Below are 72,089 nucleotides of genomic sequence, written 5' to 3'. Positions count from 1 at the left end.
TCATCCCCCTCCATGCCTGACTCACACCCACATTTCCCCACTCCATCCCCAGGTTCACAGATGCTCAACCTCATCCCCTCCATGCCCGACTCAGACCCACATTTCCCCACTCCATCCCCAGGTCCACAGATGCTCAACCTCATCCCCCTCCATGCCCGACTCAGACCCACATTTCCCCACTCCATCCCCAGGTCCACAGATGCTGAACCTCATCCCCCTCCATGCCTGACTCAGACACACATTTCCCCACTCCATCCCCAGGTCCACAGATGCTGAACCTCATCCCCCTCCATGCCCGACTCACACCCACATTTCCCCACTCCATCCCCAGCTCCACAGATGCTGAACCTCATCCCCCTCCATGCCCGACTCAGACCCACATTTCCCCACTCCATCCCCAAGTCACAGATGCCCACACCTCATCCCCCTCCATGCCTGACTCAGACCCACATTTGCCCACCCCATCCCCAGGTCCACAGATGCTCAACCTCATCCCCCTCCATGCCCGACTCAGACCCACATTTCCCCACTCCATCCCCAGGTCCACAGATGCTCAACCTCATCCCCCTCCATGCCCGACTCACACCCACATTTCCCCACTCCATCCCCAGGTCCACAGATGCTGAACCTCATCCCCCTCCTTGCCTGACTCACACCCACATTTCCCCACTCCATCCCCAGGTCCACAGATGCTCAACCTCATCCCCCTCCATGCCCGACTCACACCCACATTTCCCCACTCCATTCCCAAATCCACAGATGCTCAACCTCATCCCCCTCCATGCCCGACTCAGACCCACATTTCCCCACTCCATCCCCAGGTCCACAGATGCCGAACCTCATCCCCCTCCATGCCTGACTCACACCCACATTTCCCCACTCCATCCCCAGGTCCACAGATGCTCAACCTCATCCCCCTCCATGCCTGACTCAGACCCACATTTCCCCACTCCATCCCCAGGTCCACAGATGCTGAACCTCATCCCCCTCCATGCCTGACTCACACCCACATTTCCCCACTCCATCCCCAGGTTCACAGATGCTCAACCTCATCCCCCTCCATGCCCGACTCAGACCCACATTTCCCCACTCCATCCCCAGGTCCACAGATGCTCAACCTCATCCCCCTCCATGCCCGACTCAGACCCACATTTCCCCACTCCATCCCCAAATCCACAGATGCCCACACCTCATCCCCCTCCATGCCCGACTCAGACCCACATTTCCCTACTCCATCCCCAGGTCCACAGATGCTGAACCTCATCCCCCTCCATGCCCGACTCACACCCACATTTCCCCACTCCATCCCCAGGTTCACAGATGCTCAACCTCATCCCCCTCCATGCCCGACTCAGACCCACATTTCCCCACTCCATCCCCAGGTCCACAGATGCTCAACCTCATCCCCCTCCATGCCCGACTCAGACCCACATTTCCCCACTCCATCCCCAGGTCCACAGATGCTGAACCTCATCCCCCTCCATGCCTGACTCAGACCCACATTTCCCCACTCCATCCCCAGGTCCACAGATGCTGAACCTCATCCCCCTCCATGCCTGACTCAGACCCACATTTCCCCACTCCATCCCCAGGTCCACAGATGCTCAACCTCATCCCCCTCCATGCCCGACTAAGACCCACATTTCCCCACTCCATCCCCAGGTCCACAGATGCTCAACCTCATCCCCCTCCATGCCCAACTCAGACCCACATTTCCCCACTCCATCCCCAGGTCCACAGATGCTCAACCTCATCCCCCTCCATGCCCGACTCAGACCCACATTTCCCCACTCCATCCCCAGGTCCACAGATGCTCAACCTCATCCCCCTCCATGCCTGACTCAGACCCAAATTTCCCCACTCCATCCCCAGGTCCACAGATGCTCAACCTCATCCCCCTCCATGCCCGACTCAGACCCACATTTCCCCACTCCATCCCCAGGTCCACAGATGCTGAACCTCATCCCCCTCCATGCCCGACTCAGACCCACATTTCCCCACTCCATCCCCAAATCCACAGATGCCCACACCTCATCCCCCTCCATGCCCCACTCAGACCCACATTTCCCTACTCCATCCCCAGGTCCACAGATGCTGAACCTCATCCCCCTCCATGCCCGACTCACACCCACATTTCCCCACTCCATCCCCAGGTTCACAGAAGCTCAACCTCATCCCCCTCCATGCCCGACTCACACCCACATTTCCCCACTCCATTCCCAAATCCACAGATGCTGAACCTCATCCCCCTCCATGCCCGACTCACACCCACATTTCCCCACTCCACCCCCAGGTTCACAGATGCTCAACCTCATCCCCCTCCATGCCCGACTCAGACCCACATTTCCCCACTCCATCCCCAGGTCCACAGATGCTCAACCTCATCCCCCTCCATGCCCGACACAGACCCACATATCCCCACTCCATCCCCAGGTCCACAGATGCTGAACCTCATCCCCCTCCATGCCCGACTCACACCCATATTTCCCCACTCCATCCCCAGGTTCACAGATGCTCAACCTCATCCCCCTCCATGCCCGACTCAGACCCACATTTCCCCACTCCATCCCCAGGTCCACAGATGCTCAACCTCATCCCCCTCCATGCCCGACTCACACCAACATTTCCCCACTCCATCCCCAGGTCCACAGATGCCAAACCTCATCCCCCTCCATGCCTGACTCACACCCACATTTCCCCACTCCATCCCCAGGTCCACAGATGCTCAACCTCATCCCCCTCCATGCCCGACTCACACCCACATTTCCCCACTCCATTCCCAAATCCACAGATGCTGAACCTCATCCCCCTCCATGCCCGACTCACACCCACATTTCCCCACTCCATCCCCAGGTCCACAGATGCTCAACCTCATCCCCCTCCATGCCTGACTCAGACCCACATTTCCCCACTCCATCCCCAGGTCCACAGATGCTGAACCTCATCCCCCTCCATGCCTGACTCACACCCACATTTCCCCACTTTATCCCCAGGTTCACAGATGCTCAACCTCATCCCCCTCCATGCCCGACTCAGACCCACATTTCCCCACTCCATCCCCAGGTCCAGAGATGCTCAACCTCATCCCCCTCCATGCCCGACTCAGACCCACATTTCCCCACTCCATCCCCAAATCCACAGATGCCCACACCTCATCCCCCTCCATGCCCGACTCAGACCCACATTTCCCTACTCCATCCCCAGGTCCACAGATGCTGAACCTCATCCCCCTCCATGCCTGACTCACACCCACATTTCCCCACTCCATCCCCAGGTTCACAGATGCTCAACCTCATCCCCCTCCATGCCCGACTCAGACCCACATTTCCCCACTCCATCCCCAGGTCCACAGATGCTCAACCTCATCCCCCTCCATGCCCGACTCAGACCCACATTTCCCCACTCCATCCCCAGGTCCACAGATGCTGAACCTCATCCCCCTCCATGCCTGACTCAGACACACATTTCCCCACTCCATCCCCAGGTCCACAGATGCTGAACCTCATCCCCCTCCATGCCCGACTCAGACCCACATTTCCCCACTCCATCCCCAGGTCCACAGATGCTGAACCTCATCCCCCTCCATGCCCGACTCAGACCCACATTTCCCCACTCCATCCCCAAGTCCACAGATGCCCACACCTCATCCCCCTCCATGCCTGACTCAGACCCACATTTGCCCACCCCATCCCCAGGTCCACAGATGCTCAACCTCATCCCCCTCCATGCCTGACTCAGACCCACATTTCCCCACTCCATCCCCAGGTCCACAGATGCTCAACCTCATCCCCCTCCATGCCCGACTCACACCCACATTTCCCCACTCCATCCCCAGGTCCACAGATGCTGAACCTCATCCCCCTCCTTGCCTGACTCACACCCACATTTCCCCACTCCATCCCCAGGTCCACAGATGCTCAACCTCATCCCCCTCCATGCCCGACTCACACCCACATTTCCCCACTCCATTCCCAAATCCACAGATGCTCAACCTCATCCCCCTCCATGCCCGACTCAGACCCACATTTCCCCACTCCATCCCCAGGTCCACAGATGCCGAACCTCATCCCCCTCCATGCCTGACTCACACCCACATTTCCCCACTCCATCCCCAGGTTCACAGATGCTCAACCTCATCCCCCTCCATGCCTGACTCAGACCCACATTTCCCCACTCCATCCCCAGGTCCACAGATGCTGAACCTCATCCCCCTCCATGCCTGACTCACACCCACATTTCCCCACTCCATCCCCAGGTTCACAGATGCTCAACCTCATCCCCCTCCATGCCCGACTCAGACCCACATTTCCCCACTCCATCCCCAGGTCCACAGATGCTCAACCTCATCCCCCTCCATGCCCGACTCAGACCCACATTTCCCCACTCCATCCCCAAATCCACAGATGCCCACACCTCATCCCCCTCCATGCCCGACTCAGACCCACATTTCCCTACTCCATCCCCAGGTAAACAGATGCTGAACCTCATCCCCCTCCATGCCCGACTCACACCCACATTTCCCCACTCCATCCCCAGGTTCCCAGATGCTCAACCTCATCCCCCTCCATGCCCGACTCAGACCCACATTTCCCCACTCCATCCCCAGGTCCACAGATGCTCAACCTCATCCCCCTCCATGCCCGACTCAGACCCACATTTCCCCACTCCATCCCCAGGTCCACAGATGCTGAACCTCATCCCCCTCCATGCCTGACTCAGACCCACATTTCCCCACTCCATCCCCAGGTCCACAGATGCTGAACCTCATCCCCCTCCATGCCTGACTCAGACCCACATTTCCCCAAGCCATCCCCAGGTCCACAGATGCTCAACCTCATCCCCCTCCATGCCCGACTAAGACCCACATTTCCCCACCCCATCCCCAGGTCCACAGATGCTCAACCTCATCCCCCTCCATGCCCGACTCAGACCCACATTTCCCCACTCCATCCCCAGGTCCACAGATGCTCAACCTCATCCCCCTCCATGCCCGACTCACACCCACATTTCCCCACTCCATCCCCAGGTCCACCGATGCTGAACCTCATCCCCCTCCATGCCCGACTCACACCCACATTTCCCCACTCCATCCCCAGGTTCACAGATGCTCAACCTCATCCCCCTCCATGCCCGACTCAGACCCACATTTCCCCACTCCATCCCCAGGTCCACAGATGCTCAACCTCATCCCCCTCCATGCCCGACTCAGACCCACATATCCCCACTCCATCCCCAGGTCCACAGATGCTGAACCTCATCCCCCTCCATGCCTGACTCACACCCACATTTCACCACTCCATCCCCAGGTTCACAGATGCTCAACCTCATCCCTCTCCATGCCCGACTCAGACCCACATTTCCCCACTCCATCCCCAGGTCCACAGATGCTGAACCTCATCCCCCTCCATGCCTGACTCACACCCACATTTCCCCACTCCATCCCCAGGTCCACAGATGCTCAACCTCATCCCCCTCCATGCCCAACTCACACCCACATTTCCCCACTCCATTCCCAAATCCACAGATGCTGAACCTCATCCCCCTCCATGCCCGACCTAGACCCACATTTCCCCACTCCATCCCCAGGTTCACAGATGCTCAACCTCATCCCCCTCCATGCCCGACTCAGACCCACATTTCCCCACTCCATCCCCAGGTCCACAGATGCTCAACCTCATCCCCCTCCATGCCCGACCTAGACCCACATTTCCCCACTCCAACCCCAGGTTCACAGATGCTCAACCTCATCCCCCTCCATGCCCGACTCAGACCCACATTTCCCCACTCCATCCCCAGGTCCACAGATGCTGAACCTCATCCCCCTCCATGCCCGACTCAGACCCACATTTCCCCACTCCTCCCCAGGTCCACAGATGCTCAACCTCATCCCCCTCCATGCCCGACTCAGACCCACATTTCCCCACTCCACCCCCAGGTCCACAGATGCTCAACCTCATCCCCCTCCATGCCCGACTCAGACCCACATTTCCCCACTCCACCCCCAGGTCCACAGATGCTCAACCTCATCCCCCTCCATGCCCGACTCAGACCCACATTTCCCCACTCCTTCCCAGGTCCACAGATGCTCAACCTCATCCCCCTCCATGCCCGACACAGACCCACATTTCCCCACTCCACCCCCAGGTCCACAGATGCTCAACCTCATCCCCCTCCATGCCCGACTCAGACCCACATTTCCCCACTCCATCCCCAGGTCCACAGATGCTCAACCTCATCCCCCTCCATGCCTGACTCAGACCCACATTTCCCCACTCCACCCCCAGGTCCACAGATGCTCAACCTCATCCCCCTCCATGCCTGACTCAGACCCACATTTCCCCACTCCATCCCCAGGTCCACAGATGCTCAACCTCATCCCCCTCCATGCCCGACTCAGACCCACATTTCCCCACTCCATCCCCAGGTCCACAGATGCTCAACCTCATCCCCCTCCATGCCTGACTCAGACCCACATTTCCCCACTCTATCCCCAGGTCCACAGATGCTCAACCTCATCCCCCTCCATGCCCGACTCAGACCCACATTTCCCCACTCCACCCCCAGGTCCACAGATGCTCAACCTCATCCCCCTCCATGCCTGACTCAGACCCACATTTCCCCACTCTATCCCCAGGTCCACAGATGCTCAACCTCATCCCCCTCCATGCCCGACTCAGACCCACATTTCCCCACTCTATCCCCAGGTCCACAGATGCTCAACCTCATCCCCCTCCATGCCCGACTCAGACCCACATTTCCCCACTCCATCCCCAGGTCCACAGATGCTCAACCTCATCCCCCTCCATGCCTGACTCAGACCCACATTTCCCCACTCTATCCCCAGGTCCACAGATGCTCAACCTCATCCCCCTCCATGCCCGACTCAGACCCACATTTCCCCACTCCATCCCCAGGTCCACAGATGCTCAACCTCATCCCCCTCCATGCCTGACTCAGACCCACATTTCCCCACTCTATCCCCAGGTCCACAGATGCTTAACCTCATCCCCCTCCATGCCCGACTCAGACCCACATTTCCCCACTCCACCCCCAGGTCCACAGATGCTCAACCTCATCCCCCTCCATGCCTGACTCAGACCCACATTTCCCCACTCCATCCCCAGGTCCACAGATGCTCAACCTCATCCCCCTCCATGCCTGACTCAGACCCACATTTCCACACTCCACCCCCAGGTCCACAGATGCTCAACCTCATCCCCCTCCATGCCAGACTCAGACCCACATTTCCCCACTCCATCCCCAGGTCCACAGATGCTCAACCTCATCCCCCTCCATGCCCGACTCAGACCCACATTTCCCCACTCCACCCCCAGGTCCACAGATGCTCAACCTCATCCCCCTCCATGCCCGACTCAGACCCACATTTCTCCACTCCACCCCCAGGTCCACAGATGCTCAACCTCATCCCCCTCCATGCCCGACTCACACCTACATTTCCACACTCCATCCCCAGGTCCACAGATGGTCAACCTCATCCCCCTCCATGCCCGACTCAGAGCCACATTTCCCCACTCCATCCCCAGGTCCACAGATGGTCAACCTCATCCCCCTCCATGCCTGACTCAGACCCACATTTCCCCACTCCATCCCCAGGTCCATAGATGCTCAACCTCATCCCCCTCCATGCCCGACTCAGAGCCACATTTCCCCACTCCATCCCCAGGTCCACAGATGGTCAACCTCATCCCCCTCCATGCCTGACTCAGACCCACATTTCCCCACTCCATCCCCAGGTCCACAGATGCTCAACCTCATCCCCCTCCATGCCAGACTCAGAGCCACATTTCCCCACTCCATCCCCAGGTCCACAGATGCTCAACCTCATCCCCCTCCATGCCCGACTCAGACCCACATTTCCCCACTCCACCCCCAGGTCCACAGATGCTCAACCTCATCCCCCTCCATGCCCGACTCAGACCCACATTTCTCCACTCCACCCCCAGGTCCACAGATGCTCAACCTCATCCCCCTCCATGCCCGACTCACACCCACATTTCCACACTCCATCCCCAGGTCCACAGATGCTCAACCTCATCCCCCTCCATGCCCAACTCAGAGCCACATTTCCCCACTCCATCCCCAGGTCCACAGATGCTCAACCTCATCCCCTCCATGCCCGACTCAGACCCACATTTCCCCACTCCATCCCCAGGTCCACAGATGCTCAACCTCATCCCCCTCCATGCCCGACTCAGACCCACATTTCCCCACTCCATCCCCAGGTCCACAGATGCTGAACCTCATCCCCCTCCATGCCTGACTCACACCCACATTTCCCCACTCCATCCCCAGGTCCACAGATGCTCAACCTCATCCCCCTCCATGCCCGACTCAGACCCACATTTCCCCAATCCATCCCCAGGTCCACAGATGCTCAACCTCATCCCCCTCCATGCCCGACTCACACCCACATTTCCCCACTCCATCCCCAGGTCCACAGATGCCCAACCTCATCCCCCTCCATGCCTGACTCACACCCACCTTTCCCCACTCCATCCCCAGGTCCACAGATGCTCAACCTCATCCCCCTCCATGCCCGACTCACACCCACATTTCCCCACTCCATTCCCAAATCCACAGATGCTGAACCTCATCCCCCTCCATGCCCGACCTAGACCCACATTTCCCCACTCCATCCCCAGGTTCACAGATGCTCAACCTCATCCCCCTCCATGCCCGACTCAGACCCACATTTCCCCACTCCATCCCCAGGTCCACAGATGCTCAACCTCATCCCCCTCCATGCCCGACCTAGACCCACATTTCCCCACCTCAACCCCAGGTTCACAGATGCTCAACCTCATCCCCCTCCATGCCCGACTCAGACCCACATTTCCCCACTCCTCCCCAGGTCCACAGATGCTCAACCTCATCCCCCTCCATGCCCGACTCAGACCCACATTTCCCCACTCCACCCCGAGGTCCACAGATGCTCAACCTCATCCCCCTCCATGCCCGACTCAGACCCACATTTCCCCACTCCATCCCCAGGTCCACAGATGCACAACCTCATCCCCCTCCATGCCTGACTCAGACCCACATTTCCCCACTCCACCCCCAGGTCCACAGATGCTCAACCTCATCCCCCTCATGCCTGACTCAGACCCACATTTCCCCACTCCACCCCCAGGTCCACAGATGCTCAACCTCATCCCCCTCCATGCCTGACTCAGACCCACATTTCCCCACTCCATCCCCAGGTTCACAGATGCTCAACCTCATCCCCCTCCATGCCCGACTCAGACCCACATTTCCCCACTCCAGCCCCAGGTCCCCAGATGCTCAACCTCATCCCCCTCCATGCCCGACTCAGACCCACATTTCCCCACTCCACCCCCAGGTCCACAGATGCTCAACCTCATCCCCCTCCATGCCCGACTCAGACCCACATTTCCCCACTCCTCCCCAGGTCCACAGATGCTCAACCTCATCCCCCTCCATGCCCGACTCAGACCCACATTTCCCCACTCCACCCCCAGGTCCACAGATGCTCAACCTCATCCCCCTCCATGCCCGACTCAGACCCACATTTCCCCACTCCACCCCCAGGTCCACAGATGCTCAACCTCATCCCCCTCCATGCCTGACTCAGACCCACATTTCCCCACTCCACCCCCAGGTCCACAGATGCTCAACCTCATCCCCCTCCATGCCTGACGCAGACCCACATTTCCCCACTCCATCCCCAGGTCCACAGATGCTCAACCTCATCCTCCTCCATGCCTGACTCAGACCCACATTTCCCCACTCCACCCTCAGGTCCACAGATGTTCAACCTCATCCCCCTCCATGCCTGACTCAGACCCACATTTCCCCACTCCACCCCCAGGTCCACAGATGCTCAACCTCATCCCCCTCCATGCCAGACTCAGATCCACATTTCCCCACTCCATCCCCAGGTCCACAGATGCTCAACCTCATCCCCCTCCATGCCCGACTCAGACCCACATTTCCCCACTCCACCCCCAGGTCCAAAGATGCTCAACCTCATCCCCCTCCATGCCCGACTCAGACCCACATTTCTCCACTCCACCCCCAGGTCCACAGATGCTCAACCTCATCCCCCTCCATGCCTGACTCAGACCCACATTTCCCCACTCCATCCCCAGGTCCACAGATGCTCAACCTCATCCCCCTCCATGCCTGACTCAGACCCACATTTCCCCACTCCACCCCCAGGTCCACAGATGCTCAACCTCATCCCCCTCCATGCCCGACTCACACCCACATTTCCACACTCCATCCCCAGGTCCACAGATGCTCAACCTCATCCCCCTCCATGCCCGACTCACACCCACATTTCCACACTCCATCCCCAGGTCCACAGATGCTTAACCTCATCCCCCTCCATGCCTGACTCAGACCCACATTTCCCCACTCCACCCCCAGGTCCACAGATGCTCAACCTCATCCCCCTCCATGCCTGACTCACACCCACATTTCCCCACTCCATCCCCAGGTCCACAGATGCTCAACCTCATCCCCCTCCATGCCTGACTCAGACCCACATTTCCCCACTCCACCCCCAGGTCCACAGATGCTCAACCTCATCCCCCTCCATGCCCGACTCAGAGCCACATTTCCCCACTCCATCCCCAGGTCCACAGATGGTCAACCTCATCCCCCTCCATGCCTGACTCAGACCCACATTTCCCCACTCCACCCCCAGGTCCACAGATGCTCAACCTCATCCCCCTCCATGCCTGACTCACACCCACATTTCCACACTCCATCCCCAGGTCCACAGATGCTCAGCCTCATCCCCCTCCATGCCCGACTCAGACCCACATTTCCCCACTCCATCCCCAGGTCCACAGATTCCCACACCTCATCCCCCTCCATGCCTGACTCAGACCCACATTTCCCCACTCCATCCCCAGGTCCACAGATGCTCAACCTCATCCCCCTCCATGCCCGACTCAGAGCCACATTTCCCCACTCCATCCCCAGGTCCACAGATGCTCAACCTCATCCCCCTCCATGCCCGACTCAGACCCACATTTCCCCACTCCATCCCCAGGTCCACAGATGCCCACACCTCATCCCCCTCCATGCCTGACTCAGACCCACATTTCCCCACTCCATCCCCAGGTCCACAGATGCTCAACCTCATCCCCCTCCATGCCCGACTCAGAGCCACATTTCCCCACTCCATCCCCAGGTCCACAGATGCTCAACCTCATCCCCCTCCATGCCCGACTCAGACCCACATTTCCCCACTCCATCCCCAGGTCCACAGATGCTCAACCTCATCCCCATCCATGCCCGACTCAGACCCAATTTCCCCACTCCATCCCCAGGTCCACAGATGCTCAACCTCATCCCCCTCCATGCCTGACTCAGACCCACATTTCCCCACTCCATCCCCAGGTCCACAGATGCTCAACCTCATCCCCCTCCATGCCCGACTCACACCCACATTTCCACACTCCATCCCCAGGTCCACAGATGCTCAACCTCATCCCCCTCCATGCCCGACTCACACCCACATTTCCACACTCCATCCCCAGGTCCACAGATGCTCAACCTCATCCCCCTCCATGCCCGACTCACACCCACATTTCCACACTCCATCCCCAGGTCCACAGATGCTCAACCTCATCCCCCTCCATGCCTGACTCAGACCCACATTTCCCCACTCCACCCCCAGGTCCACAGATGCTCAACCTCATCCCCCTCCATGCCTGACTCACACCCACATTTCCCCACTCCATCCCCAGGTCCACAGATTCTCATCCTCATCCCCCTGCATGCCTGACTCACACCCACATTTCCACACTCCATCCCCAGGTCCACAGATGCTCAGCCTCATCCCCCTCCATGCCCGACTCAGAGCCACATTTCCCCACTCCATCCCCAGGTCCACAGATGCTCAACCTCATCCCCCTCCATGCCCGACTCAGACCCACATTTCCCCACTCCATCCCCAGGTCCACAGATGCCCACACCTCATCCCCCTCCATGCCTGACTCAGACCCACATTTCCCCACTCCATCCCCAGGTCCACAGATGGTCAACCTCATCCTACCCATGCCTGACTCTGGCCCACACCAGCTCTCCTGGACACTTGCAGTCAACCTCCTCGTCCTTATTCCTCTGGACGGTGCCAGACCCCAGGTACTGACCACATGGATGGGGTTCCCAGGGGTTGTGCTCTTGGTCAGTGCCTCCTACTTCCTCTAAGCAGAGCTCCTGGGGGGCTTTGGGGTGTCTCCCACCTCACTTCCATGTTCAGTGTCCATGCCCTTCCATCAATTGCATCCTCGTTCTTCAAATTCAGCTCAGAATCTCCTTCCTTGGGGAGTTTTCTGTGCAGCCGGCTCCCTTGGCTTCTGGGGCACTGCCTCTGCCAGGTAGAGGTGTCTCTGTCCTCAGCACTTTGCAGGTGCACTCAGGTCCTCTGCACTGCCAGGGGTGGGGGTGTCGCCCTCCCTGATGTCCGGAGCCCCACTGCAGGTGGCAGGATCCTCCAACAAACACTTTGAAGACGGGGTGGAGGATTTAGAGACTTCAGTCAGCCTTGACCAATGATAAAGAGCTCAATCTTCAATAGTAAAAGCAAAGGTCATAGTGTCCTCCAGAGAGGTGACACTTGTAAGAACCCTGCACTCCTAATTCCAGGAGCACCCTCCCTCCATGATAGACTGTAGCTGAACCCTGGTCCTGGTGTGACAGTCTCAGATCAGGTACCCTTGGAGGATAATTAGGGCTAGGTGAGGCTGTGGAGGCTGCAGACCTTGTGTTGAGATCAGAGATCAGAGACACAGAGGACGTGCCCTCTCCACGGAGAGGACCTGGGCATCTGCAAGAGAGAGGAGTGCTCAGCAGGAACCCCAACCAGGCTCTCTGCCTGGCACTTTCCAGTACCCAGAACTGAGACAAGCAAGTGTCTGTCCTTTAAGCCACTGGGTCCACTGTGTTTCCTGCTGCAGCACAGCAGGCCAAGAAGTGCTGTGGGTGGGATGTGGGGCCTCTCGGGGTCCCTCCCAACACTGCTCACCCTAGCTCTGGCCTCTGCAGAGACTTCCTCCCACAGTCTGCACACACTGTTTCTCTGCCACGCTGACACACCAGGACCAGGATGGAGCCCAGATGCATGGCGCCTCCAGGAGGGGCAGCCCCCTGGGCTGGGTCACACGGCACACCTGGGCTGAGCCTGTTATGCTTGAATTTGGGACCCCCAAAAGACCACCAGAGACCCAAGATGGATGTAAGCAGCAAAGAGGTGTTTATTGCGAGCTAGCTCGGTCCTCCGCACACACACAGCAACTGGTGACGCTGAGAGGCCCCGAGCCCAGGGTTTGCAGCAGTTTTATACATTCTTTGGAGAAGGCAGGGACCTCACATACATCATAGCATCCCTTAGCAAATCATCACACACCGCGGGAAAATCAAATAACAACTCTAAAACATGATTAGCACATTCCCTGGCGGGAACAAGTTGTCTAGGGGTGATTGGTCAGTACAAAGGGGGTATTCGTTTGAACTGATTGGTTTAAGCCAAGAGGGGTGTTCGTGCTGAACTACATGGTTTCCCAACATGTTATCAACCACCATAAACTACTGAGAGGGTCATCTGGAATCCCAGGTATTTCCCTGTCTCATGCTGATTGGTGGCTGCTAGGGGGTTACTATGGGTCCCCACCTAGCCTGACTGAGTCAGGGACACCTGGCACAGCAGATCTCTCCTGTTATTTGTAGATAAACAACTCAGCAGGGTGGGAAGGTGCTCTGTGGATCTTTTCAAGGACAAAGGTCATGTCCCTTCCTTGGACAGGCTTTGCTCTGAGATAGAGGCTGGTTTTTCAAGCCTGCCAGGTGACAGACACAGCAAGCAGTCACATCTGTCAGGGAGGGGGACAGATCAAGAGCACAGATGAGAAACAGAAATCACAGGATGAAAATCTTACTTCCCAGATCTGCTGCTCTGTGTTTTGACGGTATTCTGGAGAGAACACTCCTAACTCCCCACGTGGTGCCTGCCCTCTGTGGACCCCATGACTCAGGCTCGCCTGTAACCGTACATGGTCAGTCAATCAGGGAGCTGGACAGTGAATTCCTCCCACATAAAGACCAGTGTCATCCCAGGTGGTTTATAATAAATAACTACACTTTATCTGACCGACCTGGTTCTTATTCCTCTGGTGCTTAGGAGTGAGATCCGTCACACTTTCCCCCCCTCCCAGAGTTTCCATGGCTTTATAGATACCTCAAATGCCTTATCTGCCCAACTCCTATTAAGGAAGAAAATGTGCAAATGAGACATTAAGTGTTTTGGTTGGAGGGCTATCAGGCCTAACTCTTTTAAGAAAACAATTATTCCAGACATAAACAATACCTTCTATGTTGCACAGAGCCCGGTGTTAACACAGCTATTACTCACTGGTGTGAGAAGCGTGAAGCACACAGCCCAGAGCCAGGCACATGTCCCTCAGGACAGGGAGTGTCAGACCTCAGAGGTCACCTCTCCAACACCCGCACTTCACAGACCAGCTCCTGAGAGCTGAGGGGCTCTGCTGAGGTCTGCATGGACTGTGTTTCCTATTCTGCATTTTTCCATTTTTTTTCTTTTTCGGTACAAGGGTCAAACCCAGTGGCATTTAACCACTGAGCCCCATCCCCAACCCTTTTTATTTTTTACTTTGAAACAGGATCTTGCTAGGTTGCCAAGGTTGATTGAACTTGAGACCGCCTGCCTCAGCCTCCAGAGTCAGGGAGATCATGGGTATGACCATGGCATGTCACCCTAGTTCATTTGCTATGTTGCTGAAGCTCTCACATTTGAGGCCTTGATCAAGAAGAGACCATCCCTCCCACAACTAGCTAACTCCTAGAGAAAGTAAATTGTCCAGCACACTCAACTTTGAGATGAAAACCTACCCAGAACTCACACCCTAGTGGCCTGTTTCACCAACACTTACACGTGGAGCCAACACCCTCTCTGAACCCCCTCAGGCAAGTCCTAGCAGCTCAGCACCCACAGCCCTGGAAATGTACAAAGGACCCAACCCTAACCTCCCACAGCACCCCACTGCCTGCCGTTCCCTCCTGGGAAACCTGGGTGCAGGCTCTGGACCAGCTGCCTCTGTTCCTGCTGCTTCCTGTCCAGCGAGTGTTTCCTGTACCCCTGGAGCATGTGGCTCCCCGGCTAGGAACTGTGACCATGAACTGCCTTCGTGGCAAACCCAGCCACACTCAGGTACGTTTCAATCAAGGTGACATAGATGGTAGTGAAAGAGGTAACCAGGACCTGAGACTACAGGTAGCCGGCCTGCTGGGTGCCCACTTACTCCAGCAACCCCCCCTGGAAAGCGGGGAGGCCCAGGGTAACTCAGGAGAGGACCAAGGAGTCACGAAGGAAGCTGCTGTCGGAAGACAGGTGTTTTTTCTCTCCAAAGGTGCTGTTTTACTGTGTTTCTAGATTTCTCTAGAAAACATGTGAGTGTGCTTGCATGTGGGTAGGGCCGATACCCAACAGTGGACGCTGGAGAGGGCTGTCTGCTCATCTGTATCTGCTCAGGGCACTGTGTGCAGTACATGGGAGATCAGAGGCTGGCCTCCAGCTCTGGCCTCCAGCTCTCCCTCCTGGTTAGCACAGCCTCTCCTCAGTCTGTCAGGGCTGGCGGAGGTAGGGTGAAGACGCCCGGGCAGCAGGGGTGACACATGGGTGGTGTTGGGGCGAAAACACCCTGGACTGCGTGAGAAGGAAACACCATCTCAGGTTGGGATCATCAAAGGTTTTTGGTCCAAATAATAAATCAGCATATTTCACGTAACAATAGAGTTCCTCCTGTGGCAAGTCACACTAGACTTCCACGTCAACCTGGTTGTTGGTGGATAAGTGGGATGGAGATCCCCAGGGGGACCGGCTGCCTGTGCTGGTCTGTGTGGGGTGAGGGAATCCTGAGGGAAGAGTAAAATGGAAAGGTGGTGCCTATTTCCAAGCAGGCCTGAGAAGAAGGTCAGGCACCCTCTAGAGAGGAAGGCTGGGAAAGGTCTGAAAGGCAGTGTCACCAGGAGCGAGGTGAAGCGTAAGGCCCGGGATGTGCTGCCTCAGGAGCCAGGCGACAGGGTGGAGCAGCAACGGGAGAACTAACCTCCCACTGCTCTGCCTGAGTGAGCACAGGCTCATGCAGGATCCGCCACACTGAAGGCCCCATGGACTAGACAAGCCACAGAGAGGGGTCCTCTCAGTGACGGGCAGGAGTGCTCAAGGATGAGGTCCTCCAGAGCTGGAGGCTTCTTAATGTTACTGCCATTTCTCTTGTGCATCCTGGGGGCCTGGAGAGGTGCTACTTGAGACTGGCTGTGAACTCTGTTCCTTAGATTTTCATCACAGCAACACCATACGATGCCTACAGAGCCACTGACTCTATCCAATGTATGGAGAGAAAGAGAATCAAAGATTTCAAATGCCCAGAATCTCAGTTGTCAAAAACAAGCTGGGAAAGAGCCTCATGGGTTCCTGACTTCTGGTCTACCATTGCCTCTGTCTGGCTTTGATTCTGAAGTGTTATTTGGAAGATAGAAGCATAATTAATCACCCATCTGCAGGTGTAAAACTGACTTGATCATCTCACCTTTTCAGAATGATTTTTTATGGCCCCTCAATGGATTGAATAAATGAAATATTTATATTGACATTACAAAAAGTCTGTTAATCTATACTGGAAAAGGGAAGATAGATTCGAACACATCAACTCAGCAGACTGATATTGCCAAACACTCAGGTTGCAATTTACCAGCATACAGCTACATGAAACTTGGTGAGTGTGGAGTCAGTATGTGCGGACCTGCGGTTGCTTCCTCCAGTCCCTCAGGGACATTTTCCTGCAGTTCTCGGGGATTGAACCCAGGCTCTGCTGCATAGGAGGCAGGGACTGTACCACTGTGCCTGCCCCCAGCCCACTGTCTGCACTCCTAACACAGTTCCTCTCTGCCTAGAGCTCACAAGTATCTGGCAGCCCTATGGCTGGTCTCTGGAAGCAAAGTGAGTATCTGTTGAAAAGAGCTAAGGGGAAAAGGAATGGAACTGCTAAAAAATCTATCCTGCAAAAACAAGTTTAAACAAATTCTACAGTTTTCATCATAAATGATACCTACACATCTGTCATCTGGATGTTTCTCCTCTAAGTGCGCCAGAAAATCCAGAAGACCTCCTGGGAATCAAGCATTTAAGTTCCCATAAACTTATCCTGAAAACTGAGTTGATCAAGCCAGATGATGAGAAAGAAATCAAATCTCTGAGCAACTGTCTATCTAGATATGCAAAGCTGGACTTGCACAGAGACCTGTCCTCTCCCATTTCTCAGTTTTTAAAAAATATTTTAAAAATATAAAGCTTTATTGAGGTGTAATTTAGACACTGCAACCTTTATCCACTATAAGTATGCATGCAGCTGTGATAGGTTTCCAACTTTTGGCAGTTTTAGAACTTTTTCATCCTCCCAAACTCTCTTCCAAGCCTATTTGCCATCAATCTGATCCTCACTGCTCTGTTCCCACAAGCTCCAATCAGCCACTGCTTGTTGCCTCTGGAAATTAGCCTTTTATGGCCATTTCATAAAAATGGGTCCATAGAATATGTAGCCCAGGATATCCAGCATCTTTCACTTATAATATTTTAGGTTTCATCTACTGTTATGGACTGAATGCTTGTCTCCCCTAGATTCACATATGGGAACCCTGACCCCAAAGTAATGTCATTGGGAGGCAGGGCCTTTGGGAAACAGCCTGGTTTACATGGGCTCCGAAGGGGAGTGCTCCCTTGCGGGGACTGGATTCTTGTAGGAGACTAACACACACTCCTCCTGCCACGTGGGCTATGAGAAGATGGTTGTCTGCAGACCAAGAACAAGGTCCTCACCAGACGCAGGATCTTCCGGCACCAGACCTTGCACCTTCCAACCTCCAGGACTGCGGAAAACACATTCCCACGATGTCAGCTACCGAGTCTGTGGCATCGGGTTTTGGCAGCTCAAAGATCTCCAGGTCGTAGCACGTTTCATTCCTTTCCTTTCCCTGAGGTACCATGTTCCATCACATGGCATACCACGCTCTAATCAACTTCAATTTCACATCGTCCTTGCCTATGGAACCGCAGGCCTCTCCTCCAGCATCTATAAGCATGTGCTCCTTGTTCTTTTCCTATCTGATATTTCTAAGTGTGCGTGTGTGCATGCACGTGCAGGTGCTTGCTTGGCTTTAAAGTCAGGTGGACAGTCTTCCCTATGTCAATCCTAAGATCTCATCCACTCATCATTAACCAGCTGACTTGGTGCCTCATATGCACTTTGGTCTGACTCTGTCTTGACCTTTAGACTCACAGGTCCATCTGGAATACTGACTTGAATGTACACAGGTGGCTCTGTCTCAAAACTGAGATTTTTTATTTTGATTTTTCATTTTGAACAAGACTTATTCTGCTCCAGCACTGAGTCCCATCAGGGAGGCAGCTGCGTTGTCAGATACCTGGAAGCTTCAGGCTCCTCTCCCTGGTGACATCTCCCAAACTGCCTTCCTAGTGCCTCTGTGTTTGTGCCTCCCTGAGGCCCCTCTAGGTCAAGACCCCAGCCCCACTTGCGTGGGCTGCTTCCACTGCTTCTTAAGTGACAGCTTTCTTCGTATCACAGCCTGACATCAAGTCAAGTCACATTCAAGGGCTCTTGGGTTCTCGCCTCTGTTTGCCTGGTCCTGTCCTGCAAGGTGAAGGGCCACCAGGGCTGCCCTGGATCCCATCCCTGCGGGCAAACTCACCTCCCCACTCTGCTGCATGCACCTCTGGGCCTCTGCCTGCTGCACCCTTCTCCCGGGGCCCTTCTCACTTCCTTGGTGTGGCAGGCTGTGCCTTGCCTTCTCCAGGAAGGTCCTGAAGGAGCTCCGAGAGGTCAGGCACTGTGTACCCCTCCATCACAGCACCTGATAGGACTGCTCACACTGGAATTGACTTTTCCACAACTTCAATTGCCCTTCCCATACTCGACTTTTGAAACCAAGGAATGCATGGAGTCTGCAGTTCTGCACAAGACACCAGAAGCAGAGGTAGGACTGTTTGATCTCTGTTCCCAAGACTCTAAAGTGCTGGGTGCCAAGTGATTAATGTATTTCTGTTGCATTAACCTGAATTGTGCTTTTGGCTCTGACACATTCCCTAGTTAAGCTTCTGAGCCTTCTGCTGGGCCCAGCTGTGAAGCCCAGGTGTAGAACAGAACTCTCGAGGTCAGTCACCAGACACACTCATCCCTGCTCTCTGACCAGGGTCCTCCTCCTCCACCATCTCCGGTGGTGTACCATGGCCTGGCCCGACCCCAGCAAGAATCATGTTGGCCTGGTGGAGACAGAACCCCCTACCCGCATGTCTGCTCTTAGTAATCTTCATCCACGGCCCCCAGCCTGCTCCTGCTTGCCATTCCCCGGCTGCCCATTCTGAATTCAGTTGAGTGTGGTCTCTCTCCTGGCCGCGGGTCCCAGCACCTCCTGGACATTCCTGAGACACTTGGTCCTTCCAAGTGTCCCTGGACATGCTAAACAATTGCTTTGAACTAATCTAACCTTACTGTTCAGGTTAAGATGCCTGATCTCTTCACCCCTTCCTGGTCTGACGTGATGCTCATGCCATCCTGACTCCTGCTCAGTGTGACGAAAGGCCATTTCACTGTTCTCAGCCGCATCTGCCCATCTTCTCTCGGCAGTTCTCTCTAGAACCATTGTACAAAATGTCGTTATTGTGTGCTGAGCCAGACATTCAGCACATTTATTGTGCTGTCTCCTAAGAAAAAATTATGCCTTTGCTTGTTGCCATCAGAGGTGTGTTTATTCTAATAAATCCTATATAAATATCATAGTCTTCTCTCCTCTGGCAATCAGCCCACTTTTGAGTCTCTTTTCCAGAGACATTGGCAGCTCAGAAATAAATGGATCTTTCCAATATTTCAGATATTAGAGATTCCATAGTCAGAGACAAAAGGTGCTTCTCCTGATTTCTCTTTCAAATTTTCACTAAATAAAGGGTATATCTGATATTCTGCAACATTGGCCAATCTAAAACCTTCTACTTATTAAGTATGGTCCTAAACTGAGTATTATAAAAAGAAATATAGGATTAGAATTCTTTGGGTTTAGGATTAGGGAGGAAAATGCAAAACTTCCATTTATAAAGAGCAACTACAAGAAATTAAAAATTTAAGGTAACAGAGGAGGGTGACCTGTGGTGGTTCCCTTGTTCTGGGAATGTTAAGCCCATTTGGCACCCAGCCCACGTAAAGATAGGGTCCTCTGAGGGCCACAGAAGTGCATTCCACCTCATGTGGAGTCTTCGTGGCGGCACTATGTAATGTGAGTGGATTTCAAGGACAATAGATGGAGCTATGCCAACACGAGGACCTGCGAACCCCAAGTGGAAATGGATTCACTGCTGGGGAACGTTTAGGTTGGCTCATTTCCAAGTCCATGCTCTTGACCTAATCTATGCAGAATTGTAAGTCCAACGCAGAATGAGCATCTCATTGTGCGACTGATGCCCAGAGACTTTGTGACGCAGAATCAACTGTACCAAGGACAGAGGAAACTCATGGAAGGCTCCCTCACAGGCTGTTCTAATAGAGCAGCATCTGAGACATGCTGGTGTTGCTGCTGTGCCATTTAATTCCGGTTGGGTGGTGAAACAGTTGGCATTGGTAACATGGAAAGTATGTTACGAGGGAAAACAGTAACTTCCCTTAGCCTCAGTTTCCCCAATTTAATTTACTCTTGAGAACTTTTCTTTATTCCGAAAAACACTTTAGAGAAAGCAGAGACATTTAAACAGTTTTAATTACCATTTAAGCGATCTGAATATATCAGAGTTGATTCAGAAAATAACATGCAAAACATGAAGAATCACCCCCAAAGTCGCCTGCAATCACGCTCGGAGATGACTGCAGTGAGACACTGGGGTTATGCTGGACACAAGTGCTGTGTCCTGCTTGTAAACACTTCAGCAGGAAAAACCGGCTTACTATGAGCATTTGCTTTGGTGCACTCGGAGTAGGAAAGAAGCATAGATCCATGCAAAACATGTGAGTTTAAAATAATCTTCTCTGTTTGTGAACCTAGATCAAGAAATGAGCCACACTGATTTAGCGGGGAGAAAGAGGGAGCTTGGGCTATTCCTCAAAACGAACAAGTGTGGCATCAGCAGAGCTGTCACGGCTCCCCTGGGTGGAAGACCTAAGGCCTGAGTTGCTGTGCTGGTATGGATTTGGGAAACCAAGAGACAGGGATCGGGAGACACAGGATGACTGCATCTCAAAAGAGCAGTGCCAGGAGTCTGTGCAGTATAGGAAACACGGCAGACTCTGCGACCACGGCGAGCCCCACGCCTCTGAGTAGGGGCTGCACTCTTCCCTTGATGGAGTAAATGCTGTTCTTTCCTCCCTAAAAGGTAAGACACAGTTCCCTTCTGCCAGTGGCACCTCCAGAGTTCTAAGCCAAAGCGTCGCTGAGATAATTTTAGGAGTGGTTTTGAGAGGTGGCAGAGATCAGCCTTTCTAAAACAGGCCATGCTGTTTTCTCCTTCGGAAGAGCAGACTGCTCCAGAGCACTGGGCCTGCCTCCCCTGCACAGCCGCCAATCTACTCCCTGAGTCAGGTTGGGCTCTACTGCTCCCAAAGCGGCAGGGCAGAAGATGGGCAGGAGATGGAGGGGACTTGCTCCTGCAGGGTGATGGATGTCAACAAGCCCTGTGGTGCCCACACTTGCAGAAAGCATTGGATGGGGAAAGGGGACAAGGTCTGAACTTTGCCTCAGACCCACCTGGGTGAGGTGAGTCCTCTCGCTGTGCCCCAGAGTGACCTGCTCTCCTGTGTCTGACACCATGACCCAGAGGTCTCTGCCCTAAATGAGACTGACCTCAGGTCTGGGCCTCCAGATGCAGCGCCCGTCAGTGTCTCCCCGGGCTCAAGCACGCAGGGCATTAAGTCCTAGACCATGTCCTGTGAAGGCCCTGTGTGTGATCTGCATGACCTTCCTGGGCTTCCTGTACCTCCCAGGCCTGGTTCTCCAGCGGCTGGGTGGGACTGCAGGTGCTCTGAGAGTCAACCCTGATGCAGTCTCTAGAGACTCAGCTGCAGGAAGGGGAAGATCACTTTTATCTAACTGGAAACAAGTCTGTGAGTTTCATATCATAAATGTGAGTCTGGAACACTGGTGAAAACAAAGGCAGTTACATAAATGCTCCCTGAGCAAACTGCTCAAGGGGGGTCTTCTGGGACTGAAGATTCACGCAATCCGCAAGCAGGCCCTCCTCCATGCTGCACTCGGATCCTCCCCCCACATTTTCGAGTGCTCCCCTAGCTCCTGTGTGTGTCAGGGGAGTTCTGCTGGGGGCCTGCAGGGCCTCCACATCCGCTGTTCTCCCACCACCACAGACCCCTCACTCCATGTCCTCTCAGCCAGCCACTGTTGAGCAGGGACACTCATCCTTGTGGCCAACGGAGTGAAGCTACAAGATGTGGTCCTGGGGCCTCCCAAGTCTGCTGTGTGGCTTCCTTCATAACTGGAATGATGGCTGAAAGCCATCTACCTCTTCAACCTTTCATCACCAGCAAACCAGCATGTCACACTTCAAAGTTCTTTCTAAACTGTTACTGTTTCAGGTTTATTTTCCTACAGTTTCTAAATGCACACCTACGTGGGTAAGTTAGGACTATCTGTTTGTCAGGAGGAATCTCACTTTCCTGTGAGGCTGTCACCAATTCAATTATCTTTGTTCGTTCTCTCTGAAGAAATCCACAGTGCTTTATAAGAGTTATTTCTAAGGGAAATAAAGTGAGCCATCTGCACTCAGTATGTCCCTAAATAATCAAAGCCACAGGCTGTGTCTTTCTGAGGGCAGGCCCATTGTCCTGGCTTGACCCCAGGCTGCTCACAGATCCTGCAAAGCTTTGGGCTTCAGATGCTGGGGAGCATTCTTTATGGGTGGGATTGTGTCTATCAAAAGAGATGCTGAAGTTTTAACCCCAGACTTCAGAATATGGTTGTATCTTGGAACAGGGTATGTAAAAGGTAATCAAATTCAAATGAGGCCTTTAGTCTAGGCTTTATCCAATGATTGGTGTTCTATAAAAAAGGGAAAATTTGAACTGGTGTGCACGTGTGGACACGTGGAGACACAGACAGACAGACAGACAGATACACACACTCAGCAGAGAATGCTAGGTGAAGATGCAGCCATGCACTGCTATGCGCTGACCATGCAATGCATAGGAGGCGCAACACGCCATGCGCTGACCTCTCCACGTCCTTCCCAACTTTCGGTCAAGGCTTGTGTTCTAGTGTACTTGGTGCAGAGAACCTTAGATTTCATGTTTTGGAGGTGGAGATGCAGACAGGAGATGAACACCTATAGATTAACAAAAGTCAAGGAAGTTCAAGGAACGTGCAACACGGGGACCCCACGGCTCGCAGAAGAGATCAACCCTGCTGAAACCTCTGTCTTGTATTTCTGGCTCCAGAACTGAGACAATGAATCTGTTAAGCCGCCCAGCCTGCAGCTCCGGTGGCAGCCCTAGCCCACGAACACACCATGCCCTACTTCTAATCTGCCAGTTTCTAGACTTACAGAGGACTTGCCTCACAGAGGACTTGGGTCCCAAAGGGGTGAGGCTGAGACAGAGGGAGAAGCCAGGGGACTAGAAGGGGTGAGTGCCCTAGCCAGGCCCTGCACTGGAAGGTGAGAGTGCTCTGGGCCTGGCTTTCCCACCGTAGTTCCAGGGTTCTCTCCACCCGCTCATGAGTGTCAAAATCGTGTATGGAGCTGAGCTTTCAAAAAGGGCCAAGATTCTTTCAGTTGGACTGGAAACGTGAGAACACAGCCAGCAGGCACCACCCACCATCCAGGAAGCTGCCTCTCAGGTTGCTGGGTCCGCAGCCACTGCACCGGGGGCTTCCTGCCCTCCAGGACTGTTAGAAACGACTAATGGTAAAATTAGAATCAATCCATGTTTTCTTTCTTGAAACTCTAATTTCCTTGAAATTACTGGAAATACCACAAGATAGCATAGCACCAAGGTTGAAAAAATCCAAAACATGAAATCTAAGGTTCTCTGCACCAAGTACACTAGAACACAAGCCTTGAGTGAAGGACGTGGAGAGGTCAGCACATGGCGTGTCGCGCCTCCTGACATCTGGTTTGGAGCTCACCACGGTTAGTGAGGTCAGGGATTTTCAGGTTTCAAACTGAAAATTCAATTTATGTCCTTAGCAAAGATCCTGTTTAGTGTATCACAAATAAATGGCTAAATTCCCAAGCCACTGCTGAAAAGGAGCCCGGGTAAAAGACCGGCCAAGAGACACAGGATGGCAAAGGCAGACAGCTACCTTAAATCCACACTTTTCCTCTTGAGCCTGAACTTTGAATGTGTGTTTTAAGATCAATAAATTAGAATATATATATTTTTTCTCATCTAAAACATTGTGTTCAATATCCATCACTGTTTATATTTTAAAAATGCAAAATTTTCAGTGTAAGGCTAAGGTTGACATTAATACAACAGTGCCACCCAGTGACTGTTCTGGTGAAACAAAAATGTCACTACAATTTCCTATTTAAATATTTGTGTATTTTCAGTATGTCTGTGGTCCCAACCATTCATATAAAATTATACACAATACTAATTAAAAAATATAAAAAAAGCATTAGACATTTTTACCTATCCACTCAAAATTAAGTACAGTTAAGGTGTCAAAGGCTAATATAACACTTGCAAATACAGGGCTTTGCTTATTAAATGTCACCTTGATGCTGTGAAGCCAGTGATGCGGCTGACAGGAGGGCACATCACTGTCTCCTCTAGTGCAAAATGCTAGACAGCCATAGATCCATGACAGTCCTTTGCTTTCACCAATGTTCACCTGTACCTCACAGTGCAGTTTCAAGGAATTCACCTAATGCCCCTAATAAAAATTGTGTTCATGATTTCACTTCAGACCACTATTCCTGGTTAACCATTAATTTTAAGGCTTTAATAAATACCATTCATGATTGCTATGATTGAGTCTAGTGAAGGCACTGAAGATGCCACCATGGAACTTACAAATCAATAACGTGATATGGTCAAAATACTCCTATGACCTCAGACAGCATTACAAAACCCCACTCTTTAGAACCATAGTTCAACTTTTCAATTTTAAGTCTGTACAAACAGAAATACTTGGTCATCCTTTAATTTTTTTTACAGGAAATATAAGCACAAGCAGGAGGGAGGGGAGTAAAAGAACCAACATATACAACAGAATCTCTTTGAAGCTACGACTATAACTTTCTCCTGTTAGATGCACCACGTTTAAACTCACACACCTGCAATTCCAGCAACTCTGGAGGCTGAAACAGAAGGATCACAGGTCCTTGGTCAGCCTCAGCAACTTAGTGAGATCCTATTTCAAAATTAAAAAATAAAAAAAAAAGCTGGGGATGTAGCTCAGTGGTTGAGCGCCCTGGGGTTCAGTCCCCAATAGCAAAATAAATAAATAAAAATAAAGAGTAGTAGTTCAGTTCAGCAACACTGACTGGATACCCAGGATGTACCAGGTACAGTGTTAGATACTAGGCAATCAAAGGTCATTAAGAACTAGCCTGTGCAGTAGTGGAGACAGACACAAACCTATCATTTCAGTGTAATATAAACTTTTTTTATTTTTTGGTACTGGGTAACCCAGGGGTGTTTTACCACTGAGTATATCCCTAGTCCTTTTTATTTTTGTTTTTTTTTTCCTAATATTTATTTTTTAGTTCTCGGCGGACACAACATCTTTGTTTGTACGTGGTGCTGAGGATTGAACCCGGGCCACATGCACGCCAGGCAAGCCCGCAAGCCCGCTACCGCTTGAGCCACATCCCCAGCCCCTCCTTTTTATTTTTGATAAAGAGTCTCACAAAGTTTTCCAGGCTGGCCTGGAAATTGTAATCCTCCTTCCTCAGTCTGCAGAGTTGCTGGGATTACAGGAATGTGCCACCACACCCTGAGTAGACTCCTATGCAAAAGAATCTACCTCAGACCTCTCCTTGTTTCATGCATCTCAACACAGCCAGGGACATGCTTCACAGGCATCCTGAGCTAGTCTGACAAAGCTAGATCATCAGTCACCTCCCAAATGAGTTTGCCGCAAGGAACCTAAGTCAGAAGATGGCACCCCATTAGTCTAGGCATTGAATCCACTCAGTGTCTAGGACTGAGGCTGAGCTGTGGATAAAAGATAGCAAAGAGTGGTCCCTGTCTCCACCAAGGCTTTTTATATCTTGGTATTCCTATTCCTACATTAGACCAATTTAATCCAGTTTTCATCTTTAGTGATCTGCTAAAAACAAAGCAGAAACACTGTTTGGAGCCTGTCACTTAGGGATGGGACTTGAGTAAAGTGCTGATTATTCAGGAATGCCACCTGCACTGACATCCCATTTGCAGGTTACCAAGGTCTCACCCAGTATTGAAGCCAGATTTAAAATTAGGTACTCAGTGTAGTTAGGTAAATCGGGTCTAATATCGAGTGAAATCTAAAATGGAGGCCATGCTGAGAATGAATTTCCGGAAAAGTTGAGCAACTCTCTGAATGTTAATGAAAACCAGGAAACAGCCCCCAACAGATTTGGAGATAGCCCATCCCAAAGAAATGTTAATGAACAGCAAACTTGAATGGAAATGCCCAGATTACTTCTTTGGCCCACCTGTGTCCCAACCCTTCCCACCTACATTCCATCACCAAAAACTATAAAAAGGGGAACACATTCGCCCTTCAAAGGATTCCACCTCTAGGGTCCCCTTCTTCCTCCGGGAGAAGTCTTTTCTGCTGTCCTTTATTTAATAAACTTCTAATTTTCCACTCTGACCTTGCCTCCGCGTGCTTCTCTGGTGTTATTCTAAAACATTGGGGAAGCAAGGACTCGTCACCGGTCAACAGCGGTAACAGTATCACCTGTCACTCAAGGGTCTGCTCAGCCTTTAAAGGTTTGTCATGAGTCTTTAAAGTAGAATCTGGAAGGAAATATGGATTTCACATTAGAAAAGGAATAGGCATTGCAGATATCAATGTGTGTTAAGTGCTTAAAAAATATTTTTTAGATTACTCCGATGACCTTCTAATAGATTGAAGAGGTTGGAAAGGGGATCAGTTTGTAAGAAATCAAATAAAAAACTGAGGACTTGTTAAAAATCAAGGGCAGAACTGCAGTTGGAGACTGAGCTTGGTATGCAGACTCAGGGTTAGGGTGTAAAGGTGAAATTTCTAAGCTGATTCTAAGCCGCAGAGCCTGAGTTAAAGTGTAAAAGACCGGACATTGTAAAGTTTCTAAACTGCAGGGCTTGGGTTAAAAAGTAAAAGACCAAGTATTGTTAAGTTCCTCTGCTGCCCCCAAAACCTGTAATCCCTGTAGCTGTTAGGACAATACCCGAACTGCCCAGTAAATATTCTCACTGACTCCTCTGGTTGACTAATAACTTGGGACTCTGAGTAGCCTGGCACGTAGGGCATCCAGGCCCCAAAACCAATCAGTTTAAATGTGTACCCCGCTTAGAAGTGACCAATCACCCCTGCCCAATCTGTTCCCGCCAATGAATGTACTAATCAGGTCTCAGAGTTGTTGTTCAATTTTCCCATGCCTCATGATGATTTGTTCTGATGTATGTAAAGCCCCCACCCTCCCCCAAAAGTGTACTTAAGCTCTGCCTGACCTCTGCTCTGGGCTCTGGGCTGCTCTATCTTCCTGAGTGAGCCTGGAGCCTCAGCATGCTGAATCAATAAAACCCCTTCTGCCAATTGCATGAAGCCGGTCTCTTGTGGTCTCTCCCTCCGACGCTTCGCCGGACCCTTACAAGGGCTTGATAGGGACCCAATTCAACAGTCTCAGACACAGGCAGTTCAGATGCTGATAAATCACACAGTCCAAACTGGGAAGGGAAGTAACAGGGAAGATGGAAGTGAATATACACTGGAATGAGGTATAAAGGAGCAGAAAAATAGAATGCTGAGAAAAAACAGATGTTCCCAATTTACAAAGGCTCCACTTGTGAGTTTAGACTTCACAATGTGGCAAAAATATTTTCATTCAATAGAAACCACACCTTGAATTTGATTTGTTCCCAGGGCAGCAATATGTTACACAGCACTCTTTTCCATGCAGGAGAGGCAGCAAGCTTCAGCTATCAGCCACAGGATCAGGTGGGAAGAATGGCATCACACTATGTTGTTTAGGCTAGGTGTGTGGACCACACTTCCCACTTAACATGTTTATGAGGGAGTGAACCCATTGTAAGCTGAGTATAATCCTGGTACTGGAATTTAATTTTTGGCAGTGTCTTTAAGGTGATGACAAAACTTGAGAGTTCTGTTGCTTCACCCTTCACCTTTTTAAAAATATGCTTACATGGTCTGATTCACAGACCATGTAAGTATATTTTTAAAAAGTTGTATTCATCCTTGTAAATAAGATCATTTGAATAAACTTTTTCAAAGGTAACTTTAATACTAATACAACTCATATTTACGATAACATTATTGTCATTCAACTCTGGACACCATGCCTTTCCTGCTAATGCTGCACAGGGTAGCCAGATCAAAGTTCTACTGGTGTGGAAACCTCAGTAAAACTGCTTTTTCCTCTAATAACAGGCCCACCCGTCTTCAGCTCAAAGATCACAACTTGTACTGAATGCATATTTCCACACTTGCCCTCATAACAATAGATTTTTTGGGGGGACTCCTTCTTTGAAGAATGTAACTCACCCAGCAGGTGAAGCTGTGACAATTTAGAGGAGGGAGAACGGAGCCTGCTGGAGATGAACAGAGGATCTGTCAGAAAATGGGGCTCCATTAGGCCACAGGCCCTCACTGCACCTGGGTCTGCCACACTCGGAATCACTAATTTGGATCCACTGCATCTGAACTCTTCACACCTGAACCCCCTTACGTTTGGGTCCACTCCACCTGAGGCCCTGCACTAGGGGCCGCTGCTCTTGGATCCGTGCTCTGGGCCTGCCACACTTGAGCACTCCTGTTTCTGGACCCGCTGCTTCTGGAGCCCACCATACCTGAGAGCTGCACCTGCACCCGCTGCTCCCGGACCCATGCGCTGGGCCTGCTACACCTGAGCGTTCCTGTACCTGGACTCGCTGCACCTGGACCCGCTGCTCCTGGACCCCGTGCGCTGGGCCCGCCACACTTGAGCCCCCTGCACTGGGCTCACTGCCCTGGGACCGACCCTTCCCTTGGCACAGGGCTTCTGGAGATGCAGAGGCAGCACGCGGAGGCCGTACCGCTGGCTCGTCGACCTGGGTCTCCACCCCGGCGAGGCAGCGCCTCAGTCGCCCCATCGAGATTACGGCTGGGTCGAATTTCCGTGCCGATTCTGTGCCGGGTGGTCCTCCCTGCTAGACCTTGGTTCTCCTTTGACTTGGGCGCCCGCCTCCCGCCGTCGCCGTAGCGCTTCGGGTCCAACTGGAGCCTGAGTCTCCAATTCCGGCCGGCTTCCGCGAGCGTACGGTCTTTCGGCCCCGGTCGGCTACCAGACCCAGGAAGGGGCGGGGATTGCGCCGGAAGGACAGGTACTTCCGGCGAGCGGCGGATTTGAAAAGCAACGGTAGGCCTGGGCTCGGTGGGCCGTCAGTCGCCGTTCTGCGCGAGGGACCTTTCTTGGCGGCCGCTGTAGGTGAGCGGGCTGGCCTCCTGCGGCCGGGGGCTGGCCGGGGGCTGGCCGGGACTTCGGGGAACCCTCGCTCGCCGCGGTGGCGGCCGCGAGCGTTTGCTTCTGTTGAGGGTCTCGAGTCGGGATTTCCTCAGCCGCCGGCGAAGGGCGTGTCTGAAGTCGGGCAGTTTGGGCGAGTGCGGAGCCGGTGGCCGCGGCCGTTCCGTCCCGCCCCGGGTTTCCCTCTACGTCTGTTTCCCGTGCCCAGAGCCCAGTGGGCCCTGGCAAGGCCCGCCCTTTTGCGCAGCGTGTTGCGGGAGGAGGGCGGTTGGAATGGGGAGGAGATTCCCAAGAGACGCGGGAGGCTGAGGCCAACTCGGGAGGAAGTTCTTCAGGTTTCGAAGGTTTTGGAAACCAGGCAGAACAATTTGAGTTTGATGTGATAGGAAAGGTGATTTAAGTACTTTTGTACAAATGTTATACGTTAGACGTTTTGCAAACATTAAACTGACATCAGGGTGTACAGGAATCAGGAGAGGGATGTGCGATAATGACTATGAAGTTATTTCATACCCACCTTTCTATTGTGACAATCTCTAATTAAGATCTACTTTGTTTTGGAAGAGTGACCTGTAATCTTTCATCCTTGGTTCTTAAATATATGACTTAGCAGAAAGCATAGATTGCATATGTAGGGAAGTTTTAAGTGTCCATTTTCCCTCTGAAGGCTTGCTAGTTTAAATTGACAGTAGAATGTTGAAAGCGGGAAAAATCCAGAACTTATTCTGTGCCTAAGCACAGAAGGGCTAGAATGTTGAGGTTTATAAAAAGCTAAACAAAGGTTTAGTGCCTTGGGCTTGAGGGTGGGCAGGGGAGGTGGCTGCAGGCTTTGGAGGCCCAAGGGGAGAAGGTGACAGCAAGCAAGGGCTGGTAGTTGTCTTGCTATATGATAAAATCTTACCCTTAATAGCCACCATAGAAATATCTCCACCCACTTGATGTTTAATATCTACGTCTATCTAAAAAGCTGTCCTTTTGTAAACTGTTTACAAAAGGACAGCTTTTTAGAGCCTTTTCTTTATCTGAAGAAGTCTGCATTTTCTCTGCCAAATCAGCTTGAAATAATGGCAAAGAAATATCCTGGGATAGGAATTTTACTTTCCCTCTCAGTTAAGGTAATAGAGACACCTAATATGTGAAGGATCTGAGTCTACAGAAAGTGATCTTCATTCTAAAATAGAAATGTGCAGTTGTGAAATTCAATAGTAGGAAATACAAACCCTTGCCTAAGTTACAAATAGTTATGCAGGATCATGGGGAAATACAGCTGATATAAGGGGTCACCCTGAGGGTGTTCTTAATATCCATCATAAGCATGTTTGTGAATGAGTGTTACACTTGTAGCCCAGCAGAGGAGTCTCCTTACTATTAATACTCAGCCCTGGGCCAGTCATATCTGGAGTGTTGGGTTAAGCTTGGGCATTATGTTTTAGGAAGACACTGACAAAATAATATTTTAGAGGAAGGTTAAGTATGAGGGTATAATATTTTACAATATGCGTTTGGTGTTCATCCTGAGTTCCTGGCACACAAATCTTAAAATCCGTGGAGTCTTCAAAGTGATAAGTGACCTTTTATGAGCTAGCGGTTGACTGAGGGCTGGTGTCCTCTAGGTAGCTTCTGGATGGGCTTTCATCTGAAGAACGTAGGCAGGCTTAGAGAATTAGAACTTTTGGCCCCACCTCTAATCTCAGGGAATGAACAGATCACCAGTGTCCAGTAATGTAATCAATCATGTCTATATAATAAACTTATGTAAAACCCAGAAGGATTGGTTTTGAAGAGTTTCTGATGACCATCCAGATGATGTGAACCCCAGTATTCCTGGAGGTTGTAACCCCTTCCCTCATACCTTGCCCTACCTGTTCTTTCATCTGGTATTTCATCACTTGTAATATTCCTTTATAATTAGCCAGTAAATGTTTTGCAGGAGTCCTAGGCTATGCTCTGGGATCCCAACAAACTAGGTCCAGCCATTCATTCCCCAAACCATACAGAAATGGGAATGGTGAAAAGCAGAAAAAAACTTTATATGGCTACGTTGGAAGACTTATGCTAAGATCCAACATCTCAGCCCTGTCTTTCAGTTTGAAGGCAGCTTTAGGTTTAAATAGAGGAAGAATCAGGGCAGGAGGTCTGCATAATTCAACCATCATGGTCAAACTGGTCTGGCCTATCATTCTCTCAGTCCTGGCTCTATACAGGAACTCTCAAGAAGTCCTTATTCCTTGAAGTCCAATTTCCACTTGTTGCTTAAAATGTTTATCTGTCAGACCTGGGATCCTGGAAGGGGGCAGGTTGGCTCTCATGAGATGATTGCTCCTGCCTGGAGAGTGAATCAGTCTTATCCTGGAATGATGTGCCTGTAACATAGGATCTGCTATATAGGGCAAAGTCTAGACATTTCCAGGTGCCACTCCTGGGTGAGAAATTGGACGCTGCAAATCTGACCTCAGTCTTAAAGGGGACAGGTGAGATAAATTTAGGGCTGATGAAGCTAGTATTACTAATTTTTAGGTAAATATTTCTTAAATGATTTGCATACCTACCTGAGCAGGTTAGAGTTTAAGGTGACAAAGGAGACAGGTACAAAATGAAGGTAGAGATGCCAAACTTTATCCTGCTTTTAGTTATCCATGGGGCATCTCCAGACCTAAGTGAAGTCACTGCTTTTAGCAAAAGCAGCCTAACTCCCTGTTACATAAGTGTTCCCTGAGTTCTGTGAGTTTGTCCAGCAAATTAAGTGAACCCAAAAAGGAGATGGTGTGAACTCCAATAAATAGCAGGTTGGTCAGAAGCACAGGTGAAATGATATGGGATTTCTGATTGGCATGTGGGCTGAGGAGATAGTCTGAGCCCTTAGCCTATGGGATCTAAATCTATCCGGTAGATAGTATGAATATAGCTAGTGAACACCTAGCTGGCACCACTTGCACAACTGATTGCTTGCTTGGTGTGTGCAGGCACCACTCATCCCAGTCTTGTCATGAGCCTTCAGTGTTGATTGCTGTTGAGCCAGGGGAAAGTTTGCTTTTTTTCCTCTCACAGATGGAAGGGCTTGCTCTTAGGTAAAGAAATTATTCTAGAATAAGAGGGCTTAGCAGAGACCCAATGACCGTCTTCACATTTTTTGAAAGAACTGTCATTTAAACAGGGATTGATACATTCTGTGAAGTTGTGGTAACTAGAAATCAAGGCAATGACCAAAATTCCACAACAAACATTACAGCATGAGGGAGAGTTATTTAACTGTGAGAGCCCTCTGAAGTGGAAAAAGTTGCCTTGATGTACAGTTGTGGTATGGAATGAATAGGTTTACTGCTCTGGCTCCCCAAAATTCTGGCTCCTTTGCAGGAAAAAGGTTTATTCAAAGCCAGCTTCAAGAAAGAGCTGAAGACCTTTCTGTCTCCAATCTCCATCTTTTTTTTAATAGCAGGCAGAGTGGGACAAAAGGCAGCAAATACACATATGTAGGTTTAGCTGGGCTGTGTTGATCAGAAGCATGCTAGTCTAAGTTCCCTGGTGCCTCTCAGGCTGGTGTAAGGGATTGAGCCTCCTCTCAGTATGAGGAAATATGGAGTGTAAAAACATGGTTATTGGAAAACTTCCTTAATTTGGAAAGGAGTCTACTTGAGAGTGACTACTGTGATGCTTTCAAGGGTTTATATGGAACTAGGCAGTTATTTATAATCATCTTTTAAAATAGCTTTAGTTAGGCTAGTTGCCAGTGCTTCTTTTTAACCCTAATGTTCTAAGAAACATTAGGAACCTGAAAAAAAACAAAACAAAAACAAACAAGATTTCCAGAATTATGGCCATTTGAGAACATCAGCATATCTGCAAAGTTGAGTATGTCCACATTGGGTCTCCACATTGGCTTCTTCCCTGGGACATTGTGGGAAAGGGGATCTTTGGGCAATTAAACTAGTATTTAAGCAATAGGTTAAGGCCCCTCTTCTTCTTGGTAAAGAAATGAGTCTTAGCTTATTGGACTCTCCAGGTAGTGTCAGAGTTCTGTAAGTGAAATCTCAGTACATAGCCACAAGGTTAAATGCAAGTTCTAGGACAGGCTTTTTTAACCTTATCCTGTGGGCATTTTGGATAATTCTTTGTTGTGAGGAGCCACTGTAGATAGAAGTTGTGGGACGTTTAGCGGCATTCCCACCTCCACTGACTAGATTCCAGCAGCATTATTACTCCTGGCCTGACAACCAAATGTCTCCAAGCAAATGAGCCTACAAGAGCAGGGGGTACAGAACTGTGAGAACTGCTGCTTTAGGGGGGCACAGGACCAACTCACCATAGGAACACATTAGGGAAAAGGGGTTTTTGTTTTGTTTTTTAAAGTTCTTGCTTTAGGAATTTCTGCATCTGTTTTTACTGATTTTTTTCTCTTGCATCTTAAACTTTAATAGTCATCTCATTATGTATGTAATGAATAGAATTTTGAATCAGAATATGATATTTTTTTCCTTCTGTGTGTTATCATCCCTTATATATAGCTTCTAATGATGGTGCCTTATGCTGTGTAAAACCTCTGTCTGGCCCCTCAAATGTGAAAAAGGAAACACATGATTTCCCAGTTGTGTGTTCAAATAAAATCCTCTTTCCCATGTGGAAGATAATAGTGAACTGCATTAGGAAGATTAGCAGAAAATGACTGTGCTTGGTAGAATTTTATTTTAGGATATACATCTTTGTCTTTATCTTATTAAATATTTGATGATAGTGCTAGTGTCACTAGTTCAACTTGACTTGTTTTGTTCTTATTGATTATCAAGTTCCAGACAATGAGAACTACTGATTGTATTTCTGATTCTCTTTTTTTCCCCCTTCCTTCAGACTGCAAGTCCCAAGATGGAAACTTTGTCTTTTCCCAGATATAAAGTTGCTGAGATTGTGGTTCATATTCGCAATAAGTTCTTAACAGGAGCGGATGGAAAAAACCTCTCCAAGAATGACCTTTATCCAAATCCAAAGGTAAAATGTCTTGATGTTTGAAGTAGGTATTGGTGTTAGAGAACAAGTAGGTCACCATGCCATGTCATGTTGTCAGTTTTAATACAGAGAAAGATTTCAGCTAGTGTAATTTTAAATAACATTAAATTTGTATGTGAGATGATTTCTGCCCTCCCATTAGGAATTCACTTTTTTAATATGATTGTTTTCTTTAAAAAAAGACAGCCGCTTTTAAATCATAGATATATTAAAGGATATTAAGTTTTTTTTATTGCTGTTGAAGTGTGGTACACGGATTTAATGTATTGGCAGGGCTTAGGGGAATTTATTCCTAGTGGTTTCCCCACCATAGAAAATGCTTGAAATGACCCCCTTGGAATCTTACAGATTAATCTTCTTGCCTTATGCCCCAAGAGAGAGTTGACTTGCTTTGATGGGCATCATTCCTCACATGGTTATTAAATGCAGAAATGGACTGTGTGTGTGTCACAGAGCATCCAGAGTCCTTTTCCAGTCTTGGTGTTACCTTGCAGTGACAACATAGGGAAGCCTGGTTCCATGACATGGAACTTAGACTGTCTAATGTCAGTATCCTTTAATTCTTTAAAATGAGGGGAATCAGCTCAGAGTAAATGATGGGCCTTTAAACTGAGTAAAGTTAACTTTTTGAAAAGGTGCAATATTTTCTCTATATTTCTCACTTTTCTGCTCATACAATAAGGTTTTTAAACTTCTGTATTTCCTCATTGAGTTTATCCCCCTTGTTTTAAGTTGTCTCTTAAACTTCACATCCAAGAAAATCTTAATGTCTAAGGTAGCAACAAGATTTCTCATGATCTTTTTCAAGAAATATATTCTCAGTGTTGGGACACATCTGCCACATTCCTGGCAACCTGCAGATCTGAAAGAAGAACTAACTTCCTCCATTGCCTGGGGTGGGGGTGGCTTGAATTTGATTTAGAAGAGTATGTTTGTTCTTAAGCAGCTGTCTTCTTGTCTACTTTCGGCACTTGGAACAACTGACATGAATCATAAGGTATTTTAAAATCTGGAAAATGGTGAAACATTTCAAGGAGATGGAACAGTTGTCACCCTTTTCTCTGTGTTTACTGACTATAGCATTGGACAGTGGTGATAGTGATGTAGTGCTGGAGTCCTGCGTCAAGAGTATTGAAAGTTCCTTTCCGTTGCAGCCTGAAGTCTTGTATATGATCTACACGAGGGCCTTACAGATAGTCTATGGCATTCGATTGGAGCATTTTTACATGGTAAGTTTATGGTAAGGCAAAACTATGTTTCGTGTTTTACTGCAGTTCTCTGCTCACGTACACACTGCCTTTTAAGGAAATCTTGACTGTTTTGACACATTCAAAGGCTTGTGTAAAATCAGTGTCACTTGTGAAGGAATTTTAGGCATAATAATGGTTTATATGCATAGCTTTACCAAGACAGAAACCTCAGTGGAAGCCCTGAACAACACCTAGACATCACTGAGGCTGTTCCCAGGTTTATAGGTCCCCTGAGACCCACGGACACAGCGAGTGTGCATGGACAAGGGTCTCTTCTCAGGAAGGACTCCTAGGTGAGAAGAGCAGGCACACAGTGAGAACAATGCCAGAAATGAGGCAGCTGAGCTCTCAGCAAACTAGCTGTTTCTAGTAGGAAAGGCACTTTCTTTATTGTATTTTTTTTTTTTTTTTTTTGCAGTGAAGTCCTGAGGGCATCCTCTGAAGATGCTCTGACAATGTCAGAGTCTTTGGAGTCTCATCAACATGATAGTTATCTGTTGTTTAAAAATCAAAGACATTTTAAATGAACAAAAGATGGCTCACTTCATTTTTGTTTTTGTACAACTAGCATTTTGCACACTAGCTCAGCTCTACCAACCCACCTGTTCTTTTTGTATTTGACATTGTTCACAGACTAGTACATATTACAGTAAGAGTGCTGGATAAAAACATGAGGTACGAAAGTAGTTCAAAGATTATAGGTCATGCAGATCATGTTAGACAGCAAAGAAAATTGTGACCGAGAAAACACTAAATAAAAATACATAAAGAATGTGCATTATATATATTAAAATAAAAACAAAAACAAAACAAAAAACAAAATTTCGTATGCAGAAAACGTTTTGTTACATTGCAGATTTTAATGTATTTAAAAATTGCAACATGCAGATTAAGTGCAGTGTATGCTGAGTATTTAAATTAAAATGTACATTTCATAAATACAGTTTCAAGAGAAAGCATCATTTTGTGTATACTAACACATTAGGTGTATATCAGAAATTGATGTATAGATATATATTTTAATACATTTTCTGAAATTAAACTGCAGTTTTGTTGAAAAAAATAAAATAAAAATCAAAGACAGCCACCCTTTTACAATGAAACCTTGCCAATTGTAGTTTCTTTGTCTATAAAAAGGGAACGGCACTTTGTTTATAGATCCTTGTAAAAATCAGAAGAGAAAATAAATAAAACCCCAGCATGATGCCTGATACACAGTGGTGGCTTGTGGTTATCCTTCTATTTTTTTATTCATTTAAAAATCTTTATTTAGCACCCCCTGTAAACCCTATCATTAGAAATATTAATGTCGACTGTAGCTTAGTAGAAGTTGATACAATTTCATCTTAACCTCTGATTAAGGTTACTTTTAGTTTATGGCTGAAGAAACTCGTTTAATCAATGTGTGACTTAGGTTTTGTGACTTACTACATGCAGATGCCCGTGAACACTGAAGTTATGTATCCACATATTATGGAAGGCTTTTTACCAGTTAGCAACTTATACATTCATCTGTGAGTAAACCCCCATTTTACTTTCTCCATCTGCTTTTGTATCTGCATGGCATTAAACCCTTTAAATGACATTTCTGTCTTCGGGAAGGAGTTCATCATCTTCCTTTCCTCTCTGTGTATGTTCAGAAGTACAGGTTTCTACCAAGCAGAACTCCCTTCACTTCTAGCACTTCTCAGGGTCTGTCCACTAAAGTTCGGAGGCCATGTAAATGGCAGTCCTCAGCCAGCTTTGTGGAGAGTTTCGAGTTCTAGAATCTCGGTGTGCCCAAGTCCCTGTTCATTAGAATCTGTGGTGTCCCTGGCTCTAAGAAAGGCTTGTGTAGCTATCGAGCTCTGCACTACAGTGGGCTCAACTTGGTCCTGCAACCCTGAGGGAAACCTCCAGAAATCTTTCTAAAAATGGGGTATTTATGCTCAGTGGTTCAGTATAGCTTACAACTCACTTATTGATATTCTTTCTATAAAAGGGATTCATTTCTGCCCATCTGCCGGGTGAATGACTTTGAGATTGCTGATATTCTGTATCCAAGTAAGTGAAAATTTAAACAGTTTTATTGTCTGGCTTTAACCAACCACTTTACCTTTCCATTGAAAAATGTGGAGGAAAGACAGAGTAGGTTTCAAGTGCATCCCATCCTTAGAGATGTGTTTTATTACATCCTTTTATTGAACTGTTTTTCCTTTGTAGATCGGCATAAAAGCTGTGTTTCTGATTAATTTTTTTCTTAACTCCTTACATTTAAAAAATATTCTTTAAACTTGGGGAGGCCAGGCACGATGGCACATGCCTGTAATCCCAGCGCCTTGGGATCATGAGTTCAAAGCCACCCTCAACAAAAGCGAGGCACTAAGCAATTCAGTGAGACCCTAAATAAAAAATACAAAATAGGTCTGGGGATGTGGCTCACTGGTCAAGTGCCCCTGAGTTCAATCCCCAGTACTTAAAAAAAAAAAATGCAGATATGATGTCACGTAGTAGACTATTCATATTTATTCATATTAACTTTATCAAGTTAACGGTTACTTTTCACCATGAAGAAGTTCTCTTTTAGTATGCATCACGGTCATGCTGTTTTTTTAGATGTAAAATTTCCCAGCTTTGTGTCCCTTGATTCATTTTTGCCCTCTTGGATCTCTGACTTTTGTCTATGGATGTAGTATATGCATGGCAGACCTCATGGATTTTAAATGTAAATTGGATGTGTTTTAATAAATACTTGTACTTGTGAGCCACTGTTACAGTTGTGTGTAGCACGGGTCCATGGCCCGCAGGAGTCCCTTGGTGTCCCTTTGCAGTCAGCTGCCCATGGCTGCCTCACTGCTTGCAACCACTGGCGTATCTTCTGTCACTCTAGCTTTGGCTTTTCCAGAATTTCATACAGATGAAAGAATACGGTCTGCCATCCGTGATGTCTGCTTCTTTTTTATTTTTCCTTTATTTATTTATTTTTTCTTTTGTACCAGGGATTGAACTCAGGTACTTGACCTCTTAGCACATCCCCAGCCCTATTTTGTATTTTGTTTAGAGATAGGGTCTCACTGAATTGCTTAGTGCTTCACTTTTGCTGAGGCTGCCTCAGCCTCTGGAGTTGCTGGGTGCATGGTGTCTGCTGCTGTTTTTTTTTTTTTTTTTTATAATACTTTTATTTAATTTATTTATTATTATATGGTGCTGAGGATCAAACCCAGGACCTCCCATGTACTAGGTGATTGTCCTGGTGTCTACTTCTTTAAGCACAGCCCTGTTGAGATTTATCCATGTTACTTGCACTTATTGCTGCTGTGTATCTTTTTATTTTGGAGTATTCTCTTCAGTAGATAGACATTTGAATTGTTTCTAATATGTGCCCACTGTGAAAAAAGTACCCTAAACCTTGGAGGGTTCTTTGCTCATGTTTACTTTTGGTTTCATTTATTCTTAGTTTCTGTTTTTTACTTTAGAGCAGGAGCTGAGGTCATTAGTTTCAGGCCTGTTTTTGTTGTTGTTTGTTTGTTTGTTTTGTTTTGTTTTTTCCTAGTAAGAGGGTTTAATGTGTGAATTTCTCTCTTTCTCAACTTCATCTATATTCTATAAACCCCACTGTGTTGTATTTTCATTTCTCTTTGAATTCGAAACATTTTCTAATTTTCTTTTTAATTTTTTTTTCATTCACTTGCAGGTTTTAAGTGTGTTGTCTACTTTTTAAAACATTCAGGGTTTATCTAGCTATCTTTCTGTTCCTGATTTGTGATTTAGTTCCTTTGGGATTAGAGATTTGTTCAATTTGACCCCATTTCGATTTATTCATACCTTTTTTATGGCCCAGAACATGGTCTGTATTTGTTGCCTTTCAGAGCCCTAATAAACTATCACAAACTAGATGGCTTCAGATAACACATTTGTTTATTGACATCTTCAGACATGATTGTGGATTTGTCTGTTCTGCCTAGTTTTGAAGGCAACACATCTAGAAATATTCTCTGGACTTGCCTTTTCTCTAAAATATACTTTATATCCCAGGACATATTGTCTTTTGCTTTGCAGTTATTTGAGTCTTTGTATCTGAAGTGGATCTCTTAGAGACTGTCTGTAGCGGGGTTCTTGCTTTGCTTGCTGTTGTCTGTCAATTGAACTGTTTAGTTCACTTACAGTTAATGTTATTATTAGTGTGATTTGATTTAAATTTACCTTGTCCTATTACTGTTTTCCCCATTTCCTGCCTTATTTTGGTTTATTGGGATATATTTATTTTTATTTAGTTTTTGTATTTACTGTAAGGTTTAATATGTATGCACATATCTTTAGCCTATTTCTGTTTGTCTTAATATATATTATACCTTACAAAGAGTTTATTTCCATTCCCTATTATTGTCCTTTGTGTGATCATGCTATAAAGTTTACTTCTACAGATATGTGAATGCTTTGACATATTGTTATGAGATGGCTTCAGTTGATTATCTTTTAAAAGCATTGTTTAAATGAGGAAAATTTTCTTTTATATTAACCCACATTCTTTTAAGTGTGTCCAGTCCCTCTCTGGTATGATATTTCCTTGCAACTGGAGGATTTCATTTAATATTTCTAATACTGCTAATAAACACCCTTTAATTTGCCTTTCTTTTTGAAAGAAATTTCCCTTTCACGTAGAACTCTGAGTTGACCACATGGCCACCCTGTCTTCTGCTTGTGTTGCCGTTGATGAGAAGTCACTGCTGTTCTGTTAATCCATGTGATGTGCTCAGTTTGTTTCCCCCCACCCACCTCTGGCTGCTTTTAAGACTTTATCACTTTTTATTTATTTGGTACCAGGAATTGAACTCAGGGGTATTCTACCACTGAGCTACATCCCCAGCTGTTTTTACTTTTATTTTGAGGCCGGATCTCACTGAGTTGCCCAGGTGGCCTTGAACTTGGATCCTCCTGCCAGGGATTCCTGAGTTGCTGGGATTACAGGTGTGGTTGGCCTGTTTTTCTGACCCTCCAAGACCCATGAGTTCTGATTGCGTTGTGCTGTCTGGGCTGCAGTCTGGGAGCTTGAATTACAGGCCAGTGCCCTGATAGTGCTCGCTTGCTGGGTCCTGTGGAGGTGCTGCAGGGCCTGTGTCCAGTGTCTGAAGTTTGTCGCTGCACAGACTGTTTCTTTATAGTTATTTAAGGGACATAAGCCAGTCAGGTTTTTGCTGTTTCCATAATGGCCAAAAGTAATTGGCTCTTTTTTCCTAATTATTAATATAGAAGGGTAATTCTTATCTTGAAGTTAGAACAGATTGTCACACGGTTTTATTTTACATACCATGAGCAAAGTAATGCAGGGGGAGAGAATGAATATTTCTACGTTATGTTGTTTCAAACATTTACTTAAAATAGTCTTGCTTTATATTTTAGAAGCAAAACGGACGAGTCGGTTTTTAAGTGGCATTATCAACTTTATTCACTTCAGAGAAGCATGCCGTGAGACTTACATGGAATTTCTTTGGCAATATGTAAGATTTAAATATACTTGAGGGTCATACAACAGATGCATAACCTGGTTTATGAACCAGCAATCTGTTTAGAAATGTTTGTTACAAATATCATTTGTGTTAAGTAAAATTCCTAACTCATTTGTGAGGAATGACTGACTAGCTCTATTAAAATTTATTTCTAATGGGAAAATTATAGTGTGAGTAAACATTTTGTAGTTAATGCTAGTAGTGTTATGTGTGAGGAAATCCATGGCTCTTGGAAAGCACTGAGGAGAGATTGCTGATGTTGCTTTGATAGAAATCCTCTGTGGACAAAATGCAGCAGCTGAGCATCACACACCAGGAGGCACTGCTGAAAATGGAGAGGCTCGAGTAAGTGGGGTTTGCCAGGACGTGAACAGTTTCAAAATGCACAGTGAGTGTGAATGGTGTTACTATCTTGAAGTCCACCTTAAGTCTTGTCTTCCACAGTAAGTGGCAGAGTATTTAAGTGTGCCTTTTCTGAAAAGGGAATGATGTATTTTCTTAAAACTCTTTGCTTCAGTTTTCTTGGGCTCTGTCTTCTTGATGATGCATTAGCCTGACTCATTTGATGCCTTTAAATTACTTCCCTAATTACACCTCCAGCCTTTATCTCATGCAGATGAGCACTAGCTGTCGGGACCCTTTCTTCATATCATCTAATGCTGGCAGCATGTTTGCTCTTCCACATTGTTCTGCTTTGAACTCAAGAGTAAAGGGAAAGATATTCAAATGACAGTTCCTCAGTCTCCTGTGTACTGACAGATGCTCCTCAACCTATGATGGGGTGTGTCCCACCAACCATCTTAAATGAAAAACATCCCAAGTTGAAAGAGCACCTGATGCTCCCGACCCACGTGCCACTGTTATCCTGGTTTGTCAGCCAGTGTGCAATGGAGCTTGGTGTTCTCATTTGCAGTGGTGCGTATCCTCATGCTGGTGGCAGATGGGGAGCTGCAACATTTTCACCTGTCACTAGCCTGGGAAAAATCAAAATGTGAAGTACAATTCCTATTGCACATGAATTGTTTTCACATCAACATGAAGGTGAAAAACCATCATGAGTCAAGGACCATCTGTGGTTTTTTGTTTGTTTATTGTGTGTGTGTGTGTGTGTGTATGTGTGTGCGTGCGCGCACGCGCGCGCACTGGGGATTGAACTCGGGTACTCTATCACTAAGATATCCCCGTCCCTATTTTGTATTTTATTTAGAGACAGTTGCTGAGGCTGGCTTTGAACTTGCAATCCTCCTGCCTTAGCCTCCTGAGCTGTTGGGATTATAGGCATGTGCCACTGTGCCTGGCTAGTTTTTGTTTTTTAAGTCCTTTCTAATATGTTGAGGTCTCTGAGGTTGCCTGTTTTAGGAGAGAGCTTTTCTGACCTGTTTCTGGTAAAAATTGCCTTTACAATCAGTAATAAACTGAAAAGACTGGGAATGAGAGGAAGATACTGAGATTTAGCATGGTAAAAACACCACAAACCAGATCAAAAGAAATGTGCAAACTGGAAGAGAATTTTTGCAACATTTGCTGCAAAGCATTGCAGACTATACTAACAAAACTCAGGTAGTTTTTCTACCTACAAAAAAGTCCTGCAAACTGAAGGGAAAAGATGACTTAATAGAAACCTGGGAGAAGGCTATGCATAGAGTTCACAATAAAATCAAAACAGATGCTGATACATTAGTTATGCAAAAATCATACTAGAATTTTTGTGGGGAAGAGGCTTGAGCCTGTGAGTGCTAGGAATGGTAGAGGCCTGGGGATAGGGGAGGAGCATTAGAGAAGGCATTGTGCGTACATCTCACGGAGTGAAGTCGGACAGCACAGCTGTGAGTGCTGCCTGCATAGAGACTCCGTGGGAGGATACTGAGGGCTCCTCAGGCTTTCATTTCTCTCAGCAGTGCCAGGCCATCTACTTCAAATGGCTGGAGAGTGTGTGATTCAAAAAACAGAAAAGTAGATGCTGCATCTAAGTTGAGGGTATGGGTTTTATTTTGGCCTTTCAAAATTAAGAATGTGATGTTATTTTAATCTATTTTACTGTGTTCAGTTCTGTTCCAGTTGAAGAGCAAGAAGAGTTCAAGCAACTTACTGATGATATTCAGGAGCTACAGCAATCATTGAATCAGGAATTTCGTCAAAAAACGGTATCTGTTATGAACATCATGAAATTTTTTTTTAAATTACATTTCCATAGGGGTGTGTAAGGGGGTAGGAGCTCACTGCTTTCCATTACTGAAGAACAGTGCTTGCTAGGCCCATTTGTGCCCCTTACAGTATATCAGTCATCCCTGAACAGGTGGCTTTTTGTTTGTGTTGCAGTGTTGTGTCTAGTCTGGTTGAGCAGGCGTCTTAGGGTTCTCCTAAGCTTGCTCCTACTGAGACTAGAGGCACCCTGGACACTGCAGCAAACTCAAGGGTGCTCGGGATAGTTTAAATTTCCAGGGAAGCATTGTGGTACCCAGCATCTCTCAGATACTGCTGTAGCTCCTAGCTCAAGGTAGTCCACTTCCGTTTTTAGATCACATTACCATTTGATATCTTTGGGGTTTTGGCATTTACCGTGATAAAAAGCAAGTGCCATGTGGAAATCATTATGGAAGGAGGACCTGAGAATTTCTGTCTCATCTGCTTACAGGGTACAAGGATTTATGCAACATCCAATAGGTCATATGCCTAATAAGTAAGTAGTGTGATTATCAAAGAATAAACTAAAATACTCTTTCCAGTTAAATGTTTATTTTCTCAAAGGACTGCAGCATTGTCAAACAGAAGTGTGCAGTCACTTTGACTTAATCATTTTGTGGAAGAATCCTTAGATAGTTATTCTGGCCCATGGGCATTACAAGCACAGAGAGTTTGAGGCTGGTCAAACTCCTTTCTCTTCTTTCTCATCTTGATTTTGTGATTCCATTTCAGTCTGTTTTAAATCATAACCCCTTGGTTTGCTTTTTCCCTTAGATAGTGCTGCAGGAGGGAAGTTCCCACAAGAAATCAGATATCTCAGAGAAGACCAAACGATTGGTAAGTACCTTCTGCCACCAGCACTGACTGTGAGGTTCAGTGGGGAAAACACTGGAGCCATGTGCCTGCTTTCCCCACTTCATAGTGTGGCACACATGAGTCCTTCCATCGATGGCTGCACGTGTCTGTGCTATCCTGCAGATCTTCCTGGTACCCTGTCCGTGCCTGTCGTTTTGCCCATGTGCACCTTTGCCAATCAGGCTCCCTTTTGTCATTGTAGGGATTCCCAAAGTCAGGACTTGGGGGGTCAAGGGAAGTGAGTATTCACAGCTGACCCACATTGCCCAACGAATTCTAGAGCTGAACACCAAGAATAAAGTAACAGCACACATCAGTAACAGACATAGCACACATCAGTAACAGACATGCATTATTTCGGTCAGCCTTGGCCTCCGTTGGCTGGTCAAAAAGTAAGAATCTTTCCAAATAAGAAACCTAGAAGGATTGCACAAGTCCTAGGATTGTACCTTCTGTCCCAACACATAAGCATTCCCTTGGTCTACGGCCCCAGAGGGGTGCCAGTTCATCCTCTCCCTGCAGCTCTGCTCTCAGACACATGGCACTGTTTAGCTGTGTTTTTGTAAGGATATATTTGTGTTCTTTGTATTCAGATGTATTTGATATATATTGACCTGTGACTTGTTAACATTTATAATATTTCTAAAAACCTCTGTGGTATTATGTAGAGTGATAGAATTTCCCAAGCAACATAAACACAATTTATCTCTTAAGTATTTGGGAAGGAAGCTTACTGAATTTGTTTTTATAGCATGATTTCAGACTTGAAGCAGACTTTTGAGAGAATTCCTCAATACTCTTCTCTTTCACTTCTTGGGTTATATTCGCTTTTTTTTTTTTTTTTTTTTTTTAAGATAAAGGGTCTTTGTGGGTTATAGGCTGCCATTAAGCCTGGGGCCCAAGCAACCTGTCTGCTAGGCCTCCTGAGTAGCTGCGACTATCTGTGCATGACAGCACACCTGGTACCCCACTTCAGTTTTATTAATTGATGTGTGAATATGTAAAATTGTGCATATTAATGGAGTACTATGCTTTGATACCTGCATATGTACATTGTGTAGTGTTCAAGTCGTTAGACATACCTATTTCAAATGTTGGTCAGAGTCCTTCTTGCATTTTGGAATTCACAGTACACAGTTGTTACCTGTGATTACCTACTGTGCAATAGCACGCCAGGGTTGTTTTCTCCCGTCTCTAACCTGGTGTGTACCAGCCCACCTCTCTTCACCCCACCATCTGGAAACCGCCATTCTACTCTTCCTGAGTGAGATCCTGTGACACTTGTCCTCCTGGGCTTCTTTCACCTAATCTCCAGCCCCATCTGTGTGGTCCCAGAGGTCAGGTTTTGTTGTGTTTGTGGCTCAGTAGTGATCCATTGTGCACACGCACCCCGTTTTCTCTACCTGCTTATCAGGTGATGGAGTTGTGCTATGTCTGTCTCTTGACCCTTGTATACAGTGCTGCATTGATCATAGGAGATCAGAGGTCCCTGCAGCACGTGGACTTCATCTCCTTGAATGTGCACCCAGGAGTCTGGTTGCTGGGTCATGTGGTGGTTCCATTCCTGTTTTTTTGAGGCTCTTCCTGTTTTCTGTAATGCCTAGGCTGGTTCATGTTGTCACCTCTGGGTGGAAGAGGGCCCTTTTCTCCACATCCTCCTGCACTTTTGTCCTTTTGGTGATATTATGAGGAGCTGCTTCAGAAAACACTCGAAGTACGAATTCAAATCAAAGAGAGCTTTATTTGCCTGGCCAGGGACTGTCACCCACCTGTACAAACTGAAACTCTGGAAGAAGAGCAATTTCCAGGCCTCTGTCTTAGGAATTTAAGGATAAAACCACAGCTCAAGGGCTTTTTCTCAGCGTCATGCAAGCAAGCCAATCAGAGAAGCTAAAACAGTAGTTACCTGCAAGCCCTAAGCAGGACTGGAATTTTCCAGTTAGCAATCAAGCAATCAAGTTACAGAAGCTAAGAAGCAGTCAGCTTGCAACTCAGTTAACCGCATCTTGGGTCTGAGCAGGTGTTAGACAACTGAATCCTGAGTTCGAGCAGGTGGTTAGTGGGGATGAGAACCTACTTCAAAGTCTTGGGTCACTAAGACCACCATATCCTGGGTTGAGTATATTTTATGGGGTACAAAGTACAGAAAACTGTATAAGAAAATAGCTTTCATTTCAGTTTCTCAGAAACAGCTCTTGTAACAGTTTTTTTATAGAAGGCAACAAAATGGAGTCTTAGGCCTGTCTATGACAGTTTTTGCTTTATAATTGTCTTATCTCACTTTTCAAAATCGTATATCCTATAATCTAAATTTTTTACTAATCTATAACTATAACTTACACTCTTATTGATTGTTATCTATCAGTTCACACCACAACCGTGATAACCGTTCTTACTAGAGCCAGGTGATTTTCCTGATGGTTAGTGGTGGGGAGCAGGTTGTTTTCAAATTCCTGTTGGCCTTTTGTTTTTTTGAGAAATGTCTATGTCTCTTGACCAATTTTAATTAATTGGTGGCTTTTTTGCTGTTGAGTTTGGAGTTTCTTGTCAGGTTTTTGCAGACTCCTGCTCCCATTCTGTGTGACCTCTTCACTCTGTTGTTTCCTTTGCTAGGTAAAAGCTTTTCAGTTTGTTGTAATCCCATTCGTGTATTTTTCTTGTTTCCTATGCTTTTGGTGTCTTGTCCAAAAAGTCTTTTGCCGTTGCAGTGTTCTTGAAGTGTTCCCCTCTTTTCTTTTAGTAGTTTCATTATTCACTTTTAAAATTAGGGAAAAGAAAAGAATTTGTTTTGATTCAACAAGCATGGGCTAAGCACCTTCTCTGTTCTGTGGCTCCATTTGGGTACTGGGAGAACAAAGATAGCTTCACAACTACAAGTGGCATGGTGAATTTGGAAACACATTAGGTGCATAATTATAAAGTTGCATGGGGGAAATGGGAGTTGGATTTTCAAGGATCAATGAAAGTTGAGCAGGCAGGCAGGATAAGGGTGGTTTGCTGTCCTAGTACCACTCTGATCATGGAAACAGCTCCTTATTCATAGCCTGTATGACAATGTTTGAGTGATGAGTCAGGCAAGGAATAGTCGGTTTAATTTTATTCTCTACCCCCTACCCCAAAGGTGGGCTTTTGTTTTGTTCTTTTCTGTTATTGAAATATAAATCATCACTTTTATCATATATAAAAAAAAAATGTTTCTCAACAGAATGAACTAAAATTGTCAGTGGTTTCTTTGAAAGAAGTACAAGAAAGTTTAAAAACTAAAATTGTGGATTCTCCAGAGAAGGTAAAAAATTATAAAGAAAAAATGAAAGATACAGTCCAGAAACTTAAGAATTCCAGGGTGAGTTTCCTCTTTATTTTATTATTTTTCTCTTTTCTTTCTAGCAAATTCTTGGATTAGTTTTCTGGATTATCTATGCTTTTCTCTTATTTGTTTTTGTTGTTTTACCTCATTGCTAATTTGTAGCTCTTCTCTAAAGACAGGGTGTGGGGAAAAGAAATAAAAATTTAAGACCAAGACATTTGTTCAATGACACTAAAGTTTTGAGGCTTTGCTTTGGGTAATTAAAGCAGAAATGCTCTGTCCTCATGAGTTTGAGTTACTTTCTGACAAAGAGAAAGGTATTAAGCAATTTTAGTTAACAACTGTATAATTATAAATTATGATATATACTTTCAGAGAATAAGAATATAAGGTGTGCTTATGAATACAGGATATACATGAAAACATTTTCGTAACTTCTGATCAATTTTGCTGTGAATATAAAACTGCTCTAAAAATAAAAATGCTCAAAAATATAAATATAAAATTGTTCTAAAAATAGGATAACCTGTTTTTAAAAAAGGAAAAAGTGTAGGGTGCTCTGACATTAAAATGGGGAAGCCCAGTTTAAAATGTAGGAGCCAGGTGGAAGAGAGGAAAGTGGGCATTTGCACTCCCAGGTGAAGTCGTGCAGTGTGTCCTAGGGAATGATCCAGGAAAGGGGCTTCAGCAGAGGGAGGACTTCTGTGAGTTCTGTGAAGCATCAGGGCAAGATGGGCACAGGCCATGGGTTCCTCGGGAGACAGGTGGAGGTGGTAGGACAGAATTGGAAGTTGGAAGACAATTTAGCATTCTCCTTGAAGCAAAGTTTTTAAACTATTTCTATTAAAATCATTGCTAGTTTATCTGTGACTTTGTTACCTGATAGTTAAAAATTGCCACATAAGCATAGACAAAAGTCACCACAACGGCAATGAGAGCCCAGAAATAATTTGTGTATTTGTGAGGAATGGATGATATATTCAAAAGCAATTCCAGGTCAATTAACTGTTTATACAAAGGGAAGGGAGATGAGCCTACACTTTACATCATTTTCAAAACTACTTATGTGGATTATAAATTAAAGTTTAAAATTTCAATAATTTTAGAAATTTTAAAAGAATACTTATTGTAGTCTTATACTGTGATAGATGGTTTTTTAAATTAAGATTGGAAACCCAAAAGCTATAGAGAAAACTAGACCCACTAGAACATATTTGCAGTGCATCTGACAGGTCAAAGATTGTGTCTATCATATGCAGAGTGTGTGAACAGCTGGGAAAGAGCATGCAGTAAGTAGCATGACCCAGTCCTAACTGAGGGGAGCCCTGCTGGCTAGGCAGTTGGCAGGAGTGCCTAGAGGGGAGAATAGAGAAGTCTTTGCAGTTACAGTAAGCATGTGTTCATTTCATGATTTTAGAATTGGAATTGTTCTTTTTAAAAGAGGTGGCTATAGCAGTAGTTGTACCGGGGAGTAGGAAGATTGTAGTTGGGTGATGTGATTGCCAGGGGGATCAGAAGCACTTGAGAGTTATCGAGAAACACATTTCCTGGCCCCTTGCACAGCCCTGGGCTGGAACCACAGCAGCGAACTGGCTCCTTTGCCAGTTAAGAGATGTAATCGCTCAACTGGACACATGTTGGTGATGATGCTCTGATGCTGACCTATGCACAGAAGTCATTAAGAGCAAATAAATTCATATTACTGCAGTTTTATAAAGGAAACTATAAAACTGTGGACTCGTTTTTCTTTCCTTTCATAGCAAGAAGTGATGGAGAAGTATGAAATCTACAGAGACTCAGTAGACTGCCTGCCTTCATGCCAGCTGGAGGTACAGTTGTATCAGAAGAAAATACAGGAACTTGCAGACAATAAGGATAAGCTGACCAGTGCCTTGAAGGAGGTTTGTGTTGTGCAGGAGGGTTGTCTGTTATGGAGCTGCTTACTGTAGTTCTTTGAGTCAGTTTCACTCTTAACTGTTTTCCTGAAGATAGGTGGTAGATGAGAGTGGTAGATGAGTCCATGTGTGCTAAGGAAAAAGACACTTTTCTTTTTCAATATAGCAAGACCTGTCTTATCCTCCAGATGAGATGAGTGATTGGCACAGCACATTGCCATATATGTTTTGGGAAACAGTAATGGATATTTGAACTTGTAACCCTTGGAAATTCTTACCTGATCAGTAAGCATAAAGTCCCAGTCTAGTGCCCAGGAGTGCACTGAGGATTTGTAGAGAGCTTTGAAGTTTATGATATAGATAGTGTCCATCCTGAGACCTGAGAATTCTGGTGTCATTTAAGTTTCTCAGGCTGGAAGCTTAGAAACCAGTTCTTTCTCACTTCTTACCATCTTACATTCAGACCACCCCTAGGGTCATTATCATTGGCATTTGATAAGACATTTTCTTTTTTAAGAGACGTAGGAGTTAGGTGAGATTTCCACTTCATAGTTCCTTTATCTACCATGCAGGTTAACAAGACAGATCTATTGCTTCTACTTGCTCCTAGCATCTGCCCTTTCCTTTTTTTCTACCAATTAAGTCTAGACTCTCCCCAGATAGCCTCAGCTTCTTTCAGTCCAGATCCTTCCCAGCCAGCCTTAGCCTCTTGACTGATACTGCACCTGCACCTCCCCCAGTCTTGGCTGGCAGAGTGACTATGTAAAGGCACCTCTGCTCGTTATGCTCATTCTAAGGTCCCCGTTGTCCCCCTTGCATGGTCTGCTGCTTTTTGCTATGCTTTCAGGGCTTCAAGATCCATATACCTTTCAAAACTATTTTATTATAGCTTATTTCAAAAGTACCCTTTCATTTTATTTATAATCCTAACTAGCTTAACTGATTTTAAATGCTTCTCATAAAATTTAGAGTCGGAACTTAGAGGACCAAATTGAGAATGATGAATCTGAACTAAAGAAATTGAAGACTGAAGAAAATTCACTCAGAAGACTGCTGATTGTGAAGAAGGAAAAACTGGCCACAGCACAGTTCAAAATAAATAAGAAACATGAGGACATCAAACAATACAAACGAGCAGTAATTGAGTAGGAGCGCACCTTCAGTCTTTGTGTACTAGGAAGTGATGAGGAAAGCTCTGTGTGTGTGTGTGTGTGTGTGTGTGTGTTTCCCCCCAGAAAAAGGGCATTTCACCTTTTGGTGACTCTAGCAGAGGCGTCATGAAACTTGTAGTGCTCCATCCTGATTTTGAAAGGTTCTAGCTGTTCCTTTTTGTTCCTCTTTAGTGAGCATGGTGCTGCATATTTCATGGTCTTCAACAGACAGTGGTTTAGACTTGCCTCAGAAGAATTAGCTGGCCTGTCTACAGTATATCTGGTCTGTAGAGTTAATAGCATCCATTTTGAGAAATCTTTCTATTCAAATATAGATTACTAATTTGCTGAATATTTTTGAGGACAGTACATTGGGGTGTTTTGCTGGTGATTTTCTCCCCATCAATTCTAAGACTATGTTTTTAGAACATGTGCTGCAGATCTGTTTTGAATGTCATCCCCTTAGTCCCTACAATGGGTGTCGGAGATCAGCTGAGTGTTTCCTTTGCACTTCCTCGTGCTGGAGCAAGGGGCAGCACCAGAGCATGTTGTACTTGATGCCAAACTGCCTTGCAGAAAAGTTGTGCTAATTCCCATTCCCATCGTAAGCATAGCTGTGGGTGTGCAGCTGAAAATCCCCTCCTTAAAGGAAAGCCCTTAAGTGCCCTGATGCAACTGTAGCACCACACTTTGGGGGATCTTTCTGTTTGCTATTATGTCCTGAGAAGAGTTTTAGGTCCGTGAAACCATTAGTGATACATGGAGACTTTGGAATCAGAGTCAGCATTGTTTTGCCTTTTTAAATACTAAGTAATTATATCAGCTATCTCTCTTTTCTTTTAGAGATTGCAATAAAGTCCAAGAAAAAAGAAGTGCTGTCTGTGAGCAATTAACCACAATTAATCAAGAAATCCAAGAGATTAAATTTGGAATTCAGCAAATAAAAGATACCACCGAAAGGGAGAAACTGAAGTCCCAAGTGAGTATCTGTTCATGAGCGTCAACTAAGAGGTCCCATGTGCTGAGGATGGGGTCACGGCAGCCTTGCTGGAGGTGTCTGTCAGCTCTCCAGCTGGAAGCCTGGCTGCCCTTGGCTTTTGTCTCCATTTCTGCAGCTTTTGTGTCACTCTTGCACAGTGTGCACAGGTATCTCCTCTCTGTCTTTCTTCTTGCTTGACTTGGGCTCCTGATAGCACATAGTAGAACATCATTTTTTTTGTAGTAAAAGTGGTTTCTGTGTTAAAGTTTTGATTTTATTAGGTAAATGAACTTGAATAGTGATTTCATTAAGTAATCACTAATTTTTAAGTAAAAAAATTTCGGTATTTCCCCTCCCAATAAAAGATCTCAAAAGTTTTTCTTGGTGTCATTGTTAAATGTAATTCAGTTAACTGAAGTTTGGAAAAAAGAGCTTAGATTGGTCCCTTTGTGTTAGGAAAATTTTAATATCTATATATAATTATCTAAAATTATTATGTTTACTTCCTGCTCATTTTGAGTATATTTATTTTATAGCTTCTTAAATAACCTTAGTTTTAATGAAAATAGGAATCTTCTACATTTTTATCTTTGAAAATGCCAGTACATTGCCATGCCTGTTTCTAGCCCTTTAACTGTCCATGTCTATTCCTAAAATATTCATTAAACCTCCATTCTCTCCTCAACTTGTGTGTGTGCTGCTGAGGAGTGAACTGGAGGCCTTCAGTGTGCTAGGCATGCTCTCTACCACTGAGCCACATCCCACCCTTTCTATTTCACTTTGAGACAGGGTCTTTCTGCATTGCCCAGAAACTTAGGGTCCTCCTATCTCAGCCTCCCAAGCCTCTAGGATTATAGACACACCACCCTGTCCACCTTTCCTTAACTTTTGAAGTTTGACTTTTATCTTGAAAATTGTTTTTACTAGAACATTTGTCCAAATTGCTCTATAAGAAATCATTAAAAAGGCCATTTTTCATGCAAAATTCCTTGATATCTATTTTTCTCACTCCTCTTCATCAGCACTGTAGGTTGCAGTTTCTGAAACACCCTGACACCTGATAACTATTCATATACCTACTTTTATTCCACCATACACACGCAGTTTTCAAAGATTGCTAATTCTAAGGAGCCAAAATGGACCCTGCCCATACATGCAAGGTACTTTTATCCCCCAAAAGATACATTGTTAGTATACATTGTTAGTACTTGTGTATCTGTGAATGAATGCCTATGGATAATGTCTCTAGGCTGTTTTTAAGGTAAGAAGAAGATAGGAAGAGAGTAGAATAGCAGTGGTTCTCCTTGGTCTGCCCAGTATACTGTCCTTCCTTTTCCATTTGGAAAAAAGTCTGGATAGATTTTAGCAGATATCCAATCCTTTTTTTTTTTTTTTCCTTTTCAATTTTACTTTATTTTTTGGAACCAGGAATTGAAGTGACCCAGCCTCCCAAGTCACTGAAGTTACAGGCATGCACCACTGTGCCTGGCTAATCCTACTTTTTAACTAAATTAACAAATGTTTGTTATCACATGGTCCAAGTATGGTTAATGAACTAGTTAGTAATGCATTACCAAGTGGTTACTAACTCAAATTTAAGATATCTTTGTTTCAATCATAGAAAATGTCCATATCTGTCTTATATTACTCTTAGTTCTGTGTGTGTGTGTTTCCCAGTGACGTTTTAACTTCTTGACAGTAGCAATCATGCATGGTCCAAACTTGGCATCATGTAAATTATGCTGGAATGGTGGCTTATGTGTAGTATGCTTTCCACAGACCCTGTAAAATCATAAGGTTTTCTAGCACAGTGTTAAAACTGTCTCTGTGTCGTTATTCAGTAAAGAGTTGTTGAATGAACAAGTCCCCAACTGAATGTGCTGAATTAGGACCTCTAGTAGCGGGGCAAGAGTTTGTACTTTGTCTTGGCTTTTGAGAATCACTATAGGTTCTGCTTATTGTCCTAGTAGAACAAGACAGCTTTTATTGTTGAAATGTTCTCGTTTTGAATTTTAAATTTTTATTTTTACATTCTAGTGAACTGAGGTCTTGTCTCTAGAATCAATCTGTGCCCTCTTGCTGAGTAACTCTTAAGGCATTTGAGGCTGTCAAGGTTCTTTCAGTCTTCTCTCAATGGGTTACTTAGCCCCAGTTTTCCAGCCTCTTTTATATAGCTTCATTTTCAGATTCATGACTAACTAGTTTGCTTGTCTCCTGTTCCCTGCTTGTCATTATTCCTTTTACAGTGTATAACTCAGTCCTAAATAGTCGTCCAAGATCATGGCTTGACAGTACAGAGTGGTGCCTTTGAGGATGGGGCCTAACAGCAGGGTAAATTTGTAGCAGTAGCACCTTATCTTTAACTTGCAGAGCTTGGGGTCACTTTCACAATGGTTCTGCCAAGGTGAGATATTCTTTACCTGTTTCAGTAAGCCTTTTCTCTGCTATGACCAAAAGTCCTGGCGAGAAAACTTTAAAGAGGAAAAGTTTATTTGATGGTTCACAGTTTCAGAGGTCTCAGTCGATAGACAGCCATTTCTGTCCCACGTGGCTCCTGAGGCTGAACATCAGGGCAGAAGAGTATGGTATAAGGAAGCAGCTGGAGACTGAGCGATCAGGAAGCAGAGAGGGAGCTCTGCTCAAAAGGACACAATGTAAACCCCGAAGCACACACCAAGGGACCTTCCTTGAGCCGCACCCTACCTGCCTGCAGTTACCACTCAACTAGTCCCTATCAGATGATTAAGTCACTGATTGGGGGACACTTACTATCTAAACCATAATACCGTACTTTATTTATTTATTATTTTGGTGCCAGGAATTGAACCCAGGGTCACTCAACACTGAGCTACTTCCCCAGCCCTTTATTTATTGAGAGGGTCTCACTAAGTGGCTGAGCCTGTCTTTGAACTTCTGATCCTCCTGCCTCGGGCATATGACACCCTGCCCAATAACACCTTACTTTAATGCAAATATTAATTCTTGTCATTATTTAGTGTCTCCTGAAACTTTGATTAACATGCTGCCTTTTCCATATTAAAAAGTTGAGTGGATCTGGGCTCTGCTGCATTGTTACAGATCAAAACTTCAGGTACATTTGAGGGCTTGCTGATTTCTCTAACTTGCCATTTCTCAGCCTGCACTGTGACACATGTATCTGCTCATAGTAGCTGGGGAAGGACTGTCAATACCTGGGTGACGTAAGGGTGGTTTTATGAAGGCTCTCTAGCTTACTGCCTGATCCTCTGAGGAAAAGAGAAGGGACGTGTTAAGACTTCCAGATTGCTTTTTCTGCATTTCTTTTGGATTCTGGTTTTTACCATAACCCTTTATTTATCAAGTATTTTTTTTTCTCATAGATAATTCATTCTATTTCCAGTTTTAATTGCTATCTTTATTTGGGTAGCTTTCAAAAATCTGCTTCCTGTTCTGCCCACTCATGGAAGAAATAGCATTTATGAGCTTATGTTCATTCTCTTGCTGCCTGTCCTCTTCTTTGCTTTCTCCTTTCCCCACCATGTGTCTCTCATTCATTCATTTTGTATTTCTCTGTGGCAGCATTATTTTCCATAACAAAGACAGAGACGATAGACAATCCTAGTTTTAAGGCAATCAGCAAATAAATTGGTCTTTCAGCTCCACTGTTCCTAACAGTCCCTTTCTGTCCACAGTGTGTTGTTTTGTAAGACTCGTGGATGGCAGCAGAACTTGCTAAATTTCTTCTGTGACTCTAATTCTACATCAAATCTATCCTGGAAAGCAAGAATTGTCAACTGTGTCTTGCTGAAATAGCACTGCACTATTTCACTTCCTTGTTGAAAGTGGAGCTGGGCTGCTCTCTTGCAGCTGTTGGATCCATTCACAGTGAATGGACTGCCCAGAACCTCCATCAGCATGTCAGCAGATGGCCTGGGCATCTTCCAGATGTCTGTGGTCACCTTGGACTCAGGGATGGGCCTCTGAATAAGGGAGGCCCAGCCCTATCCCAGCACATTCAGGTCTTAGGTCTTGGGCAGTCCTTCGATGTTTGAGGCTTTGTAACTTTCCTGGACTCCTTTCAGGTGCCTTTGATTTCTCTTCTCTTAATACACTTTTAGTCTCTTCCAGATAAAATGCTTCTGTGCTGTGTAATAGGGCATCTGCTATCCACATGTGGCTCTTCATAACTACAGTGAAGTGAAATTGAAGATTACTTTTTCCTTTACACTAGCTGTATTACAAATGCTCAGTCTTTGGGCTGGTTTTATTTTCCTTTAGGGCCACAACCATCACTGGAACTTCCACTTACTGTTGTGCTATACAGAGTACCCTGTAATATCCTTGGATGGTGCCAGGAATGTGCTTATGGAGTGAATAGCTGCACAGGCAATGAACACCGTGGGTGTTGTATAACCTTCACCTTCTCTGATCTGAACCAGATAGACCAACACTGTCCAGTGGGATTCTCTGCATTAGTGGGTTGTGAGAGCTGTGCTGTAGCCACAAAGCATGTGTGGCCATTGAGCCTTGGTACATGTCTGCTGCAGCCCAGAGGCTGAGCTTTAAGTTGAATTTTAATTATGTTAAATTTAAATACCTGCCTGTGGTTAGAATATTAAATACCACAGAACTAGACTATAGGTTCCCTTTTTTCCCTTTGTCTATTTTTTTGTGCTAGCAATGGAACCTAAGGCCTCATGCATGCTAGGAGAGTACTCTAAATTCTAAACTCCACCCTCAACTCTAGAATTTGATCTTAAAAATATTGAACTTCAGTGAGATTCTCACAGTAAAACTTATATGTGAATTCTTGTACTATTGTGAACTTCCACTTGGATGTAAATATAAATAGAAACCCTAATACACAGTGTGGAGGCTGTGATCTATCACCATGAAACTCCTTGTGAAATGGCTCAGGACATCCAGTGTTTGCTTCTTTGGATGCTCCTGGAGTGCCCTCCCTGTCTTCCTCTCTCACTGTGACCCTGTCTGTGTGGTATTCTTGAGCATGTTTGTTCTCAGAAGAATGTCCTATGGTTGTACTGAAATGATGGGCTCCTGTGTTTGCAAATGTCTTTCTTTAGCAACTCTCTTTTTAGTATGAGTCATCATACATGTAGTAGAACTAGGGACTTAAATTGATCTGATTTTTTTTAAAAAGGCCTTCACACAAGCTAGCAGCTAATTTGCTATATTTTTCTATAAATTTTAAGAAATAAAGTTTTCACAAATTTTTGGTTTATCCGTCTAGTTATACAGCTTGGTCTCTGTTCTGTCCTGGAGATGTAAACACCCATTTCTTATGCTAGGGTTAAGTAGCTGTGTGTGAATTTCTGGGACGTGTGTACTTCAGTGCATACACACTGTATCTGGAATAGTGTCCTCAAGCTCACTTAGGTGATGGTGCTGGGAATAGTGTTCTTCAGGACATTGTAAATTCATACTATATAGAATTATAATCTGAGCAATGTGTGTGAACTTTGAAAATATCTACACCAGAATTTAAGTAAAGGTAAGTAGTAGCTATTATTACAGGTTTAGGAGAAAGTTAATAGGAGAGACACTTAAAGTTGAGAACATTGTACCAATTCTCTGCTTTGACCATAAATTTTGCCCTATTGGCAAAGGGCTACTGTTTTGTTTAATTAGTGAACTCATCTTGAGGTTTGTTTTTTCTAAGGAAAATTAATAATAAAAGGATCAGTATTACCTTTGATAAATATGAAATAGAAGAAAATGTATGCAATTGAATTTCTTTATTTTATTCAATCTATAAAAATTGCTCATTCTTGTAAAATCTGTAGCACATCCACAAGTGTTATATGAAAGCTGCTATTGCTCACAGTAGGATTTCCTGGCCCTCATTCAGAGGGTTTGGAGATGTGGGCACAGAGTCAGTGGCATAGTTCAGGTGGTAGGTACGACTTCCTAGCCCTCATTCAGAGGGTTTGGAGATGTAGGCATGGAGTCTTTGGCATAGTTCAGGTGGTAGTTAGGGCTGGATGCAGAGGTGGTACCTATGTGAATCCAGGTGTTCTCCATGTTCAACAGTAAAACTTTTTTTATAATTTCAAATGGTTGTTCTTAATGTTTTGAAGTTTTGGCTTATGTCACATCTCTGTTTCTTCTAAGTAGCAGAACTTTTTGATGTGTGCATTGGGCTTAGAGTGGATTTTTCATGAGAGCAGGCATTGTGCTCCTGTGAAGAAGAATTTAAAGTATTAATAAACATGAATGGAAGTCTGATGAGGTTGTTGCCTGGAATAATTCCTACTCTATTTATTTTCCACTAGGAAATATCCCTCAACTTGAGGACTGCCTTGGACAAGTACCATAAAGGCATTGAGAAGGCAGCGGAGGAGTGCTATGCGAGAATAGAAGAGAGGGCCACGGAGCTAAAGGGGAGAATGTTCCGGATGTCCACCTGACCGCGCAGCTGCCTCTTGTAGATGGCTTGCCATCTTTTAATTTCTTCGAAGGGTATAGTTAAGTTGAAACTAGTGGGAGTATCATAAATAACAAATAAAGTTCCTTCAAGCAGTTTTTATATGTTCTCAAAGTGATCATTCTCAAGACATGCATTTAATGTAGGCTTTCATTAACTTTATAATTGAAATAACTTGTGCAGCTACTTGCGTATCTGCCCAGTCCCTTGCTGTGTGTACTGGCTGGAGTTACCTTTGAAGTACGTGTTTTTTCTGTTATTTCCATGGTGGCTGTTAAGTCAAGCCATGCTTGAGCCCTGGCTGTGCCCTGAGCATTGTGGGCAGGCTCTTGCATGGTTCTCCTCAAGCAGAACTAGGATATATTGTCACTCTCTTATACATCAGTAATGATGAAGGTCCCCAAAGATTCAGTAGCTGAGCTAAGGTTGGAACTGTTGTTCCTTAGGAGACTGAGGTCTGGAATGTTTCCCTGACCCCACACTTGTAGAGTGGTTAATTGAAGGGGAAGTTGGAGTGTGATTGTCGCTCTTCCTGGATCCATCATGAGGAAATGGAGGCCTGTTATATGTTAGGCTTAGGTACTTTCTAAGGTTTCAAGTGCTTTGCTCTTTGTTAGAGACGATGAATGCACCCCGTAGAGACCAGGCCTTCCATGGAGGGAAGCCCTGGAGTGGGAGGAGCAGCAGAGGAGTGAATCCAGGCGGAGGAGCTGTTTGTCGAGCTAAGATCCGCCTGCCTTCTCGTTTATCTTTCAGTAGCCAGGAGTTGGGATCTGCAGGAAGTCTGCCTGTAAGTCCAGGAGACATTGCAGTTGTAGCCACAGGCTTCTCATCTCTTCCTGTCTCTATTATTATTGTCACTTCTTTGTTCACATGAATTTCTGGATCTTTGTGCTGTGCTTGTAAACCCACCTTTCATGGTACTGCAGCTTTTGCCACAAAGCGCTCCCTTTCCAGGACTCCAGGATACTTCTCAGTCTTCATCCTCCTTACCTCCACCATGCAGGACCACCCCCATCAGGGAGTTCTTCTCTCAGTTCCTAGTTCTATCTTCCTTTCACTTTCTCCCTGAAATCTCACCCTTGACTCTGTGTTCTAGGCTTCTACCCTTCACCTGTATGGCAACCTCTGCTCCTTGAAACTGTCCATTAGTACCCCTGGCTTCCATTATGCATTACCATTATACATCCACACACATTTTATTAACATTTATTGTGCTTCTCTTGAATTCCAGACTTGCATATCTGATGACAAATCAGTGTTTGTATCCCTTTGGCATTCTGGTGAAGCCTAAGGGCCTCTTTCAAAAAAGAGTTTTCATGCATGAAATAAAACACCAGGACTACAAGGGAAGCCAGTTAAATGCAGATGTGGTTGTCACATACTGTAATTAGCTTCCCTAACTGCACTTCTGCCCATGAAAGGAGCCCCTGTGTTTACCATGCTCTGTCCTGGCTGCCTCATGTCTCTCCAGTTAGGACCTCATCTGATGCACCTGGCTCCTTGCCGCCTTCACCCGTGTTTCAGTCTGCATCACCCCTTCTTGGCTACCTTTCCACCTCGCTTCTACCTAGGCATTGGGGTGTAGTTGACTAATATGAAATTAGGTCATTGGGGATCTGTGCAGTCTTGGCTTTTCAGGCTTTGTTTGGGTGGTCATGGTGAACTCATAGAAGAACCATGGGATATTTTTAATTTCCAGAGGAAACAGAAATACCTGGTAACTGTCAGAGAGCCTTGCAGACCCCAGCTCAAGCATGCTCAGTCAGTGAGGCCACCTGCTTTCCTGCCTGCACGAAGTTGGGACTTTGGCTGTTGCTGTGATGAAAAGCAAGGATCATCTGAGCATCATGGAGCAGAAATGAAGGTGGCGATGCTTAACCTGATGTACAGACTGCAGTTAGCACTGCTTATTGAAGAGTAAATGTATTTCAACTTGTGTGTTTTTCTTGTGCATCTTCAGGACATAAATGCCTGTTAGGGTTTTTGGCTGATGACTTAATGAACAGAGCTAGTGAAGTGTTTTCTTGGACTCTTTGTGCATGCAGTCAGGGACCTCAGCCACTCTTTTTTACTCCTGCTTATGGAGCTATGCCCTCCAGCCATGGGAGGTGGCTCCCTCAGCACTATAGGCCCTCCAGTCTTCTGTTAGGAAGCACTCACCTCTCCCAAGTGCAGATTTAACCTCTTCCCTATCTTCAGTTGTCTTCACTTCAGCGTGTCTCATGGTTTTGCTGGGTTATATACCTTCTCCACGTTGTGTGGGAGTGGTGACTGCCTGTCTCCGTCTTCTGGTCTGCATAGAGCCCTGAACCTGATGGTCACGTCAACATCAGCTTGAGGAGTCTCTGTTTTTCCTCAATGCTGCGTGGAGGACTGGGCTCATCTGGGTTCCACACCCACTGCTCCTGCGTGCCAGGCAGTGCTCTACCACCCAGCTGAGCCCCACCCGAGAATCCAGAGTTATCTTAGCCCAGCAGGAAAATCCAGCATAATGTTCTGGTAGCTTGATATCTTCACTCATCTATCTCTGCCCCCAAACAGGTAAAATAAAACCTCACTCAAGAGCTCTCAGTATAATCCACCAAAATCCATATTGGGCAGTTTTGACTGAAGAATAAATTATTATAAAGTTTAGATTTTTGAGGGGAATGGTGATTTGGGCCAAGTGACTTTTTGAAGCTTCTGGGTATGGGGCCACAGCTGCTCTGCAGGCTGTGGCATTGTGGATGCTGCACTGACCTGGAGGAGAAGCTGGGAATTCAGACTTGAGCTCTTTTGGGTCCAGCCACTTGTAGAGCAAATATTTAATTCAAGTGACATTCCAAGAAGCTCATCCAGTTCATGACAAAGCAGGGGAAATTGATATATGCATCTTGCAGGCTGAAGTTAATACATCTGGTTTTCATTCAATAGAAGGTTTGCTATTTTTAGTAAGACCAGAAAAGTTTTATATGAAACTCCATTTCAAATTCAGGCCTGCCACCTATTTCAATAAGTGGGCCCTAATCCTGTGATTGAAACCTGCTCCCCATTCCTACCCAAATTGCCACCAGGGGGCATAACACAACTTGCATAAGCCATGCTGACAGGCCATGATTTTAAGGTCTGAAAATAAAGGCTGCAAATTTTAAAGCAATAGTGGCATTTCATAGAAGTGTCAGAACTTGGAGCTGAAATCTGTTCCAGATAGTATGAAAATTTGAAGTTCTGCTAAGAGGATGGCCTTTCAAGTTTCCAGTCCTGACCCTGTTAGCTTTTTAATTTTATCTGCATTATTCTATTAGTAATTGGTTCAGAATTTTAGCCCAGAATCCATGTAATTCTTAGAATTTAATTTTCCTGAGAGAATTTGAAAAGCCATACAGTGAGCCAGTCACTTAGGTGAATCTGGAGCACCATCTGGCATTGATGGCTTAGAGTGATACTCTGATAAAACTGTAAAACAAGTCTCTACCCCCAACAGCCTTCTCAAGTCCATTTTTAACTGCCACCACAGAGCTATCTCTAACATGCATACCTGGTCATTTCTATGCAGCTCAACAAATCCGAAGGTTAAGATCCATAATACTTCAGGGCATTATTTAGATGGGGACAATGTAACACAGCACAGTCATCTCCAACTAGTGTGTGTAAACTCCACTTGGGTTTCTCGTTAAGTATGCTGCATCCGTAGAGATTGGCTTGGGCAGCGGGGGGGTTCTCTTGGTTCTGTACTTGAAGCAGGCATACTAAGTGATTTTAGTAACAATCCTTGGGGATTGCATTAAAAAGAGTTGTGTGGCTAAGAGCATAAGCTACTAATTCCTCACATTCCTTCTCATACAATAGGAATAATGAATGTTGCATATCAGGATTGAGGGAATTTTGAGCACGGTGTCTGCCATGCAGCTAACACTCAAATGGCAGCTGGTTCTGTTAAGGATGCATCTCATTAGATTGCTCTGGGGGCCAATCTGATATACTTTATATGATACTTCTGTAGCACCTCTGCTACAAGCCTTCCACTGGTGATGGATGGAAGCATGTTTGCTGAACTCCAGAATCTTGTCTGAGTGACCCAGTAGGCACAAGATCTGGAAAAACATTACAACAGAAAACATTGGCTTTGTATTTTCAGAGCAAGGAGCAAAGATGATGGTTTCCCACCCCCAATCCCCCCTGGGGGCAAACACAGGCACACAAAACAGTGCAGGCTCCCTTGGCTCCACAGTTGTGGCTGCTGGCTCCTCATCCCTGGGTGAGCACAGGTGTTAAGTGGTGCTTGGCCTTGGAGAACAGAACTTCAGGCCCCAGAGTTTGACTCTGGGTCTTGGGTGTGTAGGTAGGGACCAGGGAAAGTGATGTTGCAGCTCAGGGTCACACTGGAGGAATGCACCCATGACTAGGGTAGGTATTTTCACAGATCTTCAACAGCTGTGCTTCTCAAACTGGTGTGCTCACAAGTTGCCAGACATCTTGATTAAAAGAACTTTAGTAAGCCCGAGTAGTGCCACAGCACACACTGAGCAGCAAAGGTCAGCAGTCTGCCTGCCCCCTACCTTCTACCTCACGTCACCAAGCACCTTGCTCTTCAGAACTGTTTGACTCGAGAGCAGTGCAAGGAAAAGTGCTTTGTACAGGCTAGAAATGGTTTCAGAATGCATTTTGAGAGACATGCCCTAGAATTCTACATTTGTAACTCTCCAGTCTTGTGAGCTGGAACATGAAACAGAAAGGCCCTGAGCCTTGGGTGCCTCATTTTCAGATTGGGAAGTCACTGTATGGATTAAGTCAGATAAACCACCTGGCACTCTAAATGGCCATTGTTACTCAAGTGGAGGTTGAATCTGGAGTGTCCCCCAAAGGCTCATGTGTTGATGGCCCCAGTACCAACATTCAGGGTGGGGCTTTGGGGAAGTGATTAGATCATGAAGTTCTTGACCTCATCAGTGGGTTGATCCATTGATGGGTTAATTTGATGGCATTATTGGGAGTGGTGGAGATGATTGGAGGTGGGGCCTAGTTAAAGGGATGGTGATGCTGGGGGTATGCCCTGGAAGCATTTACTTTGTTCCTGGCCCTTTTGCTTTTCTCCATCCCCCTCCCCCTGCTTCCTAGCTGCCCTGAGTAAGCAGCTCTCTCTACCAAGCCCTTCCACCATGATACTCTGCCTTACCTTAGGTCAAGAGCAGTGGAGCCAGCCGGCCATGGACTGAGATCTCTGAAACCAAGAGCCAAAACAAACCTTTCCTTCTCCAAGTTGTGTTTTTCAGGTATTTTGTCCCAGAGACAAAGCTGACAACCCAAGAAGCTGGTGACAAAATGTGTGAGCTCTTAACAGTGTTAAAGAGAATATAACCCGAAAAAATGTGACACAGTGCTCAGGGTTCTGAGCTAGTAATGTTCCCTGTTGCTGGCAGGCAACCACCAGGCCAAGGAGTGAGGGTGCAGCTAGATTTGTAGGGAAAATAGGACAGAAGTGTTCTCTCCAAAAGTTCTTAGAAACTAGCAGTTGCAGTTCATTCTGTGTCTATAGAACTTAGCACATAATAGGAGCAAAATAATGTCTGGTGCTCAAATGAGTGAAGAAGCCTTCCACATTTGAGGGTGTGAGGCTGTCCCGTGCTGTTTTCTCCTGCTAATTCCCCTGCCCCCCTTTCCTGGAAGGGCTCCTTTAGCTCTCTGTTATTCCAGCTCTAGGCACTGAACGCTTACATTTCAGAAACCTTCTGCTCCAGGCAACCCTCTCCCAGACAGGTATTACACAGGGAGATTCATATACCCAGAATATGGTCCCTCTTTGCTAAGGCCCACGCAGACAGGTCCTGTCCAAGTTCACTCAAGGGTCCATGGTGTCACCCCTTGAAGCCCCATCAACCCAATGTTGTTAGTCTTCCCATCTGCCCATGTCCCTGTGTTGGTCATCCTTCACCAGGGAACAGATGGTTCCAATTCTTAGCAGCTTAACACAGGAACTATTTATTACCTAACTCTCAGGGTCAAGGGATCAGTAACAGCTGAGCTGGCTGGGTCTAGCCTCGAGGCTTTCGTGAACTGGTAACCAGTCAGTCTGCCGGAGTTGCTCTATCTGAAGACTTGGTTAGGGCCATAGGATCTACATCCAAGATGGCACCATCAAGCAACTCTTGGCAAGAGATCTCAGTTCCTCACCACATGGGCTTCATGGGACTGCTTGACACAGCAGCTGGCTTCTCCTGAAGAAAATGATTGTGTGCATGTGTACTGAGAGAGAGAGGTGGAGACAGGCAGAGATGGATAGCAAGATGGAGCCCTGGAATCTTGCTCCATGTGGCCCCTTGGGGACACATTGGGATCACTGCTAATCAATAGCCCAGAAAAGAGGCAGGTCTCTATGGGCCAGTTGCTGGCTCCACACCTCCATCCTGGGTTAAGGTTCCGGCCTCCACACTTTGCTGCCATGAGGACATGGTGCCAGTCTGCTCAAGACACTGGTGTCTGGCTTAGACTCGCCTTTCTCTTGGAGCATTTTACCCTGGTCTGATGTGAGCACAGCGGACTTGGTAGCCAGAATTCATTATCTCCTGTGAACAGATGGGAAGCTCTGGCTCAGAGAGGTACTTAGTGGCAACCAGTTGATTCACCTGCCCAAAAGACCCAAAGCGGCTGCCAATGTCTTCAGTAGTTCAAGTCTGAGCTTCTTGGTTTGCATTCAAGCCCTCTTTAAACTGCACTACACTGTCTTTAATCAGATAGCTTTCTCTCCAACATACATTAGAACAGTGTTATGAATTGCTTCCAAATAGGCTCTGACCATCTTCCAGCTTTCAGTGGAAATGAGCAGATATATACTGACCATGTTTCCAGAGTATAGGGACTCAGAGCCTTAACTTGATAAACCAGGCACAATTCCAGAGGTTTAGGTCTGAGAACTTTGAGAAGCCCAAATTGATGTCTATGGCTCAGGCTCCTATATAGGAAACACAAATGTGGCTCTTTCCCTGCTCTTCCTTCTACTATGGCAGTCTGGGATTACCACTGTCCCCTGTGTCTCGGTTCACTGCAATTTTTCTTCGAGGAATCAAGACCAACCTATCCTGCTGTAGTCACAATGATTTAACAACAACCATCTATGTCCACAGAGCTAACTTGCCTGCTAAAGGTGATTGTAGTATAAAGGAGGCCTCCAGGAGGTCAGTTTCCAGCACAGGGACGGATCACGGGCAGGTCTTCACTTTGCGTCCTGCATCATTGCTCTGTGGAAGAGGGCCTGGTATCAAGGCCCAAATATATAGGGACTCACTGTGAAGTTCTCCAGATCCAGTCAAAATGACTCAATGTTTCGCTCAGGACATCACATGTGCTAGGCCGATCTTCCAGAGTGATATTCCCAGTCCTAAAAGTGCATTTCTAAGGAGTCATAAACATGGAACTTGAGATCCCAGCTCAGAAACCCTGATGCATCACAACTGAGGACTACACTAGACTTGATGTTCTACTAAACCACAACAACTAGCACTAGTTCAGTGTTAAAAAAAAAAACAAAAAAAAAAAAACCTTTCATGGACTTAATTTGACATTAGCTCATCAAATCTATCCTGGGAGTAAATGTTCTGCATATCAAGGGAACCCTTTAGTTTGTTTTTCAAAGTTATTGAAATATTGAATCAAAATCTTTACATATTGACTGAAATATATTTGTTTTTTTTAAGAAAGGGATATTTTGGAAATACACGCAGTGGCATTGTGAATAATAATGATAATCATGTACCATCATCTGACTACAAGAGTAAAACCTTCGCCAGACACTGAAGCCTTGCCTCCCTCCATGACTCCTGCTCACCAGTAACTATTGCCCTAAGACTAAGGTGTACTGTTCCCGTGAATTTCTTCATCCTTTTGCCAACTGCATGAAGCAATAATCCTCACCACACATAGCACGGCTTGCAAGGCTTAGACCTGGAATTGGCACACCACATGCTCTGCAACTTGCTGCTCCTGCTCTGGGAGAACTGAAGTGTGAGGACTGCTTTATGCACCAGCGCCCGGGCCTGCAACACCAACAGTCAGGCCTGCAGCCAGCGCCCAAAGGTAGCTCGAGTGAACCAGCACTAGTCCGGAGCTGCCCGTGTGTGGCCCTGGTGGTTTCACTTGTAGGCTTTGCGCTGCCTGGCTGTGTCATGCACTTCCGCTGCCATGTTCAGCTTGCTTTCTGCTCACTTTTGCTCTTGTGAGTGCTATCCTGTGCTGTGGCTTTGAGAATTTGCCAGATGTGTTTTTATGTACACATGATGAAATCTCTCTAGGACAGATACTAAAGGGTTCAATTTTGGGGTTTCCAGAGTGGTTTGCCACTGTTCCACAGAAACTGTGGTGTCTGTGTCCCTTCTCGACTCTGCCACAAGGGTGTGGTGAGCCCCTTCCTTCTCCTGGGGGCTGGGAAGTGACGCTGCCTTGATTTCTGCATTTACTATCTCCTTAATTGTGAGCTCGAGCATCTTTCATGTTTACTGACTATGTTTCCTCTTGGTAAATTACCTGTGCACTTTTTCTGGCCATTTTTCCACTTTGTTACATTTTTTAAAATATGCTTTTAGTTGTAAATGGACACAATATCTATTTATTTCTTTTTATGTGGTGCTAAGGACCTCACACATGCAAGACAAGTGCTCTACCACTGAGCCACAGCTTTTACCTTATTGTTTTCAAGAAAACACGTGTGCATTTGTGTGTGCACTCACACACAGACACACAGTTTCTATACTCTTTGTCAGTTACATGTTTTGCAAATACCCATTTGTGATTTGTCATTTTATTCTCCCACGTTCTTCCACAAATCTTTCACTGTGGCACTAGTTCCTCTGAATTCTAATTTTAATCCACTAAATCTGTTAACTCATTAGGAAGTGTAATCTTCTGGATTGTATTGTACCTAAAGGAAGCTACTTGCCACTTATGACTGAAGCCTCTTGCTGGGCCCTGTACTGATGAGGCCCAGGACATGCTCTCTGACTTTTCTTTGTGAATTTTGAAATGAACAGGGCTCTCTCTTCCACAGGCAAGGTGAGAAGGAGCTACTGGGGGCTGGTGCAGGGTAGCACACCATACGTAGCCCAGGGCCACCCCGCCTGCCTGTGTGAATAAAGCGTAATGAGAGCCCAGCTGTGCCCAGCAGTTCAGATCATGCCACAGTGTCAGAGGTGAGTAGCTGTGACCAATGTTATATGGTGCACAAGTCCAAACTTAATTACTATTTTACAGAAGAAGATTATGGTTCCTGGTCTAGCAGGAACAGTGATCCACAAAAGCATGCTACTATCATATTTGCAGCTTTGAAGCAAAAAATGCACCCAGTGTTTTAGTCTGCATTTTTTGTCACTGCAACCAAAACAAGAACAACATAGAGAACTCACCGTTCAGAGGTCTTCGTCCAGAGACAGCTGTCTGTGTTGCTCTCAGCCTAAGGCGAGGCAGCACTCATGGCAGAAGGGTGTGAAGGAGGATAGCAGATCTGAATTTGGTAATCAGGAAGCAGAGAGAGCTGTGCTCACAAGGGATAAAGTACATACCTCAGGGGCATGCCCCCAGTGACCCACCTCCTCCAGCCACACCCCACCTGCCTACAGTCACCACTTAGTTAATCCACTCAAATGGATTCACCCACTGACTAGGTTCTGGAATCCTGTCACTCCAGCTCTAACTAATACTCTTGCATTGTCTCATCCATGAGCTTTTGGGGACACCTCACATCTGCACCATAACAGTCTCTTTTACATCACTCTCTTTGCATCTTAACAGTTTCCAGCCTACTTACTTTTCAACCCCCCAATGTTACCTTGAAAGAATGAGTAATATGGAATATGGAGTAATATGAAATATTTTAAAATAATCTGAATTCATTTAGATCCCAAATAATGCCTTAGATCCCTTAATAGTGTTGCCATTCTGTCTTTCCTCCACAAATACAGAAGTGGGTCTTTCAAAGATTTCTACCAAAAGTTGCCTGCCGGGTCATCTGCCACTCGAGGGCAGGCAGAACACATTTGAGATCCTGACACTGCTTCCCCATTGGTGTCTGGCTCACTGAGGCCACTCCACGCTGTGTACCTGGTGCACTTTGCAGGAGTAAGTGGGGCAGACTGGGACTTAGATGTGGGACCCTGCTCATTGGCCACCCTAAGGCTGCTGAGACTGCTGTCTGCCATCTCACTCTGCAGCCCTGGGCACTTCTGCAGCTCTTCCCACGCTTTTGCTGCTATTCCAGCACTACAGATAAGAGACCCTCAAATCTTGCTCTGTTCTGGAATAATGAGATCAGAAAGAAAAGATCTTTTTCATCTTTTAACATTAAGAATAAAAACTAGTCAGAGCCCAACAGTTCAACAAATATTACTCATGTCGTTGGCAAGAAGAAAAGGATACTTTTGAATTAAAAAAATGGAAAAGATGAACACAAGAGGCATTGTTTGCATATCAGAAAAATTAATCTACATTGAAAAGTGTAAGAGCCTGCAATTCAGAAAGCGAAGAATTAGGGCAGCCCAGCTGAGAATAATTTTCTAGCCAGTTAATTTAATTGCATAAATCATTCCTTTGTTAGCAATAAAAAGATATAATTAAAATGAGATTGCCTCTAGTTTCTATTCTCTAGAAACTAAAGGAATTGATTTTGGGCAAAGCATTCTTCCAAATACCAGATCGGCAAATTACATTTACCTTTTTAGAAAAGCTAAATTATTTTGCCGTAATATCATGGCGAGTTTAATTAATTATAGATCTGCCGTATGATCTTAAAGAAATAATTTATTCAATGTCCTTAGTACAGAAGTTTGCAATCGTGTGTGTATCCCCTTGGTAGATGGTGTGCAGATTTTTACCAACAGGTCAGAAGTTTAACAGGCAGCTGTCAGGAGGAATTTGAGGCACTGTAAGGATTGTTTGGGGTTTGTGCTAGCTGTCCTTGTTTAAATAAAAACCACCTCCACTTAGTATTGCATAATTTAACTGAACTCATTTGGATTGGCTTTATTCTAAAATTGCTACTGGTAATTATTTGCTGTCTCTCAACATTTGGGATTTAAAGAGTCTATAATTGTCTATTAAATAGGGAAAATCAGATCAAAGAGGAGTGCAAAAGTCTCCCTCTCTGAAGCACAGTTTGTGGCTCAGTTGCATGTCAGAGAGAATTTCCAGCTGTGACAAAGAAGAGGCTCCTTTTTATGGTAACAATTTAAATTTTTAAAAATGTACTAAACTATACTTGCTTGCTCCAGATTTAAAAGTTTATTGGCATGACTTGGCAGCAGAGTTTTGCAGGGCAGTGAGAAGGGTCTTCCATCCTTCAGAGGGCCCGGACTCAGAGGAAACCCAGGTCCCCATGCTGTCTCAGAGGTGAATCTCCTCTCATTCTAAAGACCTGATTATGAAATGCCCAGATCTGTTTTGTACAAGATAATGTTTGGTTGGTTGTGAGAGGTTTACATTTCCTGATATCTTAGAACAAGAAGCACATGCCATCATATCTCTGTTCTTCCTGTGGCTCACAAGAAGGTATCCAGGAGATAAAATCACCCAGGATCAGAATTTAGAGCTCCCTCACGATTTCTGCTGCTCAACTAAGGGTCTTGCCTGAAGGAGTTGGGCAAGGAGGACAGACACTTCTTAACTCCAAGTTCACTCATCAGGAAATAGATCTGAGCTTCCCCTACTTCAAGAGTCTGGATGATTCTAGTCTCAGCTGGGCAGTAGCTGCATGGACATCTCATAGATCCTGTGAGAGCAGGACCATCTGTCAGGTGCCAAACACTGTGCGTGCAGACCTTTCACCTGAAGCCACTTGCTCTACCTGGGTGTGGCCTGCCTCTGAAACCCTGGTCCCTCCTTACCCTCTTGGTGCGCCCAAAGCTGCTGAGGCCTCCTTCCCTCTTCCTGGTCCTGTGCCACCAACAGCATAGGCTTGAGCCTGCAATCAGTGCAACAGAACAACTGCAGACGCAGGCGGAGGTCAATCAGCAAGTATACTGATTATTTGGGAAATTAATGTGAATTAATGAAAATGAATGTGGTTTCAGTTGGGATTTTTAAGCACTGTAAATAATATTAAATAATATTACATTGTTAGGATTGGAAACAGTTGAAAAGTTAGTAATTTCAACCTTACCCCTAGATTCTGAACAATCTCTGCTAATTAATCTAATCTTTGGCTATTTAGGTTGTTTCTGTGCATCATTTTCTTACATAATTTGCATTGGTCACATGGGAAACGCTGTTTGCTCCACAGGCAATGTGGCTTTGCGCACACTGTCTTTTTATGGAGCTTGCTCATAGTGACACCATGAACATAATGAACTGGGGAAGTTGAGGGTTGTTGCCCCACGATCTTCAAACCTGCCGCGGGTCCCGAAGTCCCAGATGTGGGTATCAGTGCTAGCAGGTGCAAAAGAGTGCTCAGGGCATCCCACGCACTTCCTGGGTGCAAGGGCTGCTCCTGGGACTTTGTGACCTTTGCTGTCGTGTGGGGGAGGGATATCCATTCACCTAGATTTCCAGGATCTCCAGCTGGACACAGTGGCCACGTCTTTAGCCAGAGTGTTCAAGACGGGTTATCTACAGTGTCTAAGAGGGTCTCTGGCTTTCCTACCTCAGAGTTTAGATCCCAGGCAGCTACAATCTAGAGCAGGTGGCAGTGAGCTGATCTTTAATTATTTTGCATCAATAACATATAAAGCTTTCATTTCATAGTGTTTGAAATTAGTTTCAAAATGTCCATTGGTCCAGAGAATGTTAGGACCCTAAGGGCTCTGTCCTGAGTACTGGTGAGGTTAATAGTGTTGCTTCAAGCTGTCTCTATCCTGGAGATGGGAATTTCACCCACAATCTTGTGTCCATGTCTCCTTTCTACCCTGTTCCATAGTGTGGCCACTGCCCCCTCCCCTGTGCCTCCACACTTCCCTTGCCCATCTCTTCATGCTCCAGTCACCACTATTTCGCTGTGTACACAAACCCACGACATCTGGGAACTCCTTGGGCTCAGGAATGAAAGCTCATCACAATTTCCACATCAGCAGGTGCTTGTCCCATGCACTCTGTCACCTTGTTATCACCAGCATGGGGCTCACACACTCAGTGTGTCATGGAGTACCCCGATCCAAACAGCTGCAGCTTAGCACTTCTCTGGGCTGGGTAGAAGGACCAGATTTCATGACTCTTGCTTCCCCTTGTCTGCAAGTCCAGCCCAGACCTTTCTTGAGCTCCAGACCCAGGTACATGGTGCCTTCCGGGCCTCCTGCTGGGATGCACAATGAACATCTCAATCCAACATGCCAGAGACAGCTTCTCGGAGGAAGGGTACCATCAGTTGCCACCCAGCAGAGGAGAGCCTCTCCTCCTCTCTTCCCATCCCCACACGGTCAATCAGCAAGCCTGCCAGTAGACTTTTTTAGGTGTTTCTGGAACCCATCTTTTTTCTTCCCCTGGTACCCACCATGTAGGCTGTGCCTCTGATCCAGATCCAGCAAAGCCACAGCATTCACTTTTTTTACAAAGTTTTACTCATTGACTTTAAAGACTTCTGTTTTTCCACTGGGGAATACGGGATATAGGCCAAATTCCTCACCCAGAGAAGCTCTGGGCTTCTCTCTCGGGACATTCTTGCCTCCAGCTTTGTGCTTGCTACAGCTTCTACACCTGCAGACTCACCACAAATGTCCCATCTGCAAAAATAAGCCCTGACCACACTGGTAGAAAGAGCCCCACTCCCAACCACTCAGTTGCTATCTTTTACCTGAAAAACAAGTTTACAATACATGAGGTTATCTTACTAGCGCTTGTCTGTTTGCTGTCCATCTTCCTCCAACAGAAATTAA

The 72,089-nt window shown here is 46.2% G+C and overlaps 1 protein-coding gene across 2 annotated transcripts; it reads left to right on the top strand.

The window, feature by feature from the left end:
• The first annotated feature begins 29,612 nt into the window (after window positions 1-29,612).
• Window positions 29,613-58,350, top strand: Nuf2 (NUF2 component of NDC80 kinetochore complex). Of its 2 annotated transcripts, none has more exons than XM_076831686.2 (14): window positions 29,613-29,694; window positions 34,577-34,714; window positions 35,887-35,961; window positions 37,420-37,496; window positions 37,964-38,025; window positions 41,362-41,459; window positions 41,740-41,813; window positions 43,516-43,612; window positions 44,427-44,489; window positions 47,713-47,850; window positions 49,575-49,715; window positions 50,679-50,854; window positions 51,704-51,839; window positions 58,112-58,350. In XM_076831686.2, exons 2-14 carry the CDS (start codon window positions 34,592-34,594, stop codon window positions 58,244-58,246), a joined length of 1,395 nt encoding a protein of 464 aa, XP_076687801.1. In that variant the 5' UTR covers window positions 29,613-29,694; window positions 34,577-34,591; the 3' UTR covers window positions 58,247-58,350. The 2 variants fall into 2 exon arrangements, with proteins under 2 accessions (XP_076687801.1, XP_076687800.1); XM_076831685.2 differs by having other exon boundaries at window positions 29,613-29,698.
• Window positions 58,351-72,089: the final 13,739 nt, after the last annotated feature.

The sequence above is a fragment of the Callospermophilus lateralis genome, chromosome 13 (assembly GCF_048772815.1).
Source record: "Callospermophilus lateralis isolate mCalLat2 chromosome 13, mCalLat2.hap1, whole genome shotgun sequence".
NCBI classification, from domain to species: domain Eukaryota; kingdom Metazoa; phylum Chordata; class Mammalia; order Rodentia; family Sciuridae; genus Callospermophilus; species Callospermophilus lateralis.
The sequence above is the reverse complement of the archived record's forward strand: the minus strand, read 5'-3'. Positions and strand labels throughout refer to the sequence as shown.

Coding starts and splice junctions, on each gene's coding strand:
- Nuf2 (XM_076831686.2), top strand. CDS start 34,592: ATGGAAACTTTGTCTTTTCCCAGATATAAAGTTGCTGAGATTGTGGTT. Junction 35,962..37,419: donor GATTGGAGCATTTTTACATG/GTAAGTTTATGG, acceptor TACTACATGCAG/ATGCCCGTGAACACTGAAGT. Junction 44,490..47,712: donor CAGAGAAGACCAAACGATTG/GTAAGTACCTTC, acceptor GTTTCTCAACAG/AATGAACTAAAATTGTCAGT.